General features: G+C 43.7%; 4 protein-coding genes across 23 annotated transcripts; 3 read left to right on the forward strand and 1 right to left on the reverse strand.

The window, feature by feature from the left end:
• Positions 1-2,438: 2,438 nt before the first annotated feature.
• svopl (SVOP-like) lies at positions 2,439-12,462 on the forward strand. 4 transcript variants are annotated; one of them, XM_026326864.2, is made up of 18 exons: positions 2,439-5,519; positions 5,651-5,889; positions 6,539-6,624; positions 6,740-6,846; positions 7,661-7,755; positions 7,941-8,039; positions 8,348-8,419; positions 9,308-9,432; positions 9,536-9,599; positions 9,981-10,106; positions 10,246-10,374; positions 10,566-10,639; positions 10,773-10,969; positions 11,338-11,449; positions 11,527-11,608; positions 11,702-11,791; positions 11,866-11,931; positions 12,010-12,462. In XM_026326864.2, exons 4-18 carry the CDS (start codon positions 6,741-6,743, stop codon positions 12,019-12,021), a joined length of 1,449 nt encoding a protein of 482 aa, XP_026182649.1. In that variant the 5' UTR covers positions 2,439-5,519; positions 5,651-5,889; positions 6,539-6,624; position 6,740; the 3' UTR covers positions 12,022-12,462. The 4 variants fall into 4 exon arrangements, with proteins under 4 accessions (XP_026182649.1, XP_026182648.1, XP_026182645.1 ...); XM_026326863.2 differs by lacking the exon at positions 12,010-12,462 and having other exon boundaries at positions 6,539-6,628; positions 11,702-11,931; XM_026326860.2 differs by lacking the exon at positions 12,010-12,462 and having other exon boundaries at positions 11,702-11,931.
• A 1,196-nt stretch (positions 12,463-13,658) lies between these two features.
• mical3b (microtubule associated monooxygenase, calponin and LIM domain containing 3b) lies at positions 13,659-31,372 on the forward strand. Of its 15 annotated transcripts, XM_033325048.1 has the most exons (34): positions 13,659-13,919; positions 14,780-15,118; positions 15,420-15,627; positions 15,707-15,823; positions 15,903-16,004; positions 16,258-16,413; positions 16,489-16,589; positions 16,703-16,960; positions 17,076-17,191; positions 17,264-17,390; positions 17,562-17,655; positions 17,779-17,926; positions 18,317-18,513; positions 19,157-19,257; positions 19,321-19,383; positions 20,167-20,316; positions 20,827-20,904; positions 21,535-21,621; positions 22,797-22,959; positions 23,720-23,817; positions 24,541-24,613; positions 24,760-24,925; positions 25,402-25,583; positions 25,798-25,866; positions 26,195-26,821; positions 26,901-26,983; positions 27,165-27,254; positions 27,868-27,918; positions 28,074-28,319; positions 28,415-28,508; positions 29,241-29,291; positions 29,580-29,679; positions 29,808-29,881; positions 29,988-31,372. In XM_033325048.1, exons 2-34 carry the CDS (start codon positions 14,858-14,860, stop codon positions 30,170-30,172), a joined length of 4,716 nt encoding a protein of 1,571 aa, XP_033180939.1. In that variant the 5' UTR covers positions 13,659-13,919; positions 14,780-14,857; the 3' UTR covers positions 30,173-31,372. The 15 variants fall into 15 exon arrangements, 13 of the variants coding, with proteins under 13 accessions (XP_033180939.1, XP_026182547.1, XP_026182549.1 ...); XR_003296898.1 differs by lacking the exons at positions 27,165-27,254; positions 27,868-27,918 and having other exon boundaries at positions 29,784-29,881; positions 29,988-30,026; XM_026326762.1 differs by lacking the exons at positions 27,165-27,254; positions 27,868-27,918.
• A 382-nt stretch (positions 31,373-31,754) lies between these two features.
• On the forward strand, positions 31,755-42,319 carry tnpo3 (transportin 3). Its single transcript, XM_026326555.1, has 23 exons — positions 31,755-31,996; positions 33,237-33,437; positions 34,272-34,345; positions 34,615-34,771; positions 35,839-35,982; positions 36,190-36,365; positions 36,454-36,592; positions 36,689-36,835; positions 37,005-37,112; positions 37,205-37,296; positions 37,524-37,663; positions 37,785-37,976; positions 38,106-38,197; positions 38,453-38,529; positions 38,614-38,674; positions 38,826-38,966; positions 39,289-39,405; positions 39,556-39,650; positions 39,760-39,916; positions 40,134-40,301; positions 40,384-40,496; positions 41,427-41,511; positions 41,750-42,319. Exons 1-22 carry the CDS (start codon positions 31,877-31,879, stop codon positions 41,485-41,487), a joined length of 2,772 nt encoding a protein of 923 aa, XP_026182340.1. The 5' UTR covers positions 31,755-31,876; the 3' UTR covers positions 41,488-41,511; positions 41,750-42,319.
• Positions 42,320-42,969: 650 nt separating this feature from the next.
• Positions 42,970-49,555, reverse strand: irf5 (interferon regulatory factor 5). Of its 3 annotated transcripts, none has more exons than XM_026326558.2 (10): positions 49,353-49,555; positions 48,876-48,950; positions 48,261-48,505; positions 45,825-46,011; positions 45,695-45,720; positions 45,585-45,612; positions 45,178-45,498; positions 43,994-44,383; positions 43,794-43,912; positions 42,970-43,662 (listed from the first exon to the last, which is right to left on the reverse strand). In XM_026326558.2, exons 3-10 carry the CDS (start codon positions 48,432-48,434, stop codon positions 43,474-43,476), a joined length of 1,434 nt encoding a protein of 477 aa, XP_026182343.1. In that variant the 5' UTR covers positions 48,435-48,505; positions 48,876-48,950; positions 49,353-49,555; the 3' UTR covers positions 42,970-43,473. The 3 variants fall into 3 exon arrangements, with proteins under 3 accessions (XP_026182343.1, XP_026182342.1, XP_026182341.1); XM_026326557.1 differs by lacking the exon at positions 49,353-49,555 and adding an exon at positions 49,057-49,099; XM_026326556.1 differs by lacking the exon at positions 49,353-49,555 and having other exon boundaries at positions 48,876-49,085.
• Positions 49,556-61,573: the final 12,018 nt, after the last annotated feature.

Below are 61,573 nucleotides of genomic sequence, written 5' to 3' on the forward strand. Positions count from 1 at the left end.
TCATGGACGCCTTTGGAGATGGACCGGTGCAGAGTGAGGTGGCACAACGACTGTACAGCTCCGCCCATGACCACATGGACTGCATCCTGCAGGCTGACGTCCCCTCACCCCCCACCCCCACCGACTCCAGGAAAAGGTCAGACGTGAGAACAAATATCCATAGAGGTAACTGTTGATGTGATTTTATGTGCTATGAACAAGAACAGATGTGGTAAAGTCATAGGAAGCGTTCCAGACGTTAAATGACAAACATCTTAAGAAATTTACCAAAATATACTAAAATATGTTGATTATCTTATGAACATAAAGGAGACCCAGCAAAACGTTTTCAGGTTTACGGTATGACGTACCTGTATGTCTGTGTGCTTGTACTTCCAGAGGGAGGCGCTCTCCTCGGGGTCGGCGGGCTCAGCCAGGACCTGGAAGTCTTCCTGACACCGACAGAGACCGGCTGCTCACGGATCAAAGTGCCACCTACAGGAAATACCCAGGACTCAACAATGTGGCGTACATGGTGAGGCAGAAACTAACTACTGACGATGGGTGAATCATATGCTTTTATAAGAACTAGATCAATCCACAGGGTTCAAAGAGAACAGTGCATGGGATCCTACAGCACAACTGAATGTGGTGTCACATTCAATCACACAAACTAAACAAAATCCTTATCAGGGAGGAAAAACTCCTCAGAACCTCCAACAGAACTGGTCTCAGTTCAGGCGACCATCTGTCCCGACCGGCAAAAAAAAGTCATAGGAATCTCATAAATACCAACTGATATAAGTGCTCCATCTGAAGTTAGACAGCAGCTGCTTAGGATCAGAAAGGTGCTGCTAAATTACAGTCGACCTGATGATGAAACTTTATTAGCGTTGGGTAGTTGATCGTACTGCACGTGAACTCTGTCTCTTATCTCACAGTCGGACCCTGACCTGCCCCCAGACCACGGCAGCCCCTCTCCCACTGATGAGGTGTTTGACCCTGCCCCAGCCCCGCCCCCCTATATGCCTCCCCAGCCCTCCATCGAGGAGGCTCGGCAACAGATGCACTCCCTCCTGGACGACGCCTTCGCTCTGGTGTCACCATCCTCACAGAGCAGCGCCGGGGTGAGTGGAGTAAGCGCTTCCCTTCCCAGTCCCTGGTCAGGCAGTGTGTCTATTACCCAGCAGCCCCCTCTCACAGCCCCTTCTCTGCAGTGAGTGTGTTGAGCTGCAGCTGAGACACAGTTCTTCTGTCATGAGTTGATGAGGGTTTATTATTTTGTCTTCTTGCAGAGATATGCAGAGCTGGGCATGTCTCCAACATCGGTCACGGGCCTGCTGCAGAGGTCAGTGTCAGTACACTTAAAACCAAGTGTGTAGGCTGGTCCTGAACCAGCACCAATACTCTGTACTTAATCCAGGCAGGGCCTTGGCTCAGGAGGGTTCGTTTCTACTGGAGAGCAGCTTCAGGAGTCCCTTTACTCCAACAGGGGGCAGTATGAGGACCCTCCCTCCTCCTCCAGACCACGGCCTGTAGGGGGCAGCACAGGTGCAGTCATCTTGATGTACTGATCACAGACATAGCTGTTTATGAGCTGATCTCACATGCGTGAGTTTTTAGTAGTCACCATATTTGTGACTTAGCATCAATCTCAGTGTGATTGTTGTGACCAGTGAAATGCTCCAACACCCTGTCCCCGACTTTCACACACTGAAACCTCACAGCACCTTTGAATTCTTAAGTAACTTTCATCTTTTGAATTTTCAACCTCCAGGAGCGCAGCTCCACCACTTGACCCAGGTGGGTTTGTCCAGTCAGATCGGTGCCTATCCTGGGGTGGGTCGCAGCATGTCTGGCCCGACTGGCTCAAGCTGGAACCAGGATCTGTCGAGGCCAGGAGCCAGTAGAGAGAGTGTGAGTGTGAAATGAACCAAATAGTCTTATCCTTTATTGACAGTGTAGTAATGAATAGGGACAGAGCAGAAGAGTCCTCACTAGTCCTGACCAGGATCAAAGGTTTGCACTAGTCTGGAATGTACCAGTCTGACCAGACCAGTCCAGGTCAGATGTGGCTGTGTTCTGTGTACTCTGATTGATGTGTTGGTTTCATGCCGTCTCTCTCATTACGCAGTCACATGTCCACGGTGTTTGAGTACTGACCAAGTGCAGTTTTTTCCTTTGTGTCTTGTATCTAGATTTATTTTCTGGTCTTGACCTCCTCATCTCTTGATTCTCCCTACAGGTGCTGTCATTCCCCGAGTTTTCCTCTTCCTCTGTTTTCCAGATGCCCAGCGTGGCTCCGCCTCTCCTCCTGACCTCACCAACTCCAGAATACCCACCTGAGGACGCCTCCCCTTCTGCCCACACTTCTGCCTCTCTGATAAAGGCTATCAGGGAGGAGCTGCGACGTCTGGCCCAGAAACAGGCTGCAGTGCCCACGTACCCCTAGACTGGTCTGGACCTGTTTGGATCAGCACTCAACTGGTTTCAGTGGTTATTGGTATAAACCACAGAACCCGTAAGGACTGGATTAAACCCAGAAACCAACTTATCCACACGCCGGACTCTCTTGAGCTAATCTACGTCAGTGCCACTATAGTCCAAATAAATCTTGAACATGATCTACACCTGTAAAAAAAGATCAGTGACTGAAAGACCTCCGGTACTTTACAGGGTCCCGTCTGTTTGTCTCTGTGTCCGTCATCCTTCAGATCTTTCACTAGACAGGAGTTTGACCCTTCACATTTCCACTGAAGTGCTTCCTGAACTGGATTATCCCTCCTAGAGTTTTTGTGTGGCTCGTCCATTCCAGAGCTCTGGCGCAGATTGTACCTGGATTTGTGGAGTGGATGGTCCATCTTGACCTTCTCAAGTGACTAATCCCACCACACCTTCTGCAGTGGAGCGTCTCTCCTGGAGTTTTGGAGTTATTTGTCTCTCTGAACTTCTGGGATGGCAATTCATTCCTGAGGTTACAGAGTGGATCATTTGTTTTGAGCTTCTGAAGTAAAACATCTAACCCTCAGGGGGACAGTTCCTCCAGAAATTCTGAAGTGGATCATCCCTCTGGACCTTCTGTGGTGCTAACCGTCAGCCTCATGCCATCTCCTCATTAACCAGTTATTGCCTTCCATGTTCCCATCAGCCACAGGGATCAGGTGTCATTCATTAACCATATAATGAGGTCTTTGCACTGTCGACAGCTGGAGATAGCGTACAGTTCCTACGGCATGGAGACACAAAACAGGAAAAAGTATATGTAAATGTCTATAAGAATGAATATAAACATATGTGAAGCGACAGAATCCCAATGAGCACAATATTAATGTAAGAGTTACTACTGGAGTATTAAGATGTTACTTATTTTTATTGCGTAGATATGAAAGTATACTTTAAATTCTTTATTTTCATCAAAAAAAGACCAAACTACTGTTCTATGGTTGTAATCCTCTTGTGTTTGAGCTCGCTGTAGATTTTGAGCCGGCGTTTGTTTCTCCGTGGAGATGTTGCTTAGCGTAGCTGCTCGCTCGCATGTTCTCGTAGTGGTGGCAGTGAAAAAAATTACAGCTGACGCATCGTTTTAACATTGATTTTTTTTTTTTTTTCTTCTAACCGTTTTGTTGCATCCATCCGTCTGTTGGCAGGACACCGTGGGTGGGTCTGTCAGGTGACAGGTGCATACATAGGGTTTCTGAAGGGGGGCAGAGATGGGAAAACAGTCAAGTGTCACATAGGACAGACAGGGTAACAACACCTGGTCTGACTTCTTTGTCTTAATTGGATGAAAAATGAAAATTCTGCAGATGAAACAAACTGCTGTGCTAATAATGATAAATATTTGTATTGAAAATATGAGTGCTATTCATTTTGTTTATGTCCTGGCTCCTCTGAGTCAAGTGCAGCCCGTAGGAGTCTCAGGAGGACTGTAGAAATCCTTCTGAAGCCCCTTGCAGACTTGAGTTGTACATGTCAACAGACCTTGGCACTTGTTGACTTCCTGGGTCTTGTCCCATTAAATGTTTAACTTGGCCTTTATGTTCAAGTGCTGGCTGTACAGCCGAACAGCTGCTGGTTCGCCGTTTTCTCTGTGGTGTTGTGGAGGAGTCGGTCGGTCGGGCGTGTTTGTCTCTGCTCTTCTTCAGCATGTTCATGTTTGAGGCTTTAGCTGCTCGTGATGTTCCAGTTAATGTTTAGCATGCTGCTAAAATATGTTAAAAACACAGTTTATCAAAGTGAAGCGTTGTTCCATGTGCAGAGTGAGTAAGGAGTGATTAATGTCACAGTGCCATTAAAAAACCATTGTTCATCCAAACACAGTAAAAAAATACATCATTTGTTTTGTTTTGCACTACCAAAAGATATTTTTGAACCTAAATGAAGACGGTTACAGTAAATGGTGTATACATGAAAGTGAACATGGTGTTGAAAAGAAAAAATTATATATATATATATATATATATATAAATATATATATAAAATATTTTATCTGTGAACGCTCTGTTGGAAGGACTCAATCATCTGTCTGACAACGGTGCCAACAACATCCTTCATGAACCAGAAACCAACCACAGAACTTTTCACTGGCTGGGGAGTTTCTGACTGAACCTAGCACCTGTCCACGCTGTAGGACCTGCCACGCCTACAGGAACACAAGGTGCCACTTCAAGTCAAGGTGTGTCTGAAACTTGCCAGATCAAACAAAACCTGAAAAAAATAAACCCTGCAGGTTGGTTGAAACAGGAATTTCTTTTTCATTCAAGCTGCTGGTTTCACAAACTTCTCCTGAATGTTTCCTTCAATGTTTTCTAGAGTTTCTGTGTTTTCTAGATCTGTGATCCTCAGTGAGAATCCAGCAGACCAGTTGCACTGTGGATGTTTGATTCATGAAAAAACTACTGTCAGATTGTCCTAACACTAATATGTCCTGAGAGATGATCTTAGATTTAGCACAGACAGCACAGGAATCACGGCCCCAGTTAACGTCTGCAAACAGAAGCTGGTTTCAATGTGACATGATGGGAAACTAACCTGTGTGCATGAGTCACTAAATTGTGCCAAAAACTTACATTTGTGTGCAGAAATACAAACTTGTGCGAACGAGAAAATAATTTGTGGGAACAAAATACTAAATTGTGCCTGTGGACAAAATCATCTGAAGTTATTCTAACAAAGGTTTAAACTTGCATGTGATACCAGTTAAAAAGGTCTTAACTTTTAGGGACAGGACGAGGTCACAGGTCGCTCTGTTTTATAAATGCTCCTGTGGCCTCAGATAGTTTTGTCATGAATGACCTTCCATATGGCGACTGCTCTTAGTCAAACCACATTCCCACTGATCCTTTGGACTCTGTTCCAACAGGCAGCTGCAAGTCCAGACCCAGACTGGGTGAGTTCAAATCAATCCCAGTTCCAGGTGTGATCCAGGTAACTTGGTGAAGCTGCTTTGTGGGAACAGGGCCTGAAGGAAAAGTTACTGTAATGTCAAAACGGTGACGTGGCAACACTGCCAGCAGTCTCACCTGGTCAACAACATCCAGGTGAGCTCTCAGCTGATCTGGCCGTGTCACATGACAGGAGCTGCATCCTGTGCTGTTTCAACTCTGGAAGATTGTTTAAACAAACATTAAAGAAATGTGTTAAAATTCGGACTGGCGTCACATTTTTTCAGATGCTGAGAAAAGGAATTTATTTGGCAGTCACCGGTCTCCATACCTTCCGTACCTGATGATCCTGTTTTACCTGAGCCCCTCCCCCTCGTCCTGTCGGTTCCCCTGGTGACGATGACATTTCCTGATACACCTGGTGAGGTAAACAACCGTTTCTACCGGAATAACCTGCTCATGGTCGAATCTCAGCAGCAGACCAGCATGAGAGGCAGCAGCTTCAGGTTTAAGAACAAACCGCAGTGTGAGTAAAAAAAACTAACTTGTTCGTCGACGTCAACGTTAAATCTGCTGTTTGCTGCCTCATGCGCTGTTTTTTGTTTACTTTCTCTGTAATGGCAGCAGCGCAGGCAGGAGCCGAATATGATCCTGCACCTTCTACGCACCTTCACTTTTATTGAAGCCGGTTTGTTCTGTTTGGCTTTAAATCAGCAGGATGTTAAAGGAGAATAAGGATAAATCAGAACCTTACAAACTAATGAACAGTGACGTTTCAGTCCCACAGAGTTAAACCAACTTCTGCTGTTCGTGCAGAAGATGGGAAACTGAATGTTCTGCTTTAGTTCCTGTCAGATGATGTTAAGAACAACATGGAGGGGAGCAGGTATTGCTCACCTGTCTGAGGGATTTCTCTTCACTTTGCTGTGAATCCCTTCCCATGAAGTGCAGAGGGAGACGTCTCAGTTTTCTAAGTTTTATTGTCAGGTGGCAGGTAACGCAATGGCTTCTGTACAGGAATAGATCAGTTAAAGTACTGGGTTAGGCTTTGGCAGGGCACCCGCTGAACAGGTGTGAGTTGTACCTGCCGAGAGCTTCCACTGTGCTGGTTAGCAGTGATGGTTGCTGCTGAAACAATCTTGGGGCATGAACATATGAACTATGTGCTACCACAGGGTAAAGCTAAAACAAGGTGCTGAAGTCTTGGTGGAAGAAACCAGATCAATGAGGAGCTGTTTCAAGTGGACCTGAGCAAGACCAGGCAGGTGGTTTTTGGTGATGTGGCTGATTGACAGTTTGCATGCTGATAGTTTTGGGTCAAATGTGGAGATTTTATGGTAGAAATCCACAGGACATGCTGGTTCTATGTTTTTCAGGATGGGTGATCATATGAAGACTCAGCTGGTGAGTGCCATCCATCTGCAGGAGGTGGAACTGGAGGAGAGGCCTGCAGACAACCAGGAGGCCCGAAGGAACAGCAATGGTGAGTCTTAAATCAGTAATAAATGATGCGGAGCAGGTGGTTGTGGGCTTGCACAGGAATAAGCCTGATTAACGAGAAAGAGGAAAAAACAAAGTTCTGCTTTGGAAAATGTCTTTTCTCGTAAATATCTGGAGAACAATGTTTACAGAACAGACATTTGTCCCTCCCATTGTAAACATATTGTTCTGTTTCCGCCCATTAAGAACAACCCGTCCTCTGCAGCCCTGAGGTTTCTTCTGTTTGTTTGTTCTGTTAAAGAATATTTAGGGTTTTTTGTCTACAGACAGGTGATGTTCTATGAGTTTGTGAAAGCCCTTGAGGCAGATTTGTGATGTTGGTCTGTATAAATAAAATCTGATGTGACCTGTCGTCAGGCATCTAAACAAGTAAAGGAACTTAGTGGCAAATAGGCAGTAATTGTCACTGTAAACAGAAATCTAACCAAAGTTTTACTACACTCTGACCCACAGTACTGTCTGCCACTCTTTCTATCAACTTTGTGCTTTAGTTTGAGGTGTGTTTGAAGTGAGGGCAGAGTCTGTGAGCCAGTAGCTTTACAGCCTGTAGCCTGACAAACTCAGGGCAAGGTTGTGATGGCTTAGCACAGGCAACGATGCTCACAGACACTGGGAAGACAGTGGGACCACAATGAAGTAACTGTGGAGTGTATGGTCTGTAATGGGACTACGATGTGACTGTGGAATAAATTGAGCGTAAAAATTCTCTGTTGGTAACGGCGAGACCTGTGAGTAGATCCTGATGCTTGTTCTACTGCGAGAAGACGTAACATCAGCCTGTGTGTGTTTTCCTGCAGCATGCGATCAGACCTACACCGTGGAAGAAGCTGTGGAAACAATCGGCTTCGGTCGATTCCACATCCTGCTGTTTGTCATCATGGGGAGCTCAAATGTAAGAAAGTTCAGACATGATTAGTCAGAAAAGAGACTTTTATTCTCACTGTAGAAGCACTGAGTTCATGGTCCTTTGATAAAGTGCAGGGTCTGCAGTTGTTTCCTGCAGCTGGAGGCAGGTAATGCAGCCTTAATGTTTCGCCGTGCACGGGTGCGTGTTCACGTGTGGATGTGTACACGCAGATTGTGGAGGCGATGGAGATCATGCTGCTGGCTGTGGTTTCCCCTGAGATTCGATGTGAGTGGCGTCTGGAAGACTGGCAGGTTGCTCTCGTGTCCACAGTAAGTTTCTGCAAAAAATGAATTGTGCTGATTTTATTCGCACAGTCCCAGGTCGCGTCATAAAACTGACAGAAACCACATCTTACTGCTGTAATACTGTGGTACTGCAGTCTTATTGTACTCTGTTACACTACTGTAGTTATTGTAAAACTGTAATTACTGTAGTGTGGTTACTGTCCTGTGGTAGTACTACACAAGTCCCATCTCAGCAGTGCTTCCCATGCAGTAACTCGTGTTCACACAAAGGTTAAAGTTGGAGTTTTACTGTAAAGTTGGAAAATTACTGTGGTACTGTCTCCGCCTCTTAGATGGTGTTTCTTGGGTTCATGTTGTGTGGGGTTCTGGGCGGATACATCGCAGACAGATACGGACGCTGGAAGGTGAAACCCATTCTGATGTTTACAGATTATATTTACCCTGCAGTCTGCTCACCTGTGCCTTTACCTGTGTTTACCTGTGCCTTTACCTGTGTTTACCTGTGCCTTTACCTGCGTTTACCTGTGTTTACCTGTGTTTACCTGTGCCTTTACCTGCGTTTACCTGTGTTTACCTGTGCCTTTACCTGTGTTTACCTGTGCCTTTACCTGTGTTTACCTGTGCCTTTACCTGCGTTTACCTGTGTTTACCTGTGCCTTTACCTGCGTTTACCTGTGTTTACCTGTGCCTTTACCTGCGTTTACCTGTGTTTACCTGTGCCTTTACCTGCGTTTACCTGTGTTTACCTGTGCCTTTACCTGCGTTTACCTGTGTTTACCTGTGTTTACCTGTGCATTTACCTGCGTTTACCTGTGCCTTCACCTGCGTTTACCTGCGTTTACCTGTGTTTACCTGTGCCTTTACCTGCGTTTACCTGTTTACCTGTGTTTACCTGTGCCTTTACCTGTGTTTACCTGTGTTTACCTGCGTTTACCTGTGTTTACCTGTGCCTTTACCTGCGTTTACCTGTGTTTACCTGTGTTTACCTGTGCCTTTACCTGCGTTTACCTGTGTTTACCTGTGCCTTTACCTGCGTTTACCTGTTTACCTGTGTTTACCTGTGCCTTTACCTGTGTTTACCTGTGTTTACCTGTGCCTTTACCTGTGTTTACCTGTGTTTACCTGTGCCTTTACCTGCGTTTACCTGTGGCTTTACTTGTGTTTACCTGTGCCTTTACCTGCGTTTACCTGTGTTTACCTGTGCCTTTACCTGTGTTTACCTGTGCCTTTACCTGTGTTTACCTGTGTTTACCTGTGCCTTTACCTGTGTGAAACATGCTGTATAAAACCAGGTGGTGTTTGGCGGGTTTGTGTGGAGCGCCTATTTCTCCCTCCTCACCTCGTTTGCTCCGTCCTACGGCTGGTTCATCTTCCTGCGCAGCATGGTGGGCTGTGGCGTCGCCGGAGTGTCCCAGGGGTCAGCAGATACGTACACACACACACACACACACACACACACACACACACACAAATGCACACCTGCGCTCCTGTCATGGCTAAAGTCCATGTTGCTGTTTCAGGTTTGTGTTGAAGACGGAGTTCATCCCGGCAAACTATCGAGCCTACCTGCTGCCTCTGTCCACTGTGAGTGTTCATTTCCGTTTGTGTCCGTGTCTGCCTTTACTCTGTTTGGGTTTGGCTCTAATGCTTTTCTTTGCTTCAGGGAAATCACTTTAAGGATAAAAATAAAGCTGCTGTACCTTTCACTTTGTGCTGAACCTACTCAACAGTACAATACAGTAGAAAAATATCATGTTAATGACAACCACAGAGCTTTTAAGGGTCATGGGAGTGAAGTTGATTTTTGGTCCATGATTCTCATGCAAAACGGAGAATAACAATTTTATTAATGGAAGGCAGAGGAAGGATTAAGATTAAATAACGTTTCATTCAGATGTGCCTGATTGCTGTGTGGTATCATGAGTTCACATCTACCAGCATGCTCTCTGCCTCCCTGTGTACCAGATCTTCTGGATGATGGGCTCCATGCTGATCATCATTTTGGGAATGTTGGTGGTTCCCACTCTGGGCTGGAGGTGGATGATCCGGATCTCCGTCACCCCCAGTGTCGTCCTCATCTTTCTCTTCAAGGTGAGACATCTTCCTCACCAACAATCTGATTTGACATATAAGTTTGATAAATCCTTTCTGTCTCATTGGGACTTGCACAAGTGCGACAGACAGTCTCTGGTCTCTCCCTTTGACTGTTTGATTGATTTTCTTAAATCAGTTTATCCCGGAGTCGGCTCGTTTCAACGTGTCGGCAGGAAACACTCCGGCTGCTGTTAAAACTCTGCAGTGGATCGCTAAGATGAACAGAGCGTCTCTTCCTCCAGGTCGACTGGTGGAGCCCACGGTGGTATGTTTAATCTGTTGTTAACTACTGACGGAACCAGGTATGTTCTATTGTTTTGGTCTGCTTATGCTTTCATTTATTGTTGACACAGTTTACTTGTTGTCTTGATGAAATTAGCATAATACAGGTGAGGTTCCTAAAGGCATGACCCTGCGCTCAGGTTAAAGGATGTTTGGTGTAAATGTCTGTTTCAGAAAGAAAGAGGCAGTTGGCGAATTCTGCTCAGTTCATCGTTTAGGAGGACGTCTTTACTGCTGTGGTACTCATGGTAATGTTCTGTACTTTTCAAAAACATGCTTCACTGATAATTAAAGTTTGACATGAAGAACGGTGAATTGCATTCCTGGATGTTAGAGCCTGTCCTGCCAACCAGATCAGAGGTTTTATGTTTTGCCCATCAGGTTTGTGGCATCCTTCACGTACTATGGTTCGGTGCTGAGCAGTTCAGAACTGTTGGAGAAGAACTTGTTGTGCCTGACAGATGGCGATGAAGAACATCAGGTCAAACACCGCCATGAGGACGGACTCTGTTACTGCATCCCATTTGGACCTGGTGACTACCAGACGCTGCTCATCAGCTCCCTTGGCGAAGTCGCACGTAGGTCCCAGACCCGTGTTTATCAACATTTCTTTAGTTTGGCCGAGAGGTGGGCTGCCCCTGGACTGCTCTATGACAGCTAGGGACCAGTATCCTGACCCACTACTGAGCATCCACACAAGCAATTTTATTCAATAGTACTGCTGTAGTACCTTTTCTGCCCACCAGTAGCAGCACTGAGCACACTGCAGCCAAGCACCACTCCAGTCAGATACTCTATAATCTTGTTTTTACACAGTTTTATACAGGCTTTAATGTAAAACCTGTTTCAGTGTTTGTCACTTGAAGCCTGACTGAAGATGTTTTTGAAGATGGTCTGATGGTCTTGGATCAGGTCTGCTGTCTAACCTTCCCCTCTGTTCTCCCAGTGGTCCCAATGAACATCTGTCTGCTCAACGTGTTTGGACGGAAGTTGAGTCTGACGGTGCTGCAGCTGCTGGCAGCCATTTTGTTCATGATGGTTAACATCTGCACCACCATGTAAGACTTGTGGTCTGGCTGTACACAGGTTTGTGAGGTCCCCCGGTCTGATTCAGAGTCCTCCTCTTTCTCTGCAGGTTTGGGTTCACCGTGCTGCTCTTCCTGCTTCGGTCTCTGGTCTCCATGAATTTTAATGTGGTTTACATTTACACTGCAGAGGTACTGGTTTAATTGATGGTTTGCAAACAGCTGGTTTTGTCCCCCAGGTTTTTATTGGTCTGGTCTCAGGTAACAGTTTTCTTTGTCACTCAGGTGTATCCCACTGTGGCTCGTTCTCTGGGGATGGGTTTCTGTACTTCGTTCAGTCGGATTGGGGGAATGATTGCTCCGTTCATCGCTCAGGTGGGTTCAGGAAACATTCAGCAGAGTTTTCACAAATTTTTGTTGTCTGAGTGTTTAATCTGTGTGTACGTCAGGTTTTGATGTCTCAATCTGTGGGAAACTTTCTGCTGCCGATAGAAACTAAAGGACGAGCTCTTCTGGTGAGAAACACCAAAATTGACATTTCATAGAAACCTATTTTACTTAATTTTAACTTTATTTTGTTGCACTTTTTTCAGCAAAACTCCTGATGTCAGCTTCAAACACAATATCTGCTACTGTTTATTTTACCACTGTTGTAATGCAAAGACATTAAATATGATACTGAGAACAGGTATTACTGTGCCTTTTGTTTTCACTCTGAAGTGAATTAATTTATGAATGAAGCAAGGTTTGTTATTAAGGTTTTTGCCCAATGAAACACGTTATTTAGTGCAGCTTTTCATTGTAGTTTTCACAAAATAGTTTTAGACAAATCACAAACTTTAGAGTTCTGAGCATTTGGTTTATCTGAACCACATCCCCAGTAACTGTTCTAATTTTCTGTTAAAAGTAAAATATATAATAAATGGTTCATAACAGACTATAGTAGTTAAGACAGAGCAGGTTTAAGTGTTAATGTTGAATACTGTGCGGTATATTATGATTCTAGCTGTGATTTATTATAAATGTTCTGTTCACAGCACATAGTTTAATAAATAGCTGCATTATAACAGTTTATAATGTTTTCACACTGAGTAACTTAATAAATATGTGTATTCAGCTATTTTTATGTTTGACATTTATTGGTCTGGAGAAAGTTTACATGTCTATGTTTTCATAAAACATGTCTTTAAAGTGAAAAAGATTAATTCAGGCATTAAAATATATTTTACAAACGTCTGGAAATGTTTCTATAACATCTGTGAAGATTCTCAGTTGTCCAGGGAAAGTTACCTATAGGTTGAGTCATGGCAACTGGACTTTCAGTTTTAAGGTCGAAACGTTTCACCACCCATCCAGGTGGCTTCATCGGTCTGAGAAAGGCTGGACTGGAACCTCCAATTTATCTCCCAGGTTGGTTTAACTCCACCCTAGTCCCATAGACTCAGTAGGTAAGCTAAGTAAACCAGGTGAGAGTCGTTAGACCCACACTCCTGAGTTGGTTTCACTTCACCTGGATGGGTGGTGAAACGTTTCAGCCTTAAAACTGAAAGTCCAGTTGCCATGACTCAACCTCTAGATCTCTATAACAACATATTCCTAATTTTTATTATTTACTGTATCCCCGAAGCAACAGCTGATTTGCCAGCATCACAGTGAAAAAACTGTCCTACAGTCTGAATTAATGAAATGTTAACTCATTATAACTACAAGTTTTTATCATAGAAAAAATATAAAAAGTCAAACCCAAACAATGCCTCAATAATTTAATCTAAAACTCTGAAAACATCAGAAGCTGGAGGAGAGAGCAGCATCTCATCAGTTCTCACAGACAGAAACCAGATGTTTGAGTTTTGAAGCATATGGGCCTCAGTCAGTGAAAGGTGTCATTTTGAAATGCTTCGCCAGTATCAGCACTGGTGCTGTTCATTTGAAGATTGATTGACCACTGATCTCATGCAGTGGCCCACCTCAAACTGCAGAGGAGATTACACTTTTGTGTAATGTGGTGAACCTGACAGCCTCATGGTGGTGCTGGTGTGTCAGTAAATCCTTTTTCCCCCTAACCCTTTCTGCTCAGGCTGATCTCTGCCTCCTGATCTGCTCATTAATCTCGTTATTCTCAGTGGTTCTGCAGATTACTGTCAGTTTTCAGGTGTGTCTGTCTGACACACAGGGGCGGGGATTAGCTCCACTGACCCCTCCCCCTGACCTCAAACACTGGTGTGTGTGTGTACATTGTGAGGACATGTTGTTTGGTTCTTACATTTTAAAGGGCTATTTGAGGGTTCAGACCTGGTTTTTGATCCAGGTTGGATCCAGGTTCAGGGTTGGGGGAAGAAGGATTCACTGTGTGAAGGAATATCCTCACAACAATTATAGGACGAACGTGTGCATGGGCGTGTGTCCAGTGTGCGTCAGTGTGTGAGGTAAAGTGGATTTAGCGTCGTGCTGGCAGCAGCTGATGATGCAGCTGAGCAGGAAACAGGCGGCAGCTCCCTGAGACGTGAGTATTTAACGCTGACACTTATTTCCTTCTGTGAACAAGCTGCGTCTCTACCCTCTGAACGATTAAAGGATCTTGTAGGAATTGGTTTGTTCATGGACATTTTGACATCTTTTTACAACTGTTTTGTAAATGATTATTTTTAGAATACTCGATGTTTAAGTTCGAAAACAGTTTAATTCTGTTTCTGAAAGAACCTTTGCAAGATTCTTGTCCCAGTGCACTGGAGGTCCCCTCTTTGTTAGAGTCCAAATCTCCTTTAAAGAAAATTACAAAAGCAATTTTGCATTCATGAGATAAATGTGATGTTTTGTGTTGTTAAATGACTAGAAAAAGTCATAGAAAGAGGGGGACTGTGTTGGTGCCTGGTACTGATGGCTCTGTTCTGTTTGAGCCTCTTTGTGTTCAACAACACAGTGACATCATTATGAAGTGATGCTGAAAGCTGATACTGGCAGGAACCTTTATAATGATTTCTATTCAGAGAAATGACTGGAAAATAAAAGAACAGTTTATTGAAGGTTACCAGCATCTACACAAAGACATCAGGTATTTTAAAGCAGAATGAACATAAATGGAAAATAAGAGTTTTACAAATTGTCTTCTTGGGTTCCCTTACTGAAAAATCCCCAAAAGCCCCTTTGTTGACAGATGAAGGCCATGACATGAGACTGAAAGGTTCAGAGGTTTTCAGTAAGTGGACCTATGATTAAAAAAAAAAAATGCTGTAAATCAGATTATATTTTCAAAATCTGCTGCTCACGGATTGAAAATCCAACATTTACTTTTGTAGAGAAAAATCACGTTTTTATGTGATGCGATGTGATGTTTAGATGTAATTCTACTTCGTGTCCTTTCAGGCTCTCTCACACGTCAGGAGGTGACATCATCAGCAGGTGACACCCCTCCCATGGTGCCCTGCTTCCTCCGGGGTCACCATGGGAGACGAATCTCCAGAAGGCCGAGCTCAGGAGCTGTTTGATGAGTTTGTGTCTGCGTCGACCTGCAGGGCAGCACTGCGCTCCTTCAGCCAGCTGTGTGAACATCTGCAGCTGGACCACAGCTCCGCCGAGAGGCCGTTGTACCGTCCAATCAAATGCCGCCTCAACTACTGGAGGGCTAATGCTCTGTGGGCTAAACTGGACCGACGGGCCGCTCAGCAGGAGTACCAGGGGGCTCAGGTCTGCAAAAACACCACGGTATGTTTTTAAAACATAACAACATGAACCAGTGTTATTTATTTAGTCCCAAACAACAGCCTGACTCTTGGCTTTTTGAGGCTCATGATTTGGAAAAATTGTCAAAGGTATGAATTCAGTTAAAGGTCTCACATAAAGGTGGGGTTGTTCTTGACTGTGCCACATTCAGGGTGTTCCTAATATTCTGAACTCCTCCTGTATGTGAAGGGGAGAGCCTCTAGCAAATAAAATGCACCCCAGTACAACACCAGTACCAGTGTGGTCGCCTGCTGTCTTCTCTCTGATTGGTCTTCTCTGTCAGTGTGTAGTCATTGGGGCGGGGCCCTGTGGTTTGAGGACGGCGGTGGAGCTGAGCTTCATGGGAGCTCGGGTGGTGCTGCTCGAGAAAAGAGATTCGTTCTCCAGAAACAACGTGCTTCACCTGTGGCCGTTCACCATCCACGACCTCCGGGGTCTCGGGGCCAAAAAATTCTATGGAAAGTTCTGCGCCGGTTCCATCGACCACATCAGTGAGTGTGACATACTGGTAGTCTCTCATCAGTAGGGCTGGATCCACCCAGCAGCACAACCTGTTTACCTGTTCTGCAGGTATCCGTCAGCTGCAGCTGGTTCTCCTAAAGGTCGCTTTACTGCTGGGGGTCGAAGTCCATGTCAATGTGGAGTTTAAAAACCTGGTGGAGCCACCTGTAGACCAGCACAGACACAGTGAGAAAGTTGTTTTAATAAACAGGCAGGTTCCTGTGACTCTTTATTAATAAACGTATCTGTCTGTTTACCTGTGCAGAGGTGGGCTGGACGATGGAGGTGAGTCCAAAGTCTCATCCTGTCAATCAGCTGGAGTTTGAGGTCATTATCGGAGCAGACGGACGCAGGAACACACTTCCAGGTACAACACATTCCAGTGGCACATCTTCAGCCATTTAGAGGCATAAATATCTGGGTTCCAACAGGTGATTGGCTAATTTACCTCAGCGCTCAGCCGAGCCTGACAAAGGAAAATTTTACTTAATGAAAATCCAGCTTCGTATTGAAAGCTGAACCAAAGTCTAACACATCCCGCAGGTCCCACCAGAGGATCTTTGTGTTGTGACTTCTGATTGGACAAAATATGAACACAGCTGTGTTCCCTGTTTGAACAGGTTTCAGGCGTAAAGAGTTCAGAGGGAAGCTGGCCATTGCCATCACGGCCAACTTCAAAAACAGAAACACCACAGCTGAAGCCAAAGTGGAGGAGATCAGCGGCGTGGCGTTCATCTTCAACCAGAGGTTCTTCCAGGAACTACGACAGGAAACTGGTACCAAATATGGACAATCTGTTCTTTTTCTAACAAATTATCCAAACAGGACTGTTTGAACCCTTTGTGTTTCAGGGATTGACCTGGAAAACATTGTGTACTATAAAGACGACACTCACTACTTTGTGATGACGGCAAAGAAGCAGAGTCTATTGGAGAAAGGAGTCATTCTACAGGTAAAGCCACTTGTTGGTTTCATGATTTTTAAACCAAATTCATGTTTGAAAATAAGTGAACTTGTCAAATATGGGTCCTGACAGGATGTCCCTAATATTTTGAACTCCATCAGGACTTTGCTGACACCGAACAGCTTCTCTCTCGGGTAAACGTGGACCAGAATGCATTGCAGCAGTACGCCCGTGAGGCCGCCGACTTCTCTACCAATCATCAGCTGCCATCTCTTGACTTCGCCATGAATCACTATGGGCAGCCTGATGTCGCCATGTTTGACTTCACCTGCATGTATGCCTCAGAGAACGCCGCCATGATCCGCCACCGCCACGGACACCACCTGCTGGTCACACTGGTGGGAGACAGCCTGCTGGAGGTGAGACGGGTTTCTGCTGAAGAGGTCACTAGAGGCCAGGTAGACACACAAGTAATCAGTTAAATAACCAGTCCACCTGTCTTTCTCCTCTCTGCCTGTCCTCCTGTGTCTGCAGCCCTTCTGGCCAATGGGAACTGGAGTAGCTCGAGGGTTTCTGGCAGCTCTAGACTCGGCCTGGATGACCCGAAGCTGGGCTCAGGGAGCAGCTCCTCTGGATGTACTGGCTGAGAGGTGAGTACAGGTGAGGCAAGACACACCTGGTTTTGCAGTGTCACCTGGTCACATCTCTGTCCTGTGTTTCAGAGAGAGTTTGTACCGTCTCCTCCCTCAGACGACTCCAGAGAACATGCAGAAGAACATCAATCTGTTTTCTGTTGACCCAGCAACCAGATACCTGAACATCAGTCCTCTGACTGTCCCACCTGCTCAGGTACGTACACGACTAAGTATTATATCACACAGACACAATAATAACAAAAGCTCTTTATTATTACAGAGTGTCAATACAAAATGATCAAAACATTTTCCAGATCTCTGGGATCTGTGTCATTATGAAAGTGATGAACCTGTTAATATCATGTTTTTGTTTTGTTTTTTTCAGGTGAGACACCTGGTGGACACAGGTGATGAGGCGGGGCTAAACACAGACTGTGGTGACATCATCTGCCTATCTTCACCCAGACCCCTCAGACAAGGTGAGTTCACTAGTAAAGTTTTGGGACCGGCCCGAGGTTTATGGCTCATCAGAATTTTAAATTTTTTTTTTTTTTTTTTTTCTGATTGGTCTTCTGCCCCCCCCCCCCCCCCCCCCCTGACAGAGCCCTTTTCTCAGTCCAATGAGCTGCTGGTGTGGTGTCAGGAGCAGACCCGTGGTTACCGTGGCGTTGCCGTGAGTGACCTAACTTCCTCCTGGAAGAGCGGCCTCGCCCTGTGTGCCCTGATCCATCGACACAGACCGGACCTTATGTAAAACCCTGTCTTCCTCTTTTATGACTTGTTCCACACAGAAATACAGCAGAACATCAAAAAATACAGCGATCTGGAGATCTGAGCAAAACACAAAGATGCATAGCTGCTGTCTCTGCATAATGTATGACTAAAGACTGTAAATAAATCGGTAAATCCAAACTGCAGAGAAACTGTTTTTAGATGTTCTAAAAATTTAGAGGTTCATCTCAGTTTAAGTAGAAATATGAGAATTACAATAAATAAAAATCCTTTGAGAAAGGGATGTGAAAGAACAGTATCAGAATATTTAACAATTACATGAATCATCACTTCTGCTTTTCCTTCACATTCATGACGTGTTTATTTGCACATGGTGAATGTTATTAACGCCTGGCTGTCACTCCTCAGAGACTTTGACTATCTGGACGAGTCCTCGGTGGAAGAAAACACCCGTCTGGGTTTCAACGTGGCTGAACGAGAGTTTGGGATTTCTCCTCTGATGACGGTGGAGGAGATGTGGTGCATGGCAGAACCAGACTCTCTGTCTATGGTGATGTACCTGAGCCAGTTTTACCAGCTGCTCAAAGACTCGCCTCCCCCTGCTGGTGAGGCGCTGACATTAGACAAACACAAAAAAAAAACCTTTTTTGACAAGAATAGTCCAAGTAAAAGACTTTCGTAGACACAGAACAAGGAATAAAACAAGAAATCCTAAACTAATGGAATGACATGAGTAAAGAAATTATTTAAGCAAGAATGAAGAACTAACAGATATGAACAAAACAATGAAAATGAATAAACAGAAGAAAAGCCTATTAAATAAATAGAAATGAGTCTCAATCGAAAAACAATGCTAATAAGCTAATCAAACAATAAAGACTGGTAGAAACATCTTAAATGAAGCAAACAAATGTTAAAGGAAAAAATGATTTAACTGGAAATTGCAAACAAATTCTCTACGAGACAAATTAAACATGTCTCGTAGAGAAAAAATTCATGAAGATTTTTAGCAAAGAGAGGAAGCTGATAGATCCAGGAAAGGTCTGTTTGTTGATGTAAACGAATAATTATAACACACATATGTAAGTTGAATCCGACATTTAGACAGTAAGTTTCTGGAAAATAACATCTAGAGAAGAAGAATAGAAGCAACACCTGATTATAGAAAAAAAGAAAAATGAAAACACCTTGAGCACAGAACAGACCGACCCGTGAAATCTAAACTGATGTTCTGCTGTTTCTGTTCAGGCTCGCTGTGTCAGAGCGCTGAGCTCAGATCAGCCCTCCTCACGCCGGCCTCCCTCCTCAGCCGACTGGGACACAGTCCATCCAGGAAAAGAAACCCAAAGGTACCTGCAGGCGTGTTACATCTCCCTGACTGTGTGCTGTGACTCACTCACCTGTCTCTGCAGGAGCAGAAAGAAGCTGCAGGTAAACGGAGGAAGACCAGTCGCCCAGGTGAAGAGCAGCTGGAGGTCAGTGTGTTTGAGTTGTGCATAATCAGTTTTTATTGTTCCTCTCCATTTTATTCTTCTGAGCAGCCCGTCTCACTTTATTACATAATTCATAACTTTCAGCAAGTTCTGCTTTATTTGTAGAAAATCAAGCTTTTTCCACTTTCATCAGTGTCACAGTCGCACAGTGGAGCTGCTTTTTCAACAGTCACATCCATGACGACCACACAGAGCCGGTGTCAGGACAACAATAACACCACTTTAGCACGGACCATCCATTTTTTTAATTTATGACACAGCCACTTCAATTATCACTCAACACCTTAGGTAGGATGTCTCCCGGCAGAGAAGTGGTTTTTAGATCCAGCTTAATGTGGATCCACTGGGCACGCTGTGCTGAGCAGTTTTTGCTGCTCTGCCAGGTGCTGGTTACCTTGGGTGCACTCACTGGGATGTACTGTGGAAAAGCCTGCGACACTGATGAAGGATGAAAACCTTTTGTGATTCCTGGTGGAAACTCCACATGTAGGTTTGTTCTTCTGAAACCGCAAACTGACAAGGTGATGGAGAAGGACTTTACAAACACAGCATTCACTCTTGTTAAAGAAAAGACAGAGAAGACAAACAAACTTAGAGAGATGGAAACATGAATAAAAACTAAAGACTCTTAAATGAAGGAAAAAATTAATCTTGTAGTTGAAGTAAAAAGAAAAGAAACTTTATCTTCACCATAATAAACAATTTCTTAGAAAAGTCAAGGATTTCTTTGGTGACACCTGCGTTCGTCATCTCTGCATGTTTCAGTCATGTGACCTAAACAGTGACGTTGACGACCAGGTGTCTGGTGAGATGTTTGTCAGAGGGTCCAGAGTTCGTCTGTTAGCCAATCAGCTGCAGGCAAAGCTGGACGAGAGTTCATCTACCTGCAGGATTTCTTCAGCTTTACCACGACAGGTGAGATCAGACTGGTGTCATACTGTCTGATCAATGATCAATAGTATTTCATGTCCCCATCATGACCAGTGAATGGTCCTCGACAGTTGTCATTCGCTAACTCGTGATGTCCACAGGTTTGGGAATAGATGTGAGCTGACTGATCCACATTGACTGTTCACAGTATTGATACTGCTGTTAGGATCAATATAGGAACACTGTCCTTGGTGCTGCAGTTTTTACTTCAGCTTTCACTTTTACTTCACATCAGGAACATTTGATATTCACATTCAAACTGTTAAAACACGGATGTGATGAGGTCATAAACAAATAATTAATGTTTGGACATAAGTAAAAAAAAAAAACAGAATTAGACTTTGTCTATTTGATGCTGCATTTAGCACTAATCAATACTGATATTGGTAGTACTGATACTTATGATAGTTGTTTGTTTCCTAGGTTTTAGTGCAGATATTTTACCAACAATGCTTTGCTCAGCTTCATATTCCAACAGTGCATGTTGTTGCCCAGCAGGGGGAACTGGTGTCCAGCTTCCCTCCCCCTTCAGAGTCTGCAGACGCTGCCGCCCCAGCATCTGCTTGGAGACCGGTACGAACTGGTAGACTGTGGAGTCCAGTACAGTAGTAGTACAGTCCAGTAGAGCCCAGTACAGCCCGGTAGAGCCCAGTCCAGTACAGCCCAACAGAATCCAGTAGAGCCTAGCAGAGACCACATAAAGTTGTCACTGTGTGGTCAAGTGGTTCAGTCTTTCAGCTCAGGAATCAAACATCAAGATGTAAAAGTGACTCTCTTGACAGTTGTCCAGTAAAAAGTGCAGGAGGTTGAAATGTAACTTGTAGAAAAAGTGATTTGTTTTTATTTTACGCTCCTTGCCCAGCTCACTCACATATAAACAACAGAAAAATAAAGTACAGTCAGCAAACACTTTGTAAATTTATTGATTTTATATATCAACCTTTTGTCCTGAACCTGGTTTCATCATTTTATGTTGATTAAAAAGTGTGCAGACTGATAACTGGCTCACAGGCCGATGTCCTGAAAGCTTTTTGTGAAGTTTAACGAAGCTTCAGGCTTCGAAACATGCTAGTTGGCACTGACACATTGTCTCATCACTTTATTTCTGAGACATATTTTTGCATATGTTACAACCTCTGGCACTGTATCAGAGAATGTCCAGATCAGTGGCTCTTTAACATCTCTGTGAACTCTCTCCCTTAGAAAAAACGAACCCTTCAACAGGAACAGATGAGTTTTCGGTTCAAAGAGAAGCTCAAGTCTCAGTATGCCCTCAGCAAGGATGAGCAGGTACTGTGCTGCAATGCACCCTGGGTACCTGTGCTGGTGTGTTGACTCTTTCAGTTTGAGCTTTAATGAACTCTAGTCTGTAGAAGTTTGGGTCAGATTAAAATAAAATCTCTCCTCTGGCTAAGTCCAACCATCGGTTTCATTTCTTAGTGTCAGAGGGTGAAAACATCCCGTCTTTTTTTTTTTCGTAAAATCTCTGCAGGGCTCAGTGGTTCATGTGATGAATCTGCAGATCAACAACAACTTGTCCTAAATGTGAAACGTGAATAGTTTTATTGACTTCAGCTCAGCCTGCAGCTCAATGAGCCCTGAAGGTCCACATGTTTGCTGACTGAGCAGCTGGATTTCTCCTTCTGTTTTTAATAGAAAGTGCTGGAAATAGGGTTATTAAATTATTAAATATTTTCCAGCTGTTTTTCACTATTCACAGTTATTGGTTTTTATAAAACAATTGCAAGAAGAAATTTCCAGGACACTGAGTTTCGCTGCACTTCAGTCACCTGGTTTCTGTTGTTTGAACCGAGTGTCTTCAGGTGTGCACTGGTGGAGGGAGTTCATTGGCTCGGCAGACTGCCAGTAGATTTCAGAGCCATGAGGCCTTTAGTCCAGTGAGATTGAAATTCATTCACATTATTCAGGTTCAAGTCAGACTCAGCAGATATACAGTCGATGGGCTCGGTCGATGCTTGACCTTGGAAACGCCAGGTTAAGTAAATTCACCTTGCAGGTTCTGGTATGCGGAGTTCTTCCTGATCTGCTGATGAGGACCAGTCAAAAGCTTCAGAAAAGTGCTTTGAGTTGCGTGTTTGCAGCTGTTGTTTCCCAGCTCAAGAATGAACCATTAAGTTCTTCAAAGGTCGATCGATCTATTAGCAGAAATGGAATATAGTATTTAGGAAAATATTGTCAATCACTCAAAAATATCAACAGCTACATTTTCTTTCTCCTTTTAAATCAACACAGGGAGCGGGTCTCCTTTTACGGAGTCAGCCATGTTGCATGACCATGGTTCTACAGTAGCCCAGAATGGACAAACCAAACCTGTGATATAGACGGGGAATAACATTTTATTTAAAATTTGACCGTACCCTCTCATCTGTTATTCATTAGAGGGTCTGACTTCACATCATCACCGTATTAACATTTCATTTTCGTCTCATTGTTCCTGTCTTCAGGTTGCAGTGGGCAGCAGTGACATCTGTTTCTTCTGTAAAAAGAGAGTTTATGTGATGGAGCGTCTGAGTGCTGAGGGCCTGTTCTTCCATCGCAGTTGTTTCCAGTGTGATTACTGCAGCAGCACTCTCCGACTGGCCGCATACGCCTACGACCAACACAACGGTCAGTGCTGAACTTTCTGAGCCACAGTGATCCAAATACAGTCATTGTCCAGGTTTTTTTCCACAACACAGCAGAGGAACTTTAGTTTGTGCTGCTTGCAGTGATCAAACATAACCTTTAACTAACATAATCCTTCGCTATCATAAGAAATCAAATCGCTACCCAGTAAATGCTGCTGCTTGTAAATGATCTACCTGACAGATCTGAACAGGTTGGGTGTCAGCGTATGCAGATGACACAATGATTTACAGGCTTAATGGGACTTTGGAGGCAGCATGGAACTGTATAAACCCAGTGCACAGAGGCTGGGGCCAGTAAAAGCCCCCGCAGGTTAATCTGGTCCATCCGGATCAGCTGTTCTGTTGGGTAAGGTGTCATCATTCCATCAGTCAGTTCACATGGATCTCTGCTGCTCACCACAGTGGTTGAGTTCTAACCATATAATGCTCTCATCTGACCGCCATGTGTTCAGCCTGAACGCTCCGTTAGAGCCCCAAGCCTCGCCTGCCTGTTTATTTTTGTCACACAAAGTGTGTATTGAGTGTTTGAGCTTCAGGATGAGCTATGGTCTCCTCTTTGAGTGGTTCAAACAGAGCAGCCAATCAGAGCAGAGCAGACACGCGACCACAGTTTGAAGGCTGAGGTGGGACGTGATTTAACAACCAGAATTCAGTCAGTGTTCAGGCATGGTGTCTGAAGATGGAGGACAGTCCCCTGTAAGATGCCAGCGATCATCTGTGTTGATGTTTGACTTTCTCAGACAAGTTTTACTGTGTCCAACATTACGACTGTCGCTTGAATGCACCGCCTGTGAGGAAGAGGCCGACAGACAGGACTGCTTCACAGCGAACATCAATAGTAAGACATAACATTTTTCTTCAGACATTCACAGCCATATAAAAAATCAACAATAGATTACTGTGATCCAGGAATATTATTTTAATTGCACCTTTTAACAGCCAGTTAGTTAATGTAAATCAGTGAAAACACTGTAGTTATTAACCACATTATTCCTGATACGTAATACTGCATGTATATATATATATGGCAGTAACAGCTCCACCTCAGTAAAGTACGGCAGCAGAGTAAACTAATGCAGTAAGAACCTGGCCACGAACAGTCTCCTGCATTATAAGAATTTTCAGCAAATTTCTGATGGTAATTCTTTCTGAACTAGGAACAGGGACAGGTAGTTGCTGTGGCAGGCCAGGTAGTTTTCAGGTTGTTCATGTAGTTACTTGGGTGCTAACAGGTGGGTGCTTCTGTGCCAGCTACTAGTTGAGTCAAGTGACTTGTTGTGTGGGGGTGCTGTGGGGCTTCTAGGAGTCTCACAGTGCATGGTTGGTGACCCAGAGGTCAAAGGGTGGTTGCTAGACTCTTTCCAGGTGATTACTGGGTGGGTCGTAAGGGGCAGCTACCTGGTTACTAAAAGGTGGTTGCTGTGACGGTCTTTGCAGTTCATAGGTGGCTACCAGGATATTTGAGGTTGTTTCTGTGGTGTTTGGGTTCTAAAGGTGTTTGATATATTTTTCAGTGGTAAAAATGCTGGAAATCAGTAAAATTCAAAGTTTGTGTTTGCAGGCGTCTGTGGGTCCAGCTCCGTCCCTTTCCTCTGCTGACTCTTCTCTCCCAGCTGATTGTCGTCGCTCCTCAGGTGAGCTCACGTCGCCTGTGTTGTCTTTTGAGTCTTAACTGTTCACACCGAGCATGCTCCTTAAACTGGAATCAATGTGGGCTTTAGAGTGTGTGTGTTTCTGTGTGTGTCTGTGTGTATGTGTGGCTGTGTTGGTGTGTTTGCAGTGGTTTCTGTGACGACAGTGCCGCGCGAGAGGTTCGAGCTGGAAAACTACCGACGCAGCTCGACAAAGGTGGAGATGGAGCTGCTGGAGGAGCCCGAGGAGGTCTCAGAGGAGACCCTGAACCAGTTCAACCTGAACCTGGACCAGAAACATAATCACCAGGACAGGTCTGATTCAGATTGGTGCGAAAGATCATTAACATCAGAAAAAGGCTAAAAATACACAATAGCATGATAGCATAAGATACAAATGAGATAATATTGTTTTTATACCCAAATTGTGATTTTTAAAGTGGATATGACAAATTTTTCAGTCCAGAGCATAACTTAGGACAGTGACTTCTAGGGTGATGACTTTTTCAAATTAATAATGCAAGATAATTAAACTAAATCTAACTTAGAATTATGAGTGTTAATTAAAATAAAATGTATAAAAATGTGACTTGTAGTTGTACAAATCTGCAGACTTATATTTGAGCAAAACGTAAAGTTGTATGGTTCATATCACAGACGTCACTTATTAAGTCACAGTTGAAACATACAGTATAATTCAAGATTGCCATTTATATTTAAAATGATCAGCAGCGTCAGAATCATGACTAAATCAAAATGACATTTATACTTTATGTTCTTTTCGGTTCCAGTTCAGAATCAGAGATGGACGAGGAAGAGAAGGACAGACGAGGAGGTCGACACCGGGTGACCTCAGAGGAGGCCAGAGCTTCATGGAGGGCAACTCTGCAGCTCCACCTCCAACTGAAAGATGAGGAAGAAGAGGAGGAGGAAGGTGAAGAAGAGGGAGACAGTGAGGTGGAGTCGAGTGATGGTGAGTTGCGCTGAGTTTTCATTGGGTCAGTAGTTTAAACAGTGAACTTATTGCTGTGTTGTGTTTATGTGTATGAGCATTAAGTTATTATTTTGTAAAGTGCTTTGAGATGATTGTATTGTGAGTTGGTGCTATACAAATAAAATTTAATTGAAACTGAATTGAATTATTGTGTATATGTGATGTGCTGTAATGTGTCTCCCCCTGCTGGTAGAGGGGGAGTACAGCCCCTGGGAGATGGAGCGTTACTCAGGCCTGTGGCTCCTGTTAGAGGAGGAGACAGGTACAATCCAGACTGACCAAACTAGATTCATAAAAGCATCAAATTTAGATTAAAGTAAATGTGCTAACTGTGCTGTCATGTTTTAACAGCCTGCTTCTTGTACTGAGGAGCTACTAATCAGCTGTTTGTACAATGTAGGATTTCCTTCACCCTTCCTGTCAAAGTGACACTAACAGATGTTCTAATGGTGGAAAAAGTGTCTGCAATACAGTAAATGCAAACTAATTTGGAGGCACCATACCTGAATAAGATAAGACCGGCTTGATTAATCCAGGACTAAATGATATGACTAAACTCACAGTAACTCCTCCTCTGTCTCCCCCAACAGAGGAGGAGTTTTCTTCTCTTCCCTCTCAAAGTGTCGCCTCGACTGCAGGAAGTGACATCACATGTCCTGACACACCTGTCGAACCTGACTCCACCTCCAACTTGCTATTCTGCAATACCTCTTCGATGCCTTCATCTAAGGCTCCGCCCCCTGCCCCCATGTCCTTCACACCTTCCACCGCTTCCTTTGTTACCACACCTGACTCTACCCATGAGGAGAACAGAAATACAGCCCCACCCAAACACCACACACCTGCTACTGTCATGGAAACCGCTGCTGGTGGGCGTGGCTCATTTGATGACATCAGCCCTGAACTGCCACAGAAGAAGCCCCCCCTCCTTCAGAAGAGGGGGGTGAAGTTAAAAGGTGACGGGGCGGGGTCAGATGAGGAAGAGGCTGGGTCTGAGGATATGAGGCGGAGACACATAGGAGGTCACAGCCTCCCCCCCCTGCAGGTGGAGGGTAGGGGTCTTCTCCTTCCACTGATGGGGCTCAGACAGGTGGAGATAGAAGGGGGTGGAGCCAGAGCTCTGTGGAGGGCGATGTTCGCTGGAAACAGGAAGGAAAAGAAGAGAGGCAGGGCTTCACTTTCATATGCAGTCAGAGCCAATCAGAGAAGAGCCACAGGTGATGATGTAATAAAACTGACAGAGAGATTGATGTCACAGTGATGATGTCATGTAAAAGCTGTACTTCCTGTCTCCAGATATGAGAGGAGGCGTAACAGAAGATTCTGATCTGGATTCATCCACTGTGCTTCAGAGGTGTTCCCTAAAACCCAGAAACAACGTAAGAGCCAAACACAACAGTTCTCAGCACCTTTAACAGTGTCAACCAATCAGCATACACCTACAGACCCACCAGTCAGAACTAATATCCAGCTCAAGGCCTACTGTGCTGAATAAAGGGACCAGACTAACACCTAGATTTAGACTGTCCTCAGGTAAACTGTCCTGTTTGGTGTCTGTAGCTGCGCTTGGAGCTGTGTGACCTCACGTCAGAAATTCGGAGAGTCACAATAAACGAGGAGGAGGAGGAGGAGGAGGAGGAGAATCAGCAGGTATCAGCTGTTGTGGGCAGAGGAAACAGTTCTTCAAAGTCTGTTTCATGTTGTGACTATGGTTGACAGTTTCTATTGAATGTCTTTGCATTTTACAGACTTGCAGCTGCACGCTGGGTCTGAAAAAACACAAAATTCAGAACTTGGACTTGAGACTTGGCAAGATGTGAGCCTGCACCTGTACTTGGCTCAACCACCTTGAGACTGAATTGAGACTTGGCTTGGACACTTTGAATCCTGTCTGAAGTGACTTCAAACTCAACTTCTATCTGTCTGGACTAAATTGGGTTTTTCTTAATTGCCTTTAGCCAAATTGGACTTGAGATTGATCTTGGAAATGTCTTGAACGAACCTGAACCTGACATGGACTTACTTAATGTATTTTTCACTAGTATCAAATGGCTTGTGCTTAACTTGAGATGCAACTTAAACTTGATTAGTTGTTTTGACTGACCTGAGATGTACTGAAGCAATTTGTTCTAGTCTTGACTCAAGACTCGACCATAGAAATTGTGAATTCTTGTTTTAGTTCAGTAAATGCTGAGACCTGATGGTGTTTAACACTTCTCAGTATTTTTTATCAGTTTGTTTGTTTTTTTCCTTCATGTCTCAGCCTGCCTACGTCCCTCACGCTCTGGCTTTTAAACGAGCTTATGCCATCAAGGTACAGACAGATGTTATCCTTCCTCAGGGTTGTAGTGGCAGTCTGATCATATAAAGCCCTGTAGTGGGTTGTAGTTTCAGTCCAACAGTCTAAAGTCCTGTCAGACTCTGGAAGACCTCTGCAATATAGTGACACTGTTGTTTGTGTTTTCCCAGAGATGTTCTGTGAGGGACACAGTCCCCGTCCAGGGCTTTGATGGACAATCCTCCTGTTCCACTGAGGTTTTGGGGGTCCTGGTCCAGCCAAAGGAGCCATCCAGTCTGAGCATCAAGGAGACCATGTTCCAGAGGGGACGAGAGGATGAGGATGAAGATCTAGACACCAAAATCACTCGACGGGTTCAGAGAGCCGCTCGAAGACAGGCCAAACAAGAACAGTTGAAGAGACTCCACAAGGCTCAGGTGAGTTACCAGAGGATAGACACACATGGAGGAAGTCCAGTCTAAAGACCACTGGTGGTTGGGGACTGAGTTCATGTATTTTTTATGTGTTTCAGATGATCCAGAGACAGCTACAGCAGGTGGAGGAGAAACAGAGACAGCTGGAAGAGAGAGGAGTGATGCTGGAGAAAGCCCTCAGAGGAGAAGCTGGTACACAAACAGTGGCTTCACTTTTTATTGTGGATTTTATTTGAAATGGATAAAGTTTCTATTTTTGCCCATCAGTCCACAGAGAGTAACTCACACTGACACTCTTTCTTAGATTTTTTTAGAATTTCCTAAAAACACGAAACTGAAATTTGTTCCAAAAGGTCAGGACAGAAACCAAGACATGAAGTCCAGGAACTCAGACTGTGCTGAGATATAGATCAGGACCAGGGGATAAAACAAGGTCTAAAAGCTCTGAGTGTTCTTGAGAGCACAGTGGCCTCAGTGAGGACAGAGACTGAGAAACCAGCACTCCCCCTGATAGGGCTTCAGAAGTCCTGCAGAGATGGAGAAGCTGCAGCAGCTCCTCAGTCAGAGGCACTCTGAGGAAAAGGCAAATGAGCCTTCTGAGGGTTGGTCAAGCAGCATCTAAAGGATCTGAGAACAGGAGGAAAGTGATTCTCTGCTCTGATCAGACACAAACTAGACTTTGGTTCTGCCCAGCACCTGCCAACACCAGCCCTATACTGGAGCACGGTGGGGGCAGTGTCAGGCTGTCAGTGGGAAGCATGGTTAAAAAAAACTGCTGCAGAAACCTGAGACTGGGACGAGTGGGAGTTTTATCCACTTCAAATGAAATCTCCACCTCAGTAATGTGTGCTGAAAGAGAAGGGGTCTGAAAACTGTCTCAACAACGATCACCTGAACTCACTTGTGTTTGTGTGTTTGTCTCAGATTACTGGGGAGACTCTAACACCAGCCAAGACATTGACCTTCACCTGGAAGGTTAATTTCTCTCTTCATTCATTTTGTGCCAAACTGTTATTGCAGTTACTATATGACGGTGATGTACATTGTACTACCTAATACTACAGTATTATACCATGGGATACTGCCAAACTGTTTATGTTTGGACACAGAATAGTGTACTGTAGTGTACTACAGTATTGTACCATATCAGAGTATGTTATGCCCAACATTTATAATTAAGGTTAAAAATAATTTTACAACATTATAAAACAAAAAAATCAAACTCAGAATTTAAAGGTTCAAATAACCTGATTGTCTCTGTAGGACTGGGTAAACTGGATAACCCGACTCTGATGCAGCAGTGGTTCCAGTTGGTGCAGCAGAAGAACTCTCTGGTTCGATATGAATCTGAACTCATGATATTGTGAGTTATCGACATTTGACCTGCAATTTAAACCCAGGAGGAACTTCAGATTCAGGTTTATCAGGATGAATTGTGGGACTATCTGATTCTGGATTTTGTTTCAGTGTGTGATGTGGGCTGTGTTTCAGTGCTCGAGAGTTGGAGCTGGAGGACAGACAGAGTCGGCTGCAGCAAGAGCTCAGGGAGAGGATGGCTGTGGATGGTAAAATCTCACTTATAGACTGATTATTTATATATATACTACATGTAATATTTTTATAGTATAGGCCTATACACGTGTGTGCTGTGTCTTTGTGTTGTTGGTGTAGACCACCTGAAGGAGGAGCAGCAGCTGTTGGAGGAGCGACTTATCCTGGAGGAGATGTTGGAGGTGGTGGAACAGAGAGATTCTCTTGTGTCTCTGCTGGAGGAACAAAGGCTACAGGAACGACAGGAAGACCGGGATTTGGAGCAGGTCATGATGACCCGAGAGCTGGCACTTGGCTGGATCTGAAACTGGTCTGAACTAGTCTGCAAGTGGTCTGTTTGATCTGATCCAGTCTGGAGCAATAGTTACCAGAGTCTGACTGTGAATGCCAATGTGAAAACCATTTACTGCTACTGTGATGCCAGGCAAACCAGAAATGCTGCAGCTGTTTTTTAAGTTTGTACAAATGTTGGACCAAATCTGACATGGAATCTCAATCTAAAGCAACTACACATAAACTAATGTTTAGACGGCTGTGCCCTGATGGCCGAGTGGTAACAACACAATCGGTCACTCTCCCCACGTTTGCTGTGCACCTCAACCTACTGTCAAATAAAGAAAAAACGGTCTGAAACATGCAGATGATTATTGTGGAGACCAACCTAATGTCATTCCTTGAGTTCTCCTCCTTTCAATGAAATCTGTCAGGTCAGCACAAAAACTGAACTATAAGCATTGAGTTCAAGAGAAGCAATTGTGGGAAAGCCGACTGCAGATCTATGGAGCAGTTTACAATCCTGCTGATCAGAGTTCTACTAAACTGAACAGTGACAGGTTGTGTGAATCTTTGGATGCTTCTTTGTGGATCTTTTCATGTTTTTATTGACTTTCAGAGTTAAGAGGTGCTGCAGGTGCTTCATACCTGGTTCTTGATGACAGATTGACATGGACATGAAACGCTTTGGTCCAGCCCAGTTTTTAATCTTCCATTCACATCATTCTCAGTGTCCAGGCAGACCAGGGGGAGTTAAACTATGTTTGTTTTCATGAAATAGACAAAACTACTAACACTGTGTGCACAACTTGCTTTGCCTGTCTCTCTTTTTAAACCTGTCCAGAAAATTTGATTCTGTAGAAAATACAAATGAGAAATTAGTGAAAGTTAGAAAAAGAGTAACTAGAGCTGTGTGTGGTGATCAGGCTGTTATAAACCCACAGTGTATGGACAGTCTGAGTATTAAACCCTCATTAATTGATTGTCAGTTGTATTAAAGTAGTTTTAAAATGCTAATAATAGTGCCAACACCACTGGCTATTGATCAGCCTGTTGACCAAATGTTACCTATCTGCCTTACTTCATCTTCACCTTCCATCTGATCAATAATGTTTATTAATCCTGTTGAAGCCTGCCAATCGCCTTGTCCTGTGTGATGTTATTAATGTAAAACTGCCTTCTAACTGAATGTGACTTTCTGGGTTGAATAATAAACATATGATTTCGGTGTAGCTCATGTTACTTCACTTTCTGACTCTGCTGTATTCAGATTTAACTGAGCTTTCAGAAAGGTCAGATCTTGTAATTATGACTCCTGTTGTCAACCCTGATATAACTGATAATCTCCAGTTTCAGTTCTGTTCGTTGTTACGTGCAGTTATCATTACATCAAACTATTTGCTTTGTTTTTTAACAGGTGTTGCAGGAACAATAGCGGATTACAGACTATTAAGTTAAATTTAACTAACTCTGTGTTTTTGTCCATATATACGGTCAGACAGACTTCGAGGTGTTAAAGTCACGTTAAATTTAAGACAATTTGAGCGGTGTTCTCAGATGTCCTTCCTTGTTTGAGAGCGGAACAAATATTCCTACTTGTGTTTCCTACCGGGACAGGATTGTGGTTGCACGCGGGAAGCCTGTGCGAGATGGCGGTCGACACCCGGACAGCGTAGGACTCTCTGGGATCCGCAGTGCTGGTTTGTTTCTGCCTTATCTTCTGTCTGCGTCTGCGTATGGAGGGGGGCAAACCGAGCCTGGCCCTGGTCTACCAGGCGGTCCAGGCCCTGTACCACGACCCGAACCCGGCCGGGAAGGAGCGAGCCTCGGTGTGGCTCGGAGAGCTCCAGAGATCGGTAAGAAAATGGGAGAGGCCGAGGGACCGTAAAGGGGAACCGGCGGGTGGAGGGTGAAGAGGTCTGACGCGGGTGTAATGTGGTCTGTGTGGAACTGGTTTTGACGGTTTACCTGTCTAAAGAAGACCGGGCCAACTGCGCAGTCTCAGCACAGCCTTCCCTTTAGCATCACAGCTAAGCTAAGCTAAGCTAAGCTAGCCAAATGAATGGATCAGAACACAGAGTGTTAGCTAGATGCCTGTTAGCCTCATTAGCTTCAATCAAAGTCTGTTTTCTGCGGAAAGAATCGTAGGTTGGTTCTGGTTCAGTCTCTGAGGATTCGGCGGACCGGGCCGAACGCCGCTAGCTCTTTTAGCACGTTAGCACGGCTAATGTTTAGTCTCTGGCGTCACGTAATTAGTAAAACTAGGTAAAGTTAAAGTTAAAGTTGGTGCCCGCAGGCTCAGGTTCATCTGTGGTTAGCCGGAAGGACGGGCCGACACCAAAGCCCTTTCAGAACCTTGTAACTGGGCTCGAACAGTTTCAGTTCGATGCTGGTAGTTAAAATAAGGACGAATTGACGAAGAAAAATAAAAACATTAAACATCAGCTAATTAACGAAAACAGAATAATCAAACGTCATACAGGTGTCTGAAGGTTCTGCACCACAGGGCGCGGCACAAACTGGGACCAGGTTAGTGATCAGAGTTTAATGAATCAGAGCAGCTGTTGTCTTCACACGGTCCGTTGGAGTTTCTGTTTCTGGTGAACGGGACTTGGTTTAGAGTCACTGTCGTGGTTCTTGATAACCCTGGTCCTGAACCAGCAGCGTGGTCTTGTTGTGACAGGTGAGCTGTCACAACATGAATGATATGAATGATTGAGTCCCACAGGAACCGGTGTAGACTGAACATTTTCCAGCGTCATATTTGTCAGATAAACTGTTGACATCATGGACGCACAGTGTGCTTCTGTATGTTACCTGCACAGGTAACTGTCACCTGGATGTGTGCTCTGTCACAGCAACTGGTCATTCAGAGTTTGGTTTCTGTTTTTATTGATCAGCTGAGGTTTTGTTTTTCACATCAGAGATTTTCAGGGCTTATCAAAATTATCAGCCAATAAGAAACGTGAACGCTAACCTCCATGCAGGTGTAAACAGACGAAACAGTCCTAACTGATCTGAGTGTTTTTAAGTTTGGCTCACTGACCTGCTCAGGTGCAAACGTGTTGTGACATCACTTCCTGTCCTGTGGTGCAGATGTATGCATGGGAGATCTCAGACCAGCTGCTGCAGCTCAAGCAAGATGTGGAGTCGTGTTACTTTGCTGCTCAGACGATGAAGGTGAAGATTCAGACGTCTTTCTACGAGCTTCCACCCGAGACCCACAATTCACTGCGAGACTCTCTGTTGACCCACATCCAGAACCTCAAAGACCTGTCTCCCATCATCGTCACACAGGTAACACGAGTCACCTGCACTGTACCTGTTCTTCAGTAGAGCCACTGATAGCTTCAAACACTGCAGGAACAGAACCACCTGGGACCTAGTACATAGCAGAACCTGTAAGAGTCTCTGATGTTCCCCTCTTTGCTTCAGGTCCACATCATTAGAACTAGGAGCATGAGTTTTGTGGTTCTGAAACACATACAGAGGAAGAACAGGAGCTGATATAAACAGATATAGTTGCAACTTGTCTTTAAAGTGAACTGAGACCAGAGTGGACCCAGACTCAACTGCATAGTGCATTCATGTACCTGCAGTGATTTAAGTCGTGACGTTTACAACCTGACATGCGTTGACAGTTTCTGTTTGTTAGTCCGCTCTGTGCTTTGTCTGATTAATAAAAGCTGTAATCCGACAGAACGCTGATCAGGTTAGGAGAGTTCTTCTGTTCGTTACTGATTTGTGAGAAGTTCCAGAATCTGAAGGCAGAGTTTCAGCTAAATTTAAATGAACAATAAATGAACTTCAATGAGTTGTTCCCAGTTTTAAGTTTGGATCACTTGGTCTAGACAGACAGTGAGAAAATGTAGAGATAAACTTTAGTAGCAGAAAGTGTTTTTATTTCATCTGCAGGTTGTCAGTGAACGCTTTGATGACTGACTCAGTGAAGGGTTAGGGTCAACATCAGACATGTCAGGTTCACTGTTCACTTTCACTAAAAGAACACACAGGTACTTTAATAGTTTAGTGGTTTCTACCTGTTCTGTGTTGTAAGATTGCTTTCTTGTTTATTAATGCACATGAAATTAATGAGTTTATTGATTTTTGTTTGTTTGAATTTTCTCTCAGCTGGCTTTAGCCATCGCAGATCTCGCACTTCAAATGGCCTCGTGGAAAGGATGTGTTCACACACTCATAGAGAAGTAAGAATTCACAATGCCATCTCGAGCATTTCACATGCACGCTGTGTTGGCTGTAAACAGGAAAAACAAAGACGGATCAGATCAGTTCACTGCAGACAAACTGAATAATTCCTTGCCCTGGCAGGATGCAGGCTGCTCTGTTAAAAACTGCAGGAAGCTTCATAACCTACTGCAGTAGGTTTGACAGCGTGGTTTAGATCAGCCTGGAGGAGGAACATACAAACAAATATTTATCTTTAACTGACTTACCTGTTCATGTCTCCTGCCAGGTACAACAATGACATCAGCTCAATGCCCTTCCTCATAGAGATCCTCACTGTGCTGCCCGAGGAAGTTCACAGCCGATCTCTACGAATCGGAGCCAATCGCAGAACAGAAATCATTGAGGATCTGGCTTACTACTCCAGCACTGTGGTCACTCTGCTGGTCTGCCATAAATATAATCTCTTTGTTTTCTATCTGTCTCACTCTGTCAGATACTGCAGGTTAAAATATTTTATTGTCCGTTATTTCTTTTTGTCCTCCCCCCATTTGTTTGTTTTTTTCTTCAAATCAACCCGTTTCAGATCTGTCAGCGATTCCTTCATAAAAACAAACCAGACACCCATTTTATTGCTGACAGCTCAGATACCAACAGTATGAGCAGAAGAAATTAGTGGTTTAGTTTAATTTTGTTATGTCTGTATTTTTATCTTTTTTCTACATATTTGAAACTCTCCTCATGTTTCTGCTCAGCAGCTGTGAAGGAAAATAAAGGTTAAAGTGTCATCACAGCTCATAGACTCAAACTAGTCCGTAATTTGAACATTTCTTTCCTGAATGACCCTAATGTGTCATATTATTTTGGGTGTGTTAGATGTTTGCCTTATGAGGCTTTTCCACTACCACTACTTGACTCGACTTGCTTTTTTTGGTTTTCCATTAGGGGATAGTACCTGGTAGGTAATTTTTTAGTACCTGCTCGGCCGAGGTTCCAAGCGAGCTGAGCCGATACTACAACGTGACGTCAATAGATTGTAGGCCACCGATTGGACAGGGAGTGATGTCACTGTAAGAGTCAAGAGTGCTACGTCCAACCACGTTGAACATCAGAAACCCAGCAATTAAAAAAAAAAAAAAAAAATGGCAACAGTGACCATTTGTTTTTCCATTTTTATGGTCTCTAGTGAGGCAAATGGCTGACGCTACTCACTGAACAACACCGTGGTCCTAAGAGGAGGTACAGATGTTTTAGTTTCACTCCATGGTGCTACGATGACCGCGCCCACATTGAAGTGGTACTCAGTTGTAATGGAAATGACCTAAACCGAGTTGAGTCGAGTAGAATAGATTGGAGCAAAGTAGTGCTAAAACTGTGTAATAAGGGGCATTAATGACTTGGTTTCCAGTATTTCTAATGTGAGACAGTGACTGTCTCTGAAACAGTCTCCTTTCTCAGGTGGTGTGTTATTTTTCTTTGAGTCTTCACGCCTTGTTTGTGTGTCCGATTTCAGACAACATGTGTGCAGAAGACGGGTAATGATGAGAAGATGCTCATCAAAGTGTTTCGGTGTCTGGGCAGCTGGTTCAACCTGGGGGTCCTTGACAGCAACTTCATGGCCAGTAACCAGCTGCTCATGGTCCTCTTCCAAGTGTTGGTGAGGTCACACGTTGTTTTATATCTGTCTGACAGGTTTGCAAGGATGCTTCGTATTTATATTCAGAACAGGAGGTGTCCATAGTTTATAACTGTGTCATTTCATATATGAAACACTATAGTATGTATAAAACAGTCAGTTGTATAAACAGACCTTTTCTGTCAGAAATGAGCTGCTGATGTTTCCTGTCATCTTCTGCTTCCACAGCAGAGGGATGAAACTTCCACGAATCTCCACGAGGCAGCATCGGACTGCGTCTGCTCGGCTCTTTACGCCATCGAAAATGTGGAAACCAACATGGCTTTAGCTCTGCAGCTCTTCCAGGGCGTCCTGACACTGGAGACTGCCTACCACATGGCTGTAGCCCGAGAAGACCTCGACAAGTGAGGGCTCATGTGAACCTGGTTGTGTCAGTGTTACATTGTCCAGTCCCTGGTATCAGTCACATTTATGTTTCATCTCTGTCTTCAGAGTGCTCAACTACTGCAGGATCTTCACCGAACTCTGTGAGACATTTTTAGAGACGACAGTCAGGAGTCCAGGACAGGGTATGGGAGACCTGAGAACCCTGGAGCTGCTGCTGATTTGTGCAGGACACCCGCAGTATGAGGTACATAAATGACTTGTTTGGTCCATGTTGTTTTCATTTTACTTCCACTGGTGTACTTCTTGAGGTTGTTAAATTCTGGTCTCTGTTCTGACCCAGGTTGTGGAGATTTCCTTTAACTTCTGGTACCGTCTTGGAGAACATCTATATAAAATCAACGACGCAGCTCTTCACACGATCTTCAGACCATACATACAGAGACTTCTGCATTGTTTGGCCCGACACTGTCAGCTCGATCCAGACCATGTAAGAACCCTGATTCAGCGTATTCTAAACCTTCTCTAACGGATCAAATCTTGAACCTAAACCTAATTAATTAGTCAGATACTTTGATCTGAGAACAAGGAAATTCTGACTGTAGTCTGGAACCAGTGTTAATCCTTGCTAGCAGTGTAAAGTTGTCTTTACCTGACAGGAGGGAATCCCAGAGGACACAGATGATTTTGGAGAGTTCAGGATGAGAGTCTCTGACCTCGTTAAAGATGTCATTTTTCTTGTTGGATCCATGGAGTGTTTCTCTCAGGTAACAGGATTTTTGTTTTCCAAGTGTCACAAACTAAAGGTTTATTTTATGTTTGAACATTACACTATACTCTTTTTTGACTCTGTTCTCAGTTATATTCTACGTTAAAAGAGGGGAACCCTCCCTGGGAAGTCACTGAGGCCGTTCTCTTCATCATGGCTGCAATTGCAAAAAGTGTTGATCCGTGAGTATCTGAAAAGTCGGTTTATGTTCTGAAAACCTTTTTCAACAGGACAGAAGGAAACATTCAGAGAAGCAAACTTAAAATGTTGAACATATTCAGATTTGAAAATACCAGTTAGTGTCATATTTCGCTTTACATTTTTCAGCTCATTTCTCTTGTGAGTTTGTTTCTTTCAGACAACTTATCTGTGTAAACTCTGACTTCTTTGTCTGTTTTTCTGTGATCAGAGAGAACAACTCCACTCTGTCTGAGGTGTTGCAGCAGGTGGTCTTACTCCCAGAAAACGTCCACATGGCGGTTCGATATACAAGCATCGAGCTGGTTGGGGAGATGAGCGAGGTCGTGGACAGAAATCCGAGGTTCCTCGGTATGAAGAAATATGCAAAATAAATAAATAAAGCTGTTTCTGCTTCATAAGGGTATTTTGGCCTGATCTTAGTTGGATTCAGGCATTCAGATGTTGGTTTCCTGTGTATTTCCTGTGTAAGACCCAGTGTTGAACTACCTGATGAAAGGTCTCAGAGAGAAACCTCTGGCATCAGCAGCAGCTAAGGCGATCCACAACATCTGTTCAGTCTGCAGAGATCACATGGCCCAACACTTTCAGGGTCTGCTGGACATCGCTCGCTCCCTTGACTCCTTCGCTCTGTCCACTGAGGCTGCCGTAGGGCTGCTCAAAGGTACGGTAGTACACCTGTGGTGACGTCGTTGGGTCAGTGTGGTTGAAAGAAACTGCAGCAGGTGACATAAGAACAAGCAGAGAACAGAGGTTGTTAACATAAAGGTGCTGATTTTATTTACCTGTGCAGGTACGGCTCTGGTCCTGGCTCGTCTTCCTCTGGAGAAGATTGCTGAGTGTCTCAGTGATCTCTGTGCTGTTCAGGTCATGGCTCTGAAAAAGGTAAATCACAGTTGTTCAGTCTGCTGTTTAAATTATTACCTAATATTTCCCCTCTATTACCAACAATTCCAACAAACTCGACCAATGAAGCTGGTTCTTAAACATTTTAGTGTTTTTAACATGTTTCTCAGTCAGAATATTTAAATCACAGTTTTCACTGTTCAGAGAAACACGCTGGATACTTAAAAATGACCAAATAAATGGAAACTGTGAATAAAAACTTTGTTTCCATTAAAACCAGTTTATTCGTTTCAGCTTCTGGCGGAACAATCTAGAAATGGTAAATCGGCTGACCCCACCGTCTGGCTCGACAGACTGGCTGTTATCTTCAGGTGAGTTTCCCTGTTCATTTACCTGTATTCAAAGTTTATGTTAATAAACAGCAAAGGTGTTCATACAATTTGTTTTTCCTTTAGACACACAAACCCAATTGTAGAGAATGGACAGACACATCCCTGTCAGAAAGTCATCCAGGAGGTAAAACACCTGAACGTACCTGTGCTTTACCCTGAGGAGTCGTTTGAGTATTTTAGTATTTTGCTCATAATTAATCTAAAACATGGGACATGTGGATGAGATCATTTATTTTATTGACAAACTTTACCTGTGTTGTGTGACTTACCTGTAGATCTGGCCAGTGCTGTCAGAGACCCTGAACACACATCAGGCTGACAACAGGATCGTGGAGCGATGCTGCCGCTGTCTTAGGTTTGCAGTACGATGCGTTGGGAAAGGCTCCGCCTCCCTTCTGCAGCCACTTGTCACACAGGTGAGACACACGTGTACTGGCTTACCTGTGTTTCTTTCTTGCATGTTTACAGATGCTCATTGTTTGTGTTGAACCATGACCACACTCTTCCTGCTGCAGTGTCGTGAACACTTTGCCCTGTGGGGTTAGGTTAGGGTTAGGCTCCGCTGTTGGTCTGTCTTTGTTAAATCGGACTTGTGATATAGAGTACTGATTGGATTTCATGATCAGTCATTGATGTCTGAATGTTATTGTGATTAAATATGGCCAACAGAAAACGTTTAATGAACATCCTTAATTGACCTGCTGATCAGTTTTCTGATTGGTTGTTTGATGTCATCAGATGGTGAGTGTGTACCAGGTGTATCCACATTCCTGCTTCCTGTACCTGGGCAGCATCCTGGTGGATGAGTATGGCATGGAGGAGGGCTGCAGACAAGGACTGCTTGACATGTTACAGGTAATAACACACCTGAAGATCATGTAGACACACCTGTCTGAAAGGTGTAAAAAGCTGCTTCCTGACTTAAAACGAGAGACTTTGGTTAAAATGTGAATGAGTCTAAACTGTGGAGATGACGACAACAATGACCTCCTCTTCCTCCTGTAGGCGCTGTGCATGCCGACCTTCCAGCTGTTGGAGCAGCCCAATGGTTTGAGGAACCACCCCGACACTGTGGATGACCTGTTTAGACTGGCCACCAGGTGAGTCTCATTTTAGCCTGAGCAGATAGTCTTACCTGTCTAAGAGGGGAAACATTCCTGATGTATCTGTCTGCCTATCTGCCTAATTCCTATCGTTATACCTGGGCAGGTTTGTCCAGAGGAGTCCAGTCACTCTACTCAGCAGCAGCATCATTGTCCACATCATCCAGTGTGCCATTGCTGCCACCTCATTGGACCATCGAGACGCCAACTGCAGCGTCATGAAGTTTGTCCGAGACCTCATCCACACTGGAGTCGCCAATGATGTGAGTCAGTGAAGAAAAGGTTTAAACTCCTCTGATGGGAAGAGATTAGAGTTTACACTGTAGGAAAAACATACCAGGTTAAATTCAGTTTGTTCATTATTGTCAAAATTTTATTGTCCATCATATCTCCTCTGTCTGCAGACAGCACTCTTATCAAAGCACAGGCGTAACTGTAGAGTTATCACATGATAAACGTGACCATAATCTCCGTCTGCAGCACGAGGAGGACTTTGAGGTGAGGAAGCAGCTGATTGGTCAGGCCATGGAGCAGCATGGTCAGCAGCTCGTCACTCAGCTGATGCACTCGTGTTGTTTTTGTCTGCCGCCATACACACTGCCCGACGTTGCAGAGGTGCTGTGGGAGGTCATGATGTTTGACAGACCTGTGAGTATGCACACTATCACCTGGTCCTGTGTGTCACCTGACTGTACCCAGGTTCTGTTGTTTGAACTCTCTTTTGTTTCAGACGTTCTGTCGCTGGTTAGAAAACGCTCTGAAAGGCTTACCGAAGGAGACGTCAGGAGGAGCAGTCACTGTCACTCACAAACAGCTGACTGACTTCCACAAACAAGTCACCAGGTGAGACGCTCGTCACAGGCTTTTGCCTCAAAAGCTTCTGATTGGCTGCCTCATCAATGCAAAATGACAAACTTCAAAAAATTGAATATTTAATCTGCCGTCAAGCAGGGATCCAGCAGGTATGGTTTATTACTGACAGGTGTTGGGAGAACTTCATGTTATTGTCAGTTTTTAAATTGACTGGGGAAACCATTGAGAAACTCTGGGTTGATCATTTTTGACCCATCAGTGTGGCATGATTATAAATTGATAGATCTGTCAGTGTGAATGAAGTTTAGATTCAAGATTCAAAGCGTCTATTATTATATTCACAGTAAGGAAAGCATGTTTCCCTGTACAATTAAGTTCTTTCTTTCCCTTTCCCTAAACCTTTGAAATGGGACTTTTCGGTGACATGCTTTAAAGAATGAGTTGTGTTGATTGGGTATTTGTTTAGCGAGCTCTGAATGGAGTGTGTCGACTGGTCGTTTCTGCAGCCTGAGGTCTGATAGGTTTCTGCTGAGACTTGCCAATGCTAAGATGGAAGGGAGGGAAACTGGAGTCCTCACAGCAAGTTCAGACTCGTCCCGACATCAGACAAATTAGTCAATATCTGAGGTCTCAGCAACCTCACCTGACTTTACCTGAGCATGGAAAATGTAATTTTAATCCAATAGTCTAGTGAGAAATGTACAAAAACCTTTCCACACCTGCTGCAGTTTAGTGTCTCATCCTGTGAAAGGAGAAACAGTCAGGCCTAATGTTGGTAATACTCAGATGTTTGAGCAGTGAACTGTCAATTGATAAACTGACTTGGGGAAAACAGCATCACCTGCAGGAGATGTTGTCAAATGACAGATGTGACAGCTATTGCATATTACTGTCTTTCACACAGAAAGGGAAATCTCACCCAAACAAGTGACGCAGTTCATGTTTGTGTTTGTTCTTCAGCGCTGAAGAGTGTAAACAGGTGTGCTGGGCCATCAGAGAGTTCACCAGACTGTACCGGTAGCTGGAACCGTTCACACAACGCCAGGTAACTGTTCACACCTGTTCATCCTGACCTCATGATCCAAAGACAGGTGACAGTTATATTAATATGGTTTGTGACTTCAGCTCTTTGTTGTTTGTTGTTGTGGTGAATCTGACTCCTGGCAAACATCACTGAAACATTTAGTCTCCACTAAATTCAGGCACCTGCTCTTTGACACACCTGACACATCTCACATGGAGCAGTTTAGAGAATCGTGGTTTAACCGCATTTTCTTCTTCAGGTTAAATGTTTTGTTGACCGACATTCAGAGGTGACGAGATGAAGCTGGAGGGGCGACTTTGAATGTGAAACAGGACAAGTCACTCTGAAGGACTGACAGAGTGAAGACTGATTGGACAGATGGTCTTCCCCACCCGACCCCTGACCTCACCTGACTTCACCTAAGGTCACATGGGCGGGGTCAGGTTCAGCAGGTAGGCAGGGTCAGGCTTGGGAGGAGTTAACTAAGTGAACTGATGTGGAACGGTCCTGTTGGATCAGTAACCAATAGGAGGATGTGCCTGGACAGTTTTTAAGAGAAGATTTATTTTTGGGACATTGGTTGTGATGTTTTTGCCTGTGCCATAAAAAGAGCCAGAATATTTCCCATGATGCTCTTGGCTGAGCGGCTGCCTGAAGAGGCATGATGCTGGAGGATTTGGCGTCACCTTTGACTTTTTTAACTTTGGTTGAATTTTAGTTGTTTTCCACAATGCAAGACGTGAACTCTGGGGAGTGACAGAGACGGACGCCATGACATCATCGGTGATGTAGCCTTGTTGTAAACAATAAAAAACAACACAACAACAAACTGCTGGCTCATTGTTTCAGTTGTTAGTCCTGTGACAGACGTCTGCTCCACATGGATGGTTTAACAGACAAGGTGTGAAAGCTCACCAGACACCCGTTGAACTGAAACACTTACATCTCACCTTTCTGCTATTGGTTCAGGTGAGTGAGTGCAGATTGGTCACATTACTGCCTCCCAGTGGCTAATAGGAGACACAGCAGCTGCAGTGGGGTGTCGTACTAAATACTGAAAAATGTTGCGCTACAGTTCAAAGTGAAGCCTTCAAATGACAAACTGTCCAAAGGCCCAAAAGATTCCATTTAGAATGAAGGTGGGTTTTGATCAGTTATCATATATTGATCCTGTACCTTTATTTTGAAATGTAGGCTGAATCCTGACAGCGTGATGTTCAGGTGTTTTGCATCAAACAGATTTCAAGCAGCAGCTGCTGGAGACCTGTGACACGACCGTTCAGTGGAATCAGTGCGCCGCTCATTCTGGCGACCTATTTAACTACATGCTACCACTGATACACTTTAGTAGCGTACAAACAGTAAACATGCCACATTCTGGTTCATCCTGCACTTTCCTCAAAATACACCAGACAGTGGATAAAAGGCAGATGTCCTGCTTTAATGAGAACGTCAGAGCCTAAAGAAACACATGATGCATGAATGAATACTGCAGTGGTTTTTATTGAAATCCTGAATAACACACTCATTGTGGTCTTTGATCGTGTCAGGTGAGTTGGCCATATTGATCAGGGCAAGCATCGGTTGTACTTTTAAAACTGAACTGAGATCAGCTGATGGGTTTAAGGTTTGTTTCTGCAGAAAATCTTTTGTTTTTAACGACTATTTGAACAAGGAAGGAAACGTAAAAACAAACAGCTGATGGTTTCTTTTTGTTTGAAATAATGACAGTTTCAACTCTTCTGAAGTTTATTTTGCGTTTTATCAGTTGTCAATAATCTGTTAAAAACTTGAACAGATTCTGTAGGAACAATCAGAGGAGCACTGAACTGAACCCATCAGGATTTCACAGTGAGATGGGTAAATTAAAGGACCAATTCTGAGCTTTCTTTACTAACACCTGGACAGCAAGGGAAGCCCCAGATCCTCCTGAGCCTCCCTCTTTCCTGGAGCTGATGATGAACCCGGTCAAAGTCCTGGTGTTCAGGGGATGGTGGGGGTCCAGGGCCCCTGGACCTGTTGGCTCTGCAAAAGCCTTTGCAGCTCTTTAAACTGCTCCACTGTCTGGTCCTTCACATCTGGATTTGATATCTGGAGCCGGATGCTGTCTGTGGACCAGCTGAGTTCTCCAGAGAACATTTCAGTCAGGATCCGAGCCACCACAGGGACCACCTAAGGATAGGAACCACCAGTTACGGTGCTGAACAACCAAACTGCAGTGTGAGTCTTGATATTTCTGACAGTAGATTGTTTTGATCGCCCCTTGTGGTTGAGTGTTTCCACCACACAACCAGTCTGCTGACCTGCACAATGATGAGTTTCTTCTCTTTAGGTTTCTTGTCGGGCCAGTCCTCCCCAAAACAGAAGTAGATCTCAAAAGGTGGAGGGTTTGGAGCTTCTCCTTTCTGGAACAGGATCAGTCCTGAAGACAGAGGTTTATTTTAACATGTGGCTCAGATGTGTTGAAGTTGAATTTTTCATTTCATAAATTTAAATTTGTCACCTTGCAGGAAGTCATTGAGGCTAAACACTTTAATCTTCTTCTCCCTCTCCATGGGGTTTGGTGGACCCTGTTCGGGCATGCCTGGCCCAGACCAGAACACCTTACACTGACAGAGGCGGACTGCATAGATGTCCTGTTCCCAGATCTCCAGGATCAGACCTCGATCCATTACATCTAGCAGGGCCTCAGTATAGAACTGCTGCTTCTGGTTTTGGATCTCGGACGTCCCCGGGAACAGAACCTGCTGCAGGGTGACAGGTCCAAACAGGTCGACCTGCTCTGGGGTCGGCCCTAGGTGTCCATAGTACAACCGGCAGCCTTGAGGGTTACTGACTGTCAGAGAGGCCATGGTCCGGCCCCGGTACTGGAACTTAAGGTCCAGATCTGTTACTATAACAACACAGAGCGATAGAGGAGACTGTTACTATGGAAACAGCCCCATGATGTCACGTGCGTTTTAAATCAGTCAAAATACATTTTAATTGGGTCTAACTATATTAATAGCTCACTGTCCCGCAGTTTCCTCAGTGTTGCTGAGCAAACCGTTGTGATGTTCAGAGTGAAAAATGTTTTTGAATCTTGTTTAGCCACAGAACCTGTTACATCGTCAACCGCACCTTCACTGTGAGCCAAGATGTGGGCGTGACATCCAGGCCGAACGTAAAATAAACCACTTTATGCTGCTGATATTGGCAGTAAACAGCAGAGCTATGTGTGAATATAACATCTGAGGTCAAGAACGCTGAGACCTGGGACAGGAGCTGAGACGCATGCTGCTGTGTCATGGTTTTTCAAGGACGGGTAAATCACCACTCACCCACGCATCAAATCTTGAACAGTCTGTCACTGATGAGACACCCACTAAAAACGCGTCTGACTTCCTGCTGAGGATGCAGACTCCGCACTCACTCCAGTTATACAAGGACCGAAGGACTCGCACTAATGGTATTCCCTGACTCCTATGGTACCCCTGCCCAGCAGGATACCCCAAGTCCACAAAACACATGCAGACTGGATAGACAAATGCCCACAAGTCCTTCAGGATCCCTGAGGTAACCGACTGCTCCACTGATCAATCTAGTTGCATCCTATTTGAAACTAAGTTCTACAGGGTTTCTTGTGGACCTGTTGGACCTGACTATTTGCTGGACAGAGATTAAACCTAAAAGTTAGGTTGTACTCACATGGGACACTGCTCAGCAGGTCATACTTGCAGGGTTGCTGGTTCTGGATGTCCCTTGTGCTGCTAGCTTCCATCAGGATGGGTCCAGGGGGTGCAGAGGCAGCTGAAGGGGGCAGGGAGTTCAGGGCCTGGGGACCATCATGGAGTCCTGCAGGATGGGCAAAGTTGCCCTGATCAACCATGTGATTCTGAGCGTGGAGGTCAGAGGTCAGGGGGAGGGCTCTCTCAGGGAGGAGGGGCACAGGGATCACATGAGGTCCTAAAGTACCGTTGGACGACAAACTGAAGTGATTCACTTCTGAATGAGCTGGGATCCTGGGGTCTGACAACAAATGACATCATCACGTTACATCGTCTCATGACATCACATTATCCACCATTGTGTTTCCCTGGAGACGGTGTACTCACTGATGCTGAGGTCCATCAGATTGGGTATCTGGGAATAAAACAGATTTTCATCAGTCAGGTGATAAAATGTGAACCTACAGTGTTTTGTGTTTTCACGTTTGGTTTCTCACCTCCTCCTCCTCGTCGTCAGCGCCATCTGATAGAAAAACAGACCAGACATCAGAAAGGATCTGATCTGCTGTTGACACAACTCAGGTCACTAAAATCCACATTACTGTCACCTGAAAGCATTAAACTCACCTGTGTTCCCCGGCTGCTCGCAGACTTCGTAGATTTTGAATGGCTGGACCGGAGTCTCCTTGGTGCCATCATATTTCAGCTGAAACTCGCGGCTTTTATTCAAAGCACAGCGGAGGTTTGCTTTCCATTTGGCAGGGTCAGGTTCATCCACACCTTCCTGATATTTACCTGTTTCCACAGCCCACGCCTGAAAGACAGAGCAGGGTTTACACAGGCCACATGTACAAATACACTTTACTTCAGGACATTATGTGATTTCACAGACAAGCTATAAAAACTTTCCTGAACAAGTGGCTTTTTAGAAGATACTGGATTCACAATACCACCTTAAAAAAGAGAGCTGGACCTGTTTTCATACATTTATAGTTTGTAGTGAGATGTGTGTAAAATGTTTGAACAGTGACAAATAAAAGCAGAAGCTCTGAAGGGGAAGTGACTTTTTTGTGTTTCCCAGCCGGAAGTCGACTGTTCACAAACAGTGAAATGAAACTCAGACTCCAGCAGAAATTCAAACACATTTGCTTCGTTTTACTTTGCCAGTTTTCATTCATTCTGTTTTTATTATAAGGTCTAAATTCATTAAAACAAAATTGCAAATTGCAAACAAATGTTACTTCAGGGTTTCCTGATGTGTGGCCTTTATATTTTCTTTTGCTTTTGTGATTGTGTTTTATTGACTTAGTGTCTTTTTAATCTTGTTTTTGAGCTGACGGTGATTCAGAATGACAAAGAATAAAAAGTGTATTGACAATCTGTCAAGTTAAATAACTTTTTTTAAACTATTTGAAAAATTTCATAAGGTCTGATATTTTATTTTCCCAACTTGCTCGTCTTGTTTGGGAGGTTTTATTACATGTATTCACATTTGCAGGATTATTTCATTTTCAGTTTGCTTCACACCCTCTTTTTGTTAAATGTAAGTTAATGTCTCATAGTTGGTATGGCACGGTAGAACAGTGGTGTCACACCGTCTCCTCCCAGCAGCAGGTTGTGGGTCTGAACCCAGGTGGACCCGGGGCCTTTTTGTGTGGAGTCTGCATGTTGTCCCTGTGTCTGTGTGGGTTTTCTCCTCCCACAGTCCAAACACATGCAGGTCAGGATTTGAGTCTGAACCCAGGTGGACCCGGGGCCTTTCTGTGTGGAGTCTGCATGTTGTCCCTGTGTCTGTGTGTGTTTTCTCCTCCCACAGTCCAAACACATGCAGGTCAGGATTAGGGTCTGAACCCAGGTGGACCCGGGGTCTTGCGGTGTGGAGTCTGCATGTTGTCCCTGTGTCTGTGTGGGTTTTCTCCTCCCACAGTCCAAACACATGCAGGTCAGGATTTGAGTCTGAACCCAGGTGGACCCGGGGCCTTTCTGTGTGGAGTCTGCATGTTGTCCCTGTGTCTGTGTGTGTTTTCTCCTCCCACAGTCCAAACACATGCAGGTCAGGATTAGGGTCTGAACCCAGGTGGACCCGGGGTCTTGCGGTGTGGAGTCTGCATGTTGTCCCTGTGTCTGTGTGGGTTTTCTCCTCCCACAGTCCAAACACATGCAGGTCAGGATTAGGGTCTGAACCCAGGTGGACCCGGGGCCTTTCTGTGTGGAGTCTGCATGTTGTCCCTGTGTCTGTGTGGGTTTTCTCTTCCCACAGTCCAAACACATGCAGGTCAGGATTAGGGTCTGAACCCAGGTGGACCCGGGGCCTTTCTGTGTGGAGTCTGCATGTTGTCCCTGTGTCTGTGTGGGTTTTCTCCTCCTACAGTCCAAACACATGCAGGTCAGGATTAGGGTCTGAACCCAGGTGGACCCGGGGCCTTTCTGTGTGGAGTCTGCATGTTGTCCCTGTGTCTGTGTGGGTTTTCTCCTCCCACAGTCCAAACACATCCAGGTCAGGATTAGGGTCTGGACCCAGGTGGACCCGGGGCCTTTCTGTGTGGAGTCTGCATGTTGTCCCTGTGTCTGTGTGGGTTTTCTCCTCCCACAGTCCAAACACATGCAGGTTCGGTTGGTTGGTGACTCTAAATTGTCTGTAGGTGTGAATGTGAATGTGTGTCTGTCTTTGTATGCAGCCCTGTGTTTGGCTGCTTATCTGTCCGGCTGCTTATCTGTCCAGGGGGGACCCATCTCCACCCACTGCATGCTGGGATTGGCTGCAGTCCCCCACCCTGGGCAGTGGTGGCAGATACTGGGTGGATGAATTTGTCATTATTGATCCTAACTTTCTTATGTCTGAAGTCTCTGAAAAATATGATCAATCTCCAGGTGTTTTAATGGCACAAAGTCCTAATCAATAATCAGGCAGACAAAACAAGAACATCTGAAGCTTTTTAGGCTTTCAGCAGTGTTTGGTAAATTATTGAAGGTGATTGATTTGATGTTTAATTTATGAGCACACCTTTATCATCAACCTGGTCAAAGTAACAACAGCCTGTCCCAGGAAAAGGTTCACTGCACCTTGAAGATGGTGTTTTCTTCCTCTGATGTTGGTGTGTGGCGTGTAGCGTGTTTCCAGGGGATCTGGAAGAGTCTTTGGTCTGAACTGAGCCACTGGAGACCAAGATACCTGCCACTGTTCACCTGAGCCAGGAGCCAGGGCTTCAGACGGATCCTCCGGGGGTGGACACTCATCCTGGGGGACGGCAGGAGGCTGGGAGCTGTGGGGTCAACACTGACTGGGCACTTCAGTGAAAATAGCTTTTCTGTTAATGACACATACAAAACAGACGATTTAACGCCTTGTCTTTATGGCTTTAACAGCTTCAGGTTTGCCATTCCGAGTTACAGGAGCCCTGCAGCTGGAGAACTGGAGAACTGCACAGCGGATCTGGGATCGGCAGGTTTGCTATAAACCCTTTCCTAACCCCTAACACACAGAAGCTGTTTGTTCAACTTGATGTTGTTCCTGCTAAGTTTTGGGAAGTCACAGAATCCGATCTCAGACCAGTATGGGTCACATTGGACCAAATCACATCAGGACTGACCTGTTCTTGAGAAACCTGACTGAACTGTTCTCGATCACACAAACGGAGATTCATGTGATTCATGAAGACAGAGGTGTGATGGACTCACCTGGTCCTGGTTGTGGTCACACTTGTTGATTCTCCTCTCCGTCAGAAAGACGCGGGCTCAAGGTTTAATCTCCTGCTGCAACAAACAAACATAAAGCCACCAGTTCAGACTGGACTTCCGGCCAGAAACATGTAAAAATCACAAAAGAAAAACGCGAGACACAGAACAGAACAGAACAGACCCCTTCCGACCAGGGCACGGTCAGGTCTGACGCGCAGCCACAGTTACTTCCTGTCTGAAAGTCTTTACGGACAAATAAAAGCTCCAGTCACTCAATGAGTACAAAATAAAAGTCTATATACCAGTGAAGCGACTTTTACTGAATATTTTATGGATCAAAAACAGACATGAAGGCAGAAGATTTGTCTTTTGTCATGTTGCATCGAACATATTTCATTAGATATTACAGTTCGCGCGTGTTCACGGTTTTATTGTGAAGGAGTGTCAGGTAGTTTCCGGTGTGTTATGTGAGCTTACCGCGAGATTTTACTGCTGCAGGTTCCTCCCTTTTCTCCTTTCGTTGTTCACGGAAACTAAATAAATATTTTTGTTTTTTGTTTGTTTTAGAAAACGTCGATTTAAAAGTGAAACATTCATTAACTAACCGACTAACGCAGGAACTAGTTAGCAGCACTTTTACGTTTTCGACGTGTATATTAGTGAAGGCAAAAGTAAACAGTACATTAAAGGCCACATATGTTCTGCTAAAATGTGAATTATATGCAATACCAGATACACGGCTTTGTTATAGCGCCCCCAACAGGCCAAACGTGGTGTAGCTGGATTCACTTTTAAACAAAATCGTTGGTTTATTTCACGTAAAAGGGAACGTGCCAAACAGCGGGGCCTGTTTCAGAAAGCGGGTTAACCCTGAACTGACATGGGAAACTCTGATCAGTTCAATCAGGCTAATTTACACCCGAGTAAAGCGCGTGCCCGACAGCATAAAAAGGCACAGATACGGAGTGGAAGACGCGCATATTTCTCCTCTGGAAGTTAAACTGGGAGTTTTAATCACCTCGAATACGGAACATGAGCATTTGTTTTAAAAAAGCAATACTAAAGCCGCAGCAGAAGAACGTGAGCTGTCACTGGGTAACTGATGTTTTTTTCTGGATTAAAACTGTTTTTTATTAAACTTTTTAAATATCTTTTAAACCTCTCTTGTTCCAACATTGGTGTGCTCCTCTGAATGTGTTCAGTGTCCATGTAGGTGCAACCCTACAGGTCCAAAACCAACGTGGCAGAAAATTAAAATGAAATATAAAAATCTCCTTCAAACAGATAGATATTATTATCATGGAATTATTTATTACATATCACAGCGCAACGCTGAATGTAGTAATGAAGAGGAGCCATCCATCCACTGCCCAACTAGCCACTGTAAGATTGTGCCTCCTGTTGAACATCTCTCTTTTGTGTTCTTCTAGTTCCCACTGGACAAATTCTACTTGGAACACAAGTTAACGGTGGGTCAGGTGATGTAGTGATATCTGATGGTTTTAACAACATAAAATGACCATTTACTGGATCTGTACGTGCAGGAAATAAAGAAGACTCGATACATATGGTCTCTTTGTTTTATCATACAACATGATTGTGTCCATAGATAGATAGATAGATGGATATATTATAGATAGATAGATAGATAGATATATGATAGATAGATAGATAGGTAGATAGATAGATAGATGGATATATGATAGATAGATAGATATATGATAGATAGATAGATAGATAGATGGAAATATTATAGATAGATAGATGGATAGATAGATAGATAGATGGATATATTATAGATAGATAGATAGATATATGATAGATAGATAGATAGATAGATAGATAGATAGATAGATAGATAGATGGAAATATTATAGATAGATAGATGGATAGATAGATAGATAGATGGATATATTATAGATAGATAGATAGATATATGATAGATAGATAGATAGATGGATGGATATATTATAGATAGATAGATAGATAGATAGATAGATATATTATAGATAGATAGATAGATAGATAGATAGATGGATATATGATAGATAGATAGATATATTATAGATAGATAGATAGATAGATAGATCAGGGTTCTCGCCTAGTTTAAAAAATTCTGCGCACGTAGTTTCGAAAGCGCGAAATCACAACCTTCACACTTGTGGTGAAAGCTCGTTGGTTGTGTGGTCACGTGATTTGAAACATGTCGCCACCGTGTTTGAGCTTCAGAAGGTCGGTAAGGTTACAATTGTTCTGTCGGCTGAACACCTGAGGGCAGCGCGAATACACCTGAGCAGAAAGGAGGCGTCTGGACACCTGCGCACGGCGGAAGCACGGACAGAAAATCAGACCGAAAGCCAGTGGAGTTCTGGATGATGGAGGCGCTGATGTCACATTCCATTTGTCTTCATACAGGTGAGTCAGTTTTACCTGCGTTTGCAGTGATTGTTACTCCCCGCGGCCCTGTATCACCTGGTCAAGTGTGTGGGCCTGAACATGTGACGTATGTTGGCGTTTGTAGGAAGAAGCAGTTTGCTTGCTGTTGGTTTGGTTTGTAGTTGACTGAGATGCTGAGGTTGTGGCAGTGCTCACCTGTTCAGGTGTATGCAGATTAACGGATGGAGCGTTAAACACAGTTCAGTTCAGTGTTTGACGGCTTTTCCCCTGAAATCTTTGGATCTGCTCATTGATCCACATCAGTCTGAACCTGCTGATTCACGATCAATAGTCTATAAATAGGTGTTTTTTTTAAGTTTACTAAATGCACACTGCATTTAGTAAACTTTTGTTGCACGATTGTGTATAAACCAGTAAAACCAGCTTCATGTTTGACACCTTCAGTCTGTTCGCCCAGTACTATGGATTTTGTGTGGCCAGTCAATAGTCGTTATTGTCATCCCTTAAGGCACAGTTCAAGTAACTGAGTGTTTCTTTATGTTGTTATTTAAGTTAATAATTTACTCTCACCTTGTGTGGACACAGCTCACATTAGTCATTACAACACTTATGACGATTAAACATTATTGATAATCACTTTGGCTCCCAGTAAACAACAATCATAGGCTGTCAAACACCTTTCTAAATCAGTTTATCTGTGGATCAATGAGAAATGATCATTATCTTCAAGAATTCAAGAAGTGCTGTCAGAGACAGAGGTTTCATAGCATGATTTAAAAAAAAACAATTTGATTCTACATCAAAATTAGTTCTTGTTCTCTGATCGGTCTGTTTTTATATCAGAGGGTCACAGTGTCGACTCCCGATCACATCAGATAAGTGTTTTCTCTGGTGTTGAAATCAGTGATTTAAACTCACCGTCTGAAGCCACAGTGACTTTTAGAGCGGTTAGGGTTTATATCGTTTCAGTATCTGCTCAGTATTTAAGGTGCTGCGGTTTCCTATAGACAACAGCTGTTCCAGCTGTGGCCCAGAACAACTCCATGAAACTTTAGAAACTAGGTTTTCTGAGTGCTGTAAAGTTCCAAACCTCTCACCAGGAGGCTTACAGCCTCAGTGTTTCAGTTTGTACCACGTTTGGACGCTTTCCCAGAACAACAGCTGCATGTCCTTCAGGATCTCTTTGAATCTGTCGCCCCTTCACAGTTTTAAGCAGCAGAAACAGAACGGCCGACAGAAACATCAGCAGGATCATCGCTGCTATTCCTCCTGCAAGTCTGCTGTCCACAACTCCAAAGAGCTGATGCTCAGTGAATGCATCACAGGGCACTGAAACAGAAAGAGTTGGTCAGTGAATGCAACAAAAGAGTTTATGCCAGGATTGCTCCTGGGACTGTTTTCATTAAGGAAACGGGTGGTCCTTCTGATCAGTTAGTGATCAGAGATCAATCAGAGCTTGGTGTAGCAGAAAACCACCACTATGTACAATCAGCATGTCATGTTGACATTGACCCTGCTCAGGATGAAACCTGGAGAATCCCTGATCTGATCCAGGTTTCTATATTGCAAGAAACAGACTGGGACTGTGGTCACCTGATCCAGGCATCTGATCTGTCTTGGGGCATTAGCTCGAGGTACAGGCCTGTGAGTGAGAAAGTGTGCAGAACGGAGAGCAGAAGCTGTTTTTGGGAACTGTTTCATGTACAATGGTCGCAGTGATCCAGTCTCAGCTGAGAATGCCAGCCTTTCTGCTCACCTGATTGGCCTCTGTGCAGGACTTCAATGTCCACTGAAGCCGAAACTTCTTCTCCTGACTCTTCATCTCTGGCGACAACCTGCAGGATAATAAAACATTGTCTGCAATAATATTCATGATTAGGGCAAAATCAATCATTGTTTTTAAATGTTCAGGTGTTTCTTCTTTTAGAGCTAAAGATCAGAAATATTCTGACTCAAACAGATCTAATGTTGAAATGGATCCACAATGTGAAGGTTTTAGTCTGCTGGTAGACACCAGTAAGACTTTTTTCTAGAGTAAAATGTGTCTGTACTGGGGATGTCCTGATCGGATTTCAAAATCAGTTGTAGAAAGATTTGTAGACTCAAGTCTGGTATTGAAAAACATTATGATCAAGGCTGAGGAAAAGACTATCTATGGCAGGGGGTCCAGACCCACATTCTTTCGCTAAGAAAGGACTTTGGTCTGGCTGGCCAGGCTAAGTTCTAGTGGAAGTGAGATATTTAACAGACATTTTAGTTTGTTTGCTTGCTTCTTTTACAAAAAAAAAAATAAGTGAAAACAAAAGAAAAATATATTTACTAAGTTTAGTTTGTAAATAAATAGGTAAAATAAATAAATAATATTAAGGAACATGAAGAAACAGTTTGGTGCCGACAGTTTTTTAAAAATATATTTCAGAGCTGTTCAGTTGTCCAGCATATACATTGGATTGACTTGAATACTTTAAAAGTACTGTGCATGTGTATTATGTAGGAAAATACAAATATTGGATTTGGACTAAGTAGCAACAGATAATCAGTATTAAAGGATTTGGATCAGGACCTTGATCAGGACATTGAACTGTATGAATGTAACTGTGAGATAAATATAAATAGTATACTGTAGTTACAGCCATCAATAACACTGCAGTAATACTACCTGATTAAGACTTTTGTGCTACAGAAATATAATAAAATAGTATATAGTTATAATATGTCACCCTAGTACTATGAAATAGTAAAGGTAACATACCTGTAGTACGTGTCTATCAGAGGCGTGCAGCTGGTCTGTCCTGGCAATTAGAATCCCTCTTTGGGTCACTTGGTACAGTCCAGATGGAGGATTGAGGGAGTAGTGGATTTCTGGATTCATGCCCTGTGATTGGATAGCAGTGATGACTGTCCAGGTGTGATTCAGGTGATGATACAGGTGGACCTACAGGTGTTCTTACATCAGGGAAGTCGCGGTCTGACACCTGGACCTCTAACACCTGGTTCCCGTAGGTGAAGACGATGGAGGCTGGACTAGAGCTTTCGATGATGAAACCTTTGAAGGTGGTTTTGTTGAAGGCTGGTGGGAACATGTTCTCATACACAACTCTGACTAGAACCGACGCTACGTTGTACTTCAACCTGTTGTCCACCTGACACACCTGGACGGGGCCGTGCAGGTAGATACAATGACAGGTAGATTAGATTGCTTTGCTAGCTGTAGGAAATACACCTAAAATGTACCAGCTCCTCCACACACACCAGATAAAAAGGTGATTAGAGGTGTGTCAGTGTTGTCATTACTTTAATTCTTAACAAATGATCAGGACTTTTACTCTAATGGTCTTGAATCTGATTTGAGTAAAACACAATTTATTGATAAAATAATTAGTTTGGTACACTATAATATTGGCACCTGAATGGAGGAGCAAATGTTTATCATTTAGCTACAGAGCTAATGTTAAACTGCACACTTTCCCACTTCCTGTGCAGACAGGAAACTAAAGGTAAAATAACAGAACTTTGCTGCTGAAACATAGGTGAATAACAGTAAACAGGAAGTAGTGTTGTTACCATGACAACGATCATGAAACTTGGTGTGAGTTGTCGGTTGTGCACCGCTCGGATTAACATGATCTCACCTGTCCTGTTATTGATCACAAACCTGCCCTGATCATCACCTGCTGGGTCAAACACACAGGTAAGAAGCAGTTAACAATCTGACTTCAATATGTTTGACATCCTATACACCGAAGGTAGAGACAACCATAAATGTCAAAACAAAACAACCTTCTAAGATTCTTTTTTGAGCAGATGGCGCCATCAAATATTTGGTCTTTTATTTTGAAAAATTACTGTCAGTGTACTTTCCGATTAACCTGCAGGTTTGATGTTATACTGCAGGTTTTTAACCTAATGAGTTTGTTTACTATTGAAGAACATCGTCATGTTTTAAGGTCATTGTTTCTCCTGTGACGGTGGAGGTGCACAACGATGATGCCATTTTACAAATAGGAGAATTTTTTATTTTTCAGCAACGGAAAATATTTTATTTCAGCTTTGGACAAAATACGACTGTAGAGGTTTCTAACTCCAACAGACACTGGTTCATATGTGGTGTTTTGTGATTGGTGGTGACCCTGATGTAGACCTGACCTGACAGGATGGAGTAGGTTAGAAGAGTGTTGATTCCTCGGTCTCCATCCTCTGCTCTGATTGGACCGGGAGAAAACTCAAGAACAACATCCTGAAACAGAACAACAAGGATTCTTGTATGTTTACAGGTCTTTACTTCATGAATGCAAACCTGAGGACAAATACACCTGCATACGGTACAAAGTTATAAAGCAAATACAGCTGCATGTGTGTGTGTGGTTACCTGGTGTTTCTGTGTAATGTTGGCAGTGTAGGTGAGGTTCATGCAGACAGGAACACCTGGAGCGACAGGTGTGCAGGGCAGGAAGTGTGGGTACTGGTCGTCTCCATCTTTGATTTTCACGGTCAGACGAGCAGGTGTGTTAAATTTCTCCACAGTGTTTGATTCCTGTGTCACATGATCATCATTCTTAACAAAATAGGATAATTATTTTTATCCTACTTTGCTGTTAAGTAAAAACTGTGTGTTTAAAAATTAGTTGAATAGTTTTAATTGTATTATCAATGTTATGTTTCTGCCAGTTTTTGCAGCAAACAGCCAAACCTAAATACCTGCAGGTTTCTGGTTGTTTTTATATATTTGTCTGATAATTTAACCCTTTGTGTGATGAATGTGTCACAGCGAGGGTTAGAGTTAGCACAGTTAATAAGCTGCAGGTGTGTTCTCCGGCCCTCATTCATTATTTAAAGGTTTTTGCGTTACCTGGGCCCACATGATCAGCTCCAGGTGAGTTCTGGTCTCATAGTCCAGAGGTTTGTTGAGAACTACGTTTCCGCTGTTTGGTAGATCAATCCTGAAGAACCAAGCATCATGCTGCAGGCGACAGGTGACTTCATCAAAACATGTACAGATCATGGACAGAAGTATGTGGACAGGCATGATCTCACCGATGATTGATCAATAATGTAATTCATCACGTCTCCATCTGCGTCGACTGCTTTTACAGTGAAAACCACAGAGTTCAGTGGCGTCAGCTGCATCCAGAGAAACACGTGATCAGTACAACACACCGAGGTGTCCCTGATATTAATCGCAGACTGCTGTTGCTGGCATTGTTCATTCAGCACTTGTTGCTTTGTGACTAAATCTGTCAAAGTCTCCATCAACACCCTCATCTGTTGTTTGTTGGGCTGAGTTTGCAATGTTGCGTTGAGCATATTTTTTGAGCATGCAATAGCCTTGAGGTTATTCTGGAGAATATTCTGGGCAGTATTTGTCAGTGGATTGTTGCAATAGTAATATGCATGCATTTGCATGTGGATAAGTGTGTTAAAACTTGAAAATTGTCCCTTAAAACAGATAAAAACGTAATTAATTAGTGATTATTTGCAAAGCACTGATGTCCTGAACAGCTGTTTAGTGTGGTGAGTTTGTGTGTGCTCCTTTTCTCTATAGATGAGCTGAATACATTCGAGTAGGTCCTGGTGCAGTTTGAGTATGTGCAGCTCTTTATTCTCCCAGTGTTCACCAAACTAACATGAGCCCTCCATGTTTTACCTCACTGATGGTGAATGGCTGAATCATCTCCTGCAGGAACTTTGGTCTGTTGTCATTTTCGTTCACTATGTTCACCAGGATCCTGTACTGGCTCTGCAAGACAGTTATTAAGGTCACTCTACTGCATTGACTCCTATCTGCTCACTAATGTTCTCAGTGGCTGGACAGAGACTTTCCTGCATGACTTTGTCTTCATAGCAGGTCAGCTCTGCTGTCAGCACAGATCCCTGAACCTGAGGGACAGACACCTCTCTGAGTGATGTATTTCCTGCATATCGTCCAGGTGAGAGACAGTAGTCGCAGCTGTACCTCTCTGTCAAGGACTCTGGAGAGTCTGATGGTTCGACCGTCTAAGTAAAACCAGTTGGCGTTGTTTCCAGTCAGACATAGTCTGATGGCGTTTGCTCCTGGAGCTCCTGTGATACTGATGTTAGAGATGAACTGGCCCACTGGATTGTTTTCTCTCACGGACACAAAGATGTCCGACCCCCCCAGACAGAGACTAGCTGAGGGTGAATGTGGAAGAAATGTTTACATTTTTTTGTCAAAAATCAAACCTGGATTCATTTCATGCTGTGATCTGACCATGGCGCCTGGATTGTAGGGTGTGAATTTTTGTCTGGTTCTCTATTTTGAGTGTCTGCTGAGTAACATACATAAAAAGTGTCAGTAATGACAGTGAAGCCCAGTTCTCTTGGTGACTAATGATCAGACTGTGTGAAGAGGTTGATTCTCAGCAGAAACTCACCTGTACTTTCTTACCTGTGACAACATGATAAGACAACCTGAGAGCCACCTGCCACAGCTGCAGGCTGCAGAGCTTCAGCATCCTCTTTCGATCTCCTCTCTCTGAGCAAGCAATAATCAGATACACATCAAATACATGTGCTGTGGGTATACATAGTGCTGTTTTATTTCTTATTTATTTATTTATTTATTTCATAAATATTTCAGTCATTTCTATCAAACGACACTATGATTTATTTGTGATTAAAAGTGCTATTAAAATGTCAGTAAGTGTAAGATTTGATCAGAAATTTGTATGTATATTTTTCACATACACAAGAACGTTGGAGTCTGTGGATGTCTGGGAAATTTAACGTCACAGCAGTTTCAGGCACCAATAAACATTATTTGTTCATCAGGACGTGACTGAAATAACATCAGATCTAACAGGGTTAAAATTGGACCATTTTGTCCAACATGGTCCCCATGAAAAACTGGAAATTCATATATAATCAGTTATGTCATATTTTTACCATATTCTTTATAATGTAATGTTTATAATAACTGGATGTGTAACAGGAAAAAATGGCATTGATATAAAAAATGTAGAACATGACTGCACTGCTGAGGATAGCTGTTATTTGAGGAGCATCAATAATTTTGTACAAGTGTTGCAGTTTCATGGCTCCAACATGGATGTTGGGGTAGTGTGTTAGCTGTGTGTCAGTGTCCAGTGTTATAGAAGTGAAGGATGTCGGGCTCATAACGTTAATAACTAATGTCGGTCATGACTGTGGTGTGTCCTGAGCTGCCCAGTCAAATCCTGAGAGTGGTCACCAAATGACTCCTGATCAGGAGATCAGCCTGAGGGTTCCAGGATCAGTGTATACACCTGAAATAGCTCAATGTGACTATGGCAAAGTCTGACATATTGTGACATGAAACCTCTCAAACCCCAAACAGAATTCAGTCTCTGCTCCTGTTTCAGTGATTCCAGCAGATGTTTAAGCAGCTGCAGGGATTTAGCAGAAGAGACGTCCAACACTGAAGCAGCAGCACAATAAAAACAGAATTACTTGGGGGTCCTTGAAATATTTGGGTTATATAGAATGAAATGAGGCATCGACACCCTGTACTTTGTCTTGAGATGATCAGCTGTCTCTGTTTAATTCAACAGTTTAATTTCCTGGTTTCAAAACACATTTTCATGTTAAATATTACTGATTAAAACCCAACAAGCAGAGGAAGAGCAGCATGTCTGAACCCCAGCCACAGATCTTTGGCTTCTAGATACGTTACAAGAAGCAGAACCTCTGATTCGTTTGCAGATTTGTCCTTGATGTGACAAGATATTTCCTAAACCATTTGTTTGGGTGTTGTGCTCATTCACTGTAGACTTGTAGCTAGAAATAGCATTTAGAGCTTCCCTCAGTGAAGAATAAATGAACCAGACTTTGCTTACGTGTCAGCCGTGTGATATTCTGCTGCCCTGAATGTGCCCAGGTACAGATCGAAAAATTAAAATAAGGTAATCATTTAATTTAATGTTATTTAATTAACAACTCTCAAGTTAACGATTTAAAGAATATGATTTTAAGTGAACTGATGTTTCGGATTGGCTGAGAGCAGCTTTCATTTTTAACATTACTGTTAGTTTATATGTTTGATTCTTTAGGTTTAGTTAAAATGTGTTGTTTACAATGCGGCACCAAACATCACTGACCCATTTGTCTGAACTGGACCGTTCCTCTGAATGTCAACCCATACAACATGTGACAGGATTATTATTAATTCTTAATTGTTTCTGCTGAGGAAACATCAGATATGCTGTTTACAAATGGACATAAGCCCATACTAGTCCTCCGTACGTATCCTACATGTTACCTGTTGGCTTCGGATCAGTCGGTGTCGCTCGCCCTCCTGGTCTCAGCTTCTTGTTGCTTGTTTTAGCAGCAGAGTCTGTTCAGAGAGGACAGAGACGGCTGTCATGCTCTGAGTCCAGTGTGAGTCCTGCGCTTTAGCAAAGGCTTACAGAGCATTAATGAGCAAGATTATTAGCTCAACATGCTGCAGGACTTTGTACTCGCAGTGTTTACTCAAATAACTGTACTAATACTGCACTCTGCAAATACTCTGCTACAAGTTACTATGATACCATCGGGTACTTATGAAGTATTAGTTTGAACCTCTGCTACTGTCAATGCACAGATCAGCAACTCTGTTCCATAGAACTTATTTCAACCCTGCATCCTGGTGTGTGCGTGTGTCTTAGTGTGTCTTTGTGTGTGTGTGTCTTAGTGCATCTGTCTTAGTGTGTGTGTCCTGGTGTGTGTGTGTCTTAGTGTGTACGTGTCTTAGTGCGTGTGTGTGTACGTGAAACCTGATGAATTACGGAGTGAGAAGTCGACCTCAGGTGTGAATCCTAACACACTCACTGACTCTGTCCTCATCTTCCCTGTTTTCAGCATCACATGTAACACCCTCCTCTGGTGTATTATTTGAAGGTGAGTTTGTCCGGCCCGGTCTTTGTCCCGGTGCTCTGAGCTTTTCTCTGGACTTCTCAGCTTTGAGCTGAGCAGCTGACTGAAGCCTTTCTAATGAAACACAGCTGCAGCACTTCTGTCTGATGAGGATGAAGATGACAGTGCTGGTTTGTCCTGCACAGATCTGGTGTTCCTGGACTGGAACAGGGACAGAGTTGAGATCAGGTCTATTCAAAGATCTTGTCTAGATGTCATGTGGTTCTGCTGACAGTGTGGAAAACAAAGAGCAGAAATGCCACAGACCTCGACTGTTTCTCTTCAAAAAATACAGTTATGGACCAGAATTTAGAAAATCATCAGTCGCTGAATCTTCATGGGCCCTAATGAGATCACCCACTAATCATCAGAATCAATCTGCATCATGTGACCACCTCAGACTGGCCCGGTCTGGCCCGATCATAAGGACTTTCCAATGGGAATGAGAGGAGGGGTTTAAACCTTTAATAATCTGATCAATAGGAAAATATTGGCCATGGAAACACTTGATCCCATCGTTTATCTCTAGTTGGAATAAATAGATTCTTTCTGCTTATGTTTGACCGATGTGGGGGGAACATTAGGGGATGGGACAAGTTTCTGGGAGGGACCAAAACCAAACTGGTCTGTATCTGACGTGACATTTTTGTTGGAGCCTTTCAAAGATTTAACGATTGTTGAACACCTTGATGGTCGAAAGGCTCCAAACAACCTGTTGTTGAAACAAGAGTTTGAGAAGATGAACGAAGCCTGAATCCACAGAAACATCGACCCAATCAGACTAACTTCTCCTGTTATATTTCCTGCAGATTAAACATGTCACAACAGTGATGTAGGAATAACTGGTCTCATTCTTCCCCGTGAGGGGCAAAGTGATTGCTGCTCATGTTTCTGTGAAAAGAGAATGAGGTGGGTTCTTGTCCTCCGGGTGAGGAGAGTCCTCAACAGGTGGACGAGCTCTGCCTATGGACATGTGTCCATTCCTGGACACGTTGATTTTCTGGACGGAACCTCATATTGATGAAAAACATGACATTACCTGCATTTAGTAAAAAAATGTCTGCTAGTGCAATTTGTAACTGAACCTAGATTTACATTGTTTTTCAAAGTTCCCTGTAAGTCAAGTCGACCATTTCTCTCTGCAGTGTATTACAGTAAAACGTAGAGTCAGAATATTCAGCCCTTTACTAAATAAGAACAAATATTCCACAAACAAAACTCACTTCTTTAATGTGTTTTAATGTGTGTTGATGCCATGTTGGTTCAGATGCATTTCATCACATTCACAGATAGAACTACAACAAAAATTCTTTACTAAACTTCACAATATTTCTATTTCCCATGAAAACGCTCCTCCATTATTTTTGTTTTTCCTTGTCTGTCTTTTCAAAGTTCACGCTTTCTGATTAAGG

Source organism: Mastacembelus armatus, chromosome 23 (genome assembly GCF_900324485.2).
Source record: "Mastacembelus armatus chromosome 23, fMasArm1.2, whole genome shotgun sequence".
Taxonomy (NCBI): domain Eukaryota; kingdom Metazoa; phylum Chordata; class Actinopteri; order Synbranchiformes; family Mastacembelidae; genus Mastacembelus; species Mastacembelus armatus.

What these genes read in the sequence shown, in the direction of transcription:
- svopl (XM_026326863.2), top strand. Translation starts at nt 6,741, where the DNA reads ATGGGTGATCATATGAAGACTCAGCTGGTGAGTGCCATCCATCTGCAG. An exon ending in TCATCATGGGGAGCTCAAAT is followed by an intron (nt 7,756 to 7,940) that starts GTAAGAAAGTTC and finishes GTGTACACGCAG; the next exon opens with ATTGTGGAGGCGATGGAGAT. An exon ending in GACTGGTGGAGCCCACGGTG is followed by an intron (nt 10,375 to 10,565) that starts GTATGTTTAATC and finishes TGTCTGTTTCAG; the next exon opens with AAAGAAAGAGGCAGTTGGCG.
- mical3b (XM_033325048.1), top strand. Translation starts at nt 14,858, where the DNA reads ATGGGAGACGAATCTCCAGAAGGCCGAGCTCAGGAGCTGTTTGATGAG. An exon ending in CCAGGAAAAGAAACCCAAAG is followed by an intron (nt 19,258 to 19,320) that starts GTACCTGCAGGC and finishes CTGTCTCTGCAG; the next exon opens with GAGCAGAAAGAAGCTGCAGG. An exon ending in AAACATAATCACCAGGACAG is followed by an intron (nt 24,926 to 25,401) that starts GTCTGATTCAGA and finishes TTTCGGTTCCAG; the next exon opens with TTCAGAATCAGAGATGGACG.
- irf5 (XM_026326558.2), bottom strand. Translation starts at nt 48,434, where the DNA reads ATGAGTGTCCACCCCCGGAGGATCCGTCTGAAGCCCTGGCTCCTGGCT. An exon ending in TCTGATGGACCTCAGCATCA is followed by an intron (nt 45,499 to 45,584) that starts GTGAGTACACCG and finishes ATTTGTTGTCAG; the next exon opens with ACCCCAGGATCCCAGCTCAT. An exon ending in CCTCAATGACTTCCTGCAAG is followed by an intron (nt 43,913 to 43,993) that starts GTGACAAATTTA and finishes CTCTGTCTTCAG; the next exon opens with GACTGATCCTGTTCCAGAAA.
- tnpo3 (XM_026326555.1), top strand. Translation starts at nt 31,877, where the DNA reads ATGGAGGGGGGCAAACCGAGCCTGGCCCTGGTCTACCAGGCGGTCCAG. An exon ending in GTTCACACACTCATAGAGAA is followed by an intron (nt 34,346 to 34,614) that starts GTAAGAATTCAC and finishes GTCTCCTGCCAG; the next exon opens with GTACAACAATGACATCAGCT. An exon ending in AGGTCATGGCTCTGAAAAAG is followed by an intron (nt 38,198 to 38,452) that starts GTAAATCACAGT and finishes TATTCGTTTCAG; the next exon opens with CTTCTGGCGGAACAATCTAG.